Source organism: Etheostoma cragini, chromosome 1, assembly GCF_013103735.1.
Source record: "Etheostoma cragini isolate CJK2018 chromosome 1, CSU_Ecrag_1.0, whole genome shotgun sequence".
In the NCBI taxonomy this organism is placed as follows: domain Eukaryota; kingdom Metazoa; phylum Chordata; class Actinopteri; order Perciformes; family Percidae; genus Etheostoma; species Etheostoma cragini.
In genome coordinates, this window is record NC_048407.1 from 4,032,014 (window position 1) to 4,103,568 (window position 71,555).

A 71,555-nucleotide genomic window follows, 5' to 3' on the forward strand; every position below is an offset into this window, starting at 1 on the left:
ACTACGTAACACTAACTTATTAACTTTAGTTTTACAGTTGTTTTGGGAATTTATGGTCAATAAAGCTCCTTTATAGGAAATTATACCTAACGTTTGAGTTAGAAAAGCAGAAGTTAGGATTTATTTAGACTAAAATTAAAGGAAAGTATGTTGATGGATAATCACAGTCTGGAATATGTCAACTTTTACTCAATACTATTTGAAAACCACTTCAATTTCCTTATTAAAATGCTATAAATCTGAACAAGAGATTTGTACTTGCCAAAGAACGTTGTGTGGAGTTAATCATGTTATTTTGGGTAATTAAAAAGAACATTGATATAGGAAAATGGGGCAATTTGACCCAAGGACAACATGAGGGTTAAAAAGTTACAATCTCAAAGTTTGGTCTGATTCTCTTTGGCGCTAAGTGGTGTTTGCACGTGTGTTTTTGGATCTCTCGTCCCAAAAATCACTCAAACAGTGTCGCTTGGCTGATGTCAGTCACCTGTCTATCGCTCTTGTGATTGTTCGGCTGTATTGACGGTTTAGTCGTAAGAGAAAATGGAAAAAACAACGCGCAGTTTCATATTGCTTGTAATTTTTCCCGGAAATGTTCATTCCACAGACACCCTGTACTGCAAATGCAAAGGATTTCATCAGTGGCCCACAGGCTCAAATATCATTGTATTCCCTCATTCAATGACAGATATCATTTAACAGACATTTCAAAATGACATGAAACTCTTAGTACTTAACAAAAAAATCTTAGTAGAAGAATAAGTCTTCTGTTTCACTTGTTTCTTATTTTTGCGGTTTCAGACATTTAAAAAAAAGTATAATAAACTATTTTTTTCATTGCTGGGCCCTTGGAAAGGGTGGTTATGAAAACAAAGTCAAGGAACTTTATGATTTATCATTACCAACACAAGGAATGCTAGAGGAAGCCAAACCTAAAAAAAAACAATTAAAGACAAAATAACACAAATTATTTTCTCGTATGTGTGTAAGCATTTCTTGCATTTACTTCAATAATATCTTTAATAAGATATCAATATTAGCAGTTTTGACAGATCATTTTTTACATGTTAGCATAGCAGAGGCATAGTGATGTTGATACTCTCAATCCACACTGATGGCATTTATACAGACAGACAGTTGTCAGATGGACGAATGAACCAATCACATGAATTAATAAAAGGATAGAGACTAATTCATACCTTCACAAGATATGAAGCTGAACAGATGTTAAGGGTGTCAAAGATGAAGAAGAAAGAGACATTAATTCCTCTGAGTGTGAGCAATGCGTACTACGTCATGGCTCAAAGCGACTGAAACCAGTCCAGAGCTACAGGTTTAATTTGATCTCTCAGGAAAAAAGCCAAAAATTATGACTTAAAAAAAAAAAAAATTTAGAATAGGTTAAAAGTGAAAGAGAAGGCGAGGCGGCCACCCACAGAACCACTTGGGAGTAATGGTCTGTGAGGCTAATATTTCTCGGTCTCTGCTGAACCCTGAATGAGAGAAAGCGGTGGGGGTGGGGGGGGGATGGGGGGTTACTTGTTGTTGATGTGATGTTGGAGGGACGGTGGGGGGCAGGAGTGGGCCACCTGTAATGGCGGAGCGCTAGATTGTGGCCATTCCACACTCATTATACCATTTACAATTACTGCTACCTATCGCCCCCCCCACCCCCACCCCCACCCCCAAACTCCCCAAGAGGCCAGTCTCAACCATTAGCACCACGACTCAAATGAAGTGGATAATTGTGTCTCTCTGGGGCATATCATAGGACATGAGAGTCAGACAAGAGAGCAGGGAGAAAAGAGGACTAAATGAGAGGAGAGGGAGAAATGTTGAGACAAAGAGACGTCAGAACCTAAAAAATAGGATTTGTGTGCAATAACAGCCGCAAGCTTTTATATAGCACTGTGGAGTGGAATATCATATAGATCAGATTGTTGTGGACTTCTGTGCTAAAGAACACTGCAAAAAGTAACAAGTTTTCAGTCAAGTGCAGAATGAAAACGCTGGCATAATAATGGATTTTCCCAAAGAACACCTTTTCACTTTTAGTGCAAAGCTGAGAAATTAGACATGAATTGAACTTTTTTCATACACTTTGACACGTATAGTGACAGGACGTTTTCTCCCATGCTTCTTCAGATCGGCCCTAAACCCTTTTGCCTAAGACCTTCAAAGCATTAGTTAACCCATTATTGGCTGAGCCAGGATCAGTTTTGAATTATTTATCAATTAGGGCTGTCAAAATTGACGCCATAATGTGAGTCGAGGCACATTCCGCCACCAACTGTTTAGACACGCCATTACACACACACACACGTTCTGTCGTTTTGGGCCTTGGGACGTTCCGTAGTTTGGGACCACAGGAAACGATGCAGCACATTTTTTAGAACAGATGGAAAATGTGTGATTAATCCCGAGTTAAATATGGACAACTCTGTGTGATTAATCGATTCAAGTGACTTGATTGGTATGATTTATTGAAAAGAAAACCTCTTTAATGCAAAACCTCTTTAAGTTCAAAAGAGTTTGAAGCAGAATTGTAAAGAAACAAATGCAGTCAGACATTACGGAATCATTTATCATCTCAAAAGTGTTAGATTCAAACACAAAGATTAGAAAATGCTGCAAAAAAAGAAGAGTTGCAATTATACAAATGCTAATAGGGGGCTTACATGCATTGTTAAAGCCCAACAGACACTGAAGGCCCAGGATATGGTGGGCTGGCAGAGTGTGTCTGAAGTGCCACAGAGGAAAGGTGGTGGTGGTGGGGGGGTGGGGGGGAGATCCTGTCTCTGGAGATTGCCAAGTGGCTTCAGGGTCCAAGTGTTAAGGACTGATGTGGATCACAAGAGCAGCTTGCAGATCCTGAGGGGCTAATGTCTTGTGAGGATCTCCAAACAGGAAGGCTTACCACTGTGCATCTTCATTCAAAATGGAACACTTGTTATATATTTTGCACATATGGGTGGGAAAGAAGAACTCATGAATAGGAAAGCAAACCAAAATAGAGATTCATCTCGTGGCGTCTCTTGAATGCTAAATATAAGATGAAGGCCAATGATTTTTTAGCAAGCCCAGACAGACTTGTCAAACTTTGTGCCATTACTATCCTTTGTCTTAGCACAGTTGTCATGTACAGCCTGTACCCGTATGAAATATTCATTTTGCATAATAACTTTCAAAAGGGGAATAAAGCACAGAGTTAATTATTAATAGCATGTGTATTCAAGGCATCTCCATTTTTTTTTTTTTCTTTTCAGATGCACCAAAATATTGCGACAGTTGCCACTCCTAGGAGGAGAATCCCCATAATGCCGTGCTAAAGCAGCATTGACAATCGCTAAACACTGATGCAAGTTCCACGAAACATCTAACCCACATTTCACAGGTAGCGGTGGGAAATTCACCAGCGCTCTGCTCTCTCCTTATTTCACTTTCTCTGCTCTTCACATAAGAGTAGAGTTAACCTGATACACATGTTACAGCAGTTTTAACATAGGCCAGACTCCAGCACACATCTGAAATTAGCATAAAAATGACCTAAGGGCTAAAGGGCATAGGTCTCGTTTCCACATTATAGGGGGTGGGGGGTGCACATCAGGGCTGGGGGTCTGTGTGGGGTCCTCCTCCGTGAAATGTTGGGAGTCAAACACCTAATTTTCTGCATTCTGGTGAAAGTGTATGCATCAATTAGTGTCTTTATTTATGAAAAAGGGAATTTATTATTCTCCTAAAAAAGGTTAAAAATGAACTGCATATTCCAAAAATCACGTGTTTTGAGATTGTTTTTTTTCACCAGGAAATCATGAACATCAACAACAAATTCATTAGAGAATGACACCATGTTATGTTAATCCTCGTGTTGTCTTACCGTCAAAATTGAAAATCAATTTTGTTGACTTTTTTTTGGAAACTTTTTTGCTTTTCAACACCCTCTCCTTTCCTTTCAGTGTTTGTTGCTTTTTTGATGTTTAACACTAACTTATTAACTTTAGTTTTATAGTTACTTTTGGAATTTATGTTCAATAAACCTCATTTATAGGAAATTATACCTCATGTTTGAGTGAGAAAAGCAGAAATTAGGAATTATTTAGACTAAAATGAAAGGAATAGATGTTGATGGATAATCACAGACTGGAATATGAAAACTTTTACTCCATACTATTTCAAAACCACTTCAATTTGTTCTTCATTTGCTATAAAATTGAATAAGACACCCCAAAATGAGCCCACAAAAATCACCCCAAAGAGCGTTGTGTGGAATCAATCACGTTATTTGGGGTAATTACAATTGGGTAGTTACAAAGAACATTGACTTAAAGTACAACTGTTGAGGTACTTGTACTTTACTTGAGTCTTTTCTATTCATGCCACTTTCTTCTACTTTTCAGAGAAAAATATACTTTTCACTCCACTACTACTACTAGTTACTTTTAATTTTACACACAAAAAACGTTTATAAAATGCGTTTTATTCGAAATTAATCTACCCGACAATATAACGGCCTAAAAGTCCAGCTGAAATTATAGGATCATTAAACACAACTGTTCGGATCCTTTCTACTTTCTAAAATGTGAGGATTTTTTTGCATTGACTACTTTTACTTTCAACACTTTAAGTACATTTTCCTGATGAAACAGACTTTCTTACAGTAAGCAACCTTTTTTAAATGCAGGAGACTCCACTTTGTAACAGAGTATTTCTACAGTGTGGTTAAAGTACTTTTACTCAAGTAAAGGACCTGAGTTCTCCCTCCACCACTGTTTAAATCTCTGTTAATGCGTCTTCATTTTTCACGCTCGGGCTGTAACCTTCCCCCCCCGATGAGGCACAAGTGGAAACAGTGCTGGTTTTCCATGCATGTTTTGAGCCCCCTGAACGGTTATCTTCCCCTCTTCTAGGTTGTCTGTCATACTTCTTGAGGAGACAAATCAACTTCTAAATATTGAGAGGGAAACATCTCCTGCAACCCACAACAACACCTCTGCAAGAACACATCTGAACAGCCAACAGTCAAGTCTTCTCTTCTTTACTTGAAGCTTTTTGCACCCTTTGGGGCAGTAGAACCGACCGACAGCACAACAGAGAGATCATTAAATCCTTATGGCTGACATGTTTGCAAGAATTTGCCTATTAACACATTCAGCAGACATAGAACCAGTGCCGCATTTTTGGAAAAGCTTCAGTGAAAAGATGAATGTAAAACAATGAGCAATTTGAAGAGACTATTTTAAATGAATGGATAGTAAAGGACTGGAGGTGACAGTATTGAATACGGACTGTATGGTTCCTGGGATTATATACCAAGTCTAGTTTGGATGGTTAGGTGTGATGTAAATAGAAAGAAACTAAGTAGATGGAAAAGAAGAAGAAGAAAGTGCATGTGTGTCTATGTGTATGCAGATAGGTAGATATATGGTACATGTATGTAAACGTGTATAAATTGTTTGGTCGTTAACTAAAGTATAACAATAGAAAAATGGGGTTTTTGAACTTCTACCTACTTCTTCTTGAACATGGGAATTTCTTCAAATTACTGTTTGGTGTGACCAACCTTTGCCTTCAATACAGCATCAATTGTTCTCGGGACACTTGCAGTTTTTGAAGGAACTCGGCTGGTAGGTTGTTCCGAACATTATGGGAGAACTAACCACAGATCTTCAATGGGTGTAGGCTTCCTCAAATCCATCCGTCTCTTCATGTAGTCCCAGACACACTCGATGTTGAGATCAGGGCTCTGTGGGGGCCACGCGATCACTTCCAGGACTTCTTGTTCTTCTTTACACTGAAGATAGTTCTTAATGAATTTGGAGACTCCCTGGTGGTATTGCGTGATGGATAAGTATCTGTCTGCATATCTCAGCATTGAGGACACCATTAATCCCGACCACATCTCCAACTCCATTTGCAGAAAGTCAGCCCCAAACTTGCAAGGAACCTCCACCATGCTTCACCGTTGCCTGCTGACTCATTATTGTAGCAGTCCCAGTTACCCCTTTGGGGAACAACCTGCCTTCTGCTCCAGCCAAATATTTCAAATTTTTGATCATCAGTTCAGATTACCTGCTGCTATTTTCCTGAACCCCAGTTCCTATGTTATCATGCATGGTTGAGTCTCTTGGTCTTGTTTCCATGTTGGAGGCCTGCCTTTTAAGCTGCAACTCTTCCATGAAGACCACTTCTCGACAGACATCTCCAGACAGCAGATGGGTGTACCTGGTCCCACTGGTTCCTGTCAGTTCTGAGCTATTGTTACCGGACATCTGCCTTTGAAGGGAAATAAGCTTGATGTGTTTTTCACCTATGAGAATTGATGCTGGTTTGAAGGCAAAGGGTCGTAACACCAAATGCTGATGTGATTTAGAGGTTTCTTTCTCTTGATAAAAATAAACAATGGTTTACATTTTTGAAAGCATTCTTAGTTCACAGCATTTTTTTCAGACCTGCCGAAGATTTTTGCACAATACTATCTATAAACCAAAAAAAGGTATCTGTACCCTAATTCAGCAGCTGCATGACATGACCATCACATGTCTTGTAGATTTATACACATATTGGTAGTATCCTGTATCACTACCAATCTCTTTTTGTATGCAATTCATTACATACAACATGCATTTCTGCAGTTCATGAAGGCATACAGTATATTTTAATAAAACAGATTGATGTAGCAGGAATATTGCATACATGCAACAACAAACAAGACTGACAATATTGTACATTTTGGCCTACAGTTTAAATCAAGACTGCAGTTATTTGGCTCCATTGATGCACTCCCATCAAATGTCACAATGTGAAGTACAGTGTGTCAAATTAATCTTTCACTGTAGCAAATGCAGTTTGTAGAGACCAGAGTGTCTGAAAACTTCCCACAGAGCGGTGCAAGAGAACCAAAACAGTATGCAGCAGGCCGTTAAACCAAAGGAATTCACTGAAAGACCCCAATATGCACCAAAGAGTTTAGGAGAATTGCAGAATTGGGTTCAAATTCTGCGGGTTCTTCTTTGGAAACGGAGATTTTGTGAACCAACCATTCTTTTCTAGTTATTTGTCATGCAGATGCACAATGAAACTAACTAGATTGTACAGATTTTTGATATTTTCTGTGTGTGTGTGTGTGTGTGTGTGTGTGGACTGCAAGGCCAAGGTCAGTTAATTTGAAGTGGCTACGTCACAAACCCATCAGGCGTCAGTAGGGGAGGAAATCAAACAAGCTGCTCTGATGAGGGGAAATGCTATCTGCTAGACAATGGATATCTCATTTGCACTGCATTTCTGTCCCATTTCAACACACTTTGCCCAGAGCCCGTTAATATGCACGTTATCCGACTGCGCTGGGGGGGGCGGGGGCGTGTGGAGCCGGCGGAGGGAGGGCGGCTGAGGCGAGACGGACCATTTCAGTGTCAATTTACAGCAATTCCCGCCGTCAAAAACGAGAAGGAAAAAAGTGAGAGTACTTCCCATTTTCTTCCCAGATCTTTTAGTTTAATTCAATTGGACCTTTCAATACCTTATTTATGACACACAGGAAGCATTCACCCTATTGCATTATGGGGAGTGGGGGAGAGATAAAGACGCTGATTCTTTAAAGCTCTTCCGCACAAAAGGAGATAAAAGCAGATTAAAAAAAAAGAGGAGTGTGTTTTTCATTGTGTTCGGTTCGGTGCAGTAGGAGAGGATTAAGTCGCTTCATGATGCTGCCTGGCTGTGTTCAGGAGACAAAACACACGCTAACACGTTTAAAGTCAGACCCGGGCTATATTTGACTTCTCTTCGTACTCTCAAAGTGACGACACACCAAACTCACACCTAGAAGTTTTCAGTCACTTCCATCAGTGGATTAGTATTTTTAACCCTGTAGCTGAGGATATAGGGAAAGTTCTATATTAAAACCTTCTTCTCGACTTATTCTTTAATATAAGAGTTCAGTGGTGGTTCCGGACCATTTCAAATGGAGGGGTCAGGGTTGGGCCACAAGCTATTTAACCCTTGTATTGTCTTCACTTTCGGGATCCTTTCTATCCCTCGGGTCAAATTGACACGTGACTTATTTGGGGTTTTAAAAACAATTCTGAAATAAAAGTTTCTTTCATAATCTATTGACAAATATTGTCTTTATCTCAATTTCAAACAACTGAGATACCATATGTTTAGGGATTGCCATCAGTCTCTACTTGAACAATTAAAAATGGAAGTGGGATTCGTTTTTTGTCATGAGGTTGTAATTCATGTTAAAAATCCACTATGGAAAGAACATAAGTGGTCATATCCAGAATTATTTTCTGAATTGAGTCAGGAATACATGTTTATGATAGAAAATAATGTAAGGCCATTGATTTTGAGGTAGAAAAAATTAAAACTTTTTTTGAAATGGGTCAATTTGACCTAAGTACAGTACAAGGGTTACCAAATATGTCATACACCGGTGTACACACATTCCATTGGTTCTATAAAAGACTTACTATACACAAATTAAGCTCAGCGTAAATTCTTTTGCATTTCTCTCTCTCTCTCTCTCCACTTAATCAGCTGCATTGTCATAACCGTCGCTGCAGTCAAACTTTAAGTCTGTTCTACTCTTTGCTTTGTCTGTAGTCATTCCTGTCTGAATCGATACAACCCCTTTCAGCTCCAGATCATCCCCAGCACAAATCCAGTTCTTCCATCAGAAGCCTCGCTTCACATCCCATCCATCCAGATCTCCAGGCTCCTCCGACATCACTTCCACCAGTGTTTGGACTCCATTGGTGGGGATATTCCTATATATCCACGGCCTCTTTACGGTTCTCTCTTCATGAATTAAGTCCAATCGCCAAAGACTAACATAACCTACAGTATTATGCATCATTAAATTCATTTCACTCCTAAATAAAGTCGCTCTTGACAAACAAGAGTAATCATTTTTAGTTGACCTACATGTTATCTATCACTTCACATGAATAGTGGGCCCTCTTAAATAAAGGTGGGGTCAAAAAATGAGGGGGGGAGGGGGTATTGAGGCTTGATATTACTGCCACCCTTGTCCGAAAAACCGCCATTTAGAGTATGTAATGGACATGTTTTGACAATCAAGAAAGTGATCATTTCAGCAGGCTGATGAGTGAATGGCTTAAAAAAAATAAAAATAAATAAAATAAAAATCCAACAAGACTACAGCACCCAGCCACACATGAATTATAGGTCAGATGTGATCAACACCTCCCGTCTCCACCAATGGTGAGCCGGCGTATCTCTTGTTTTCCAGGAATCTCAATCAATAAGCAGTCGCTAATGTGTTTGACTGAGTGAGTTGCCCGAATCCATATTTAAAATCATTGTTGCACACATCGTCTCTCTCAACTTACACGCAATTAGGCACGACAGCATTCCCATTTGGACATATTTGCTGTCATTACAGGACTTTTTTTTTTCGTCCCGGATTTGTAACGATCGCTAGTGTCTTTAACCGCCGTCTTCCAGGATCCCAACCCCCTGAGCTGTCCCCTCACACAGGCCTTCCACAGAGCAAAGCACAGAGGCAGGTTGCCAGATGAAAACCTAATAAAATGACACATTCCCTTACTGAGGAGTGCCACCTCGATGGCTCAGGGCTCTACCTTTTGTCTCCATCACGGCGATGACAAAAATGGAGCATTTGTAACACAACGCCCCTGATTTCATGCAACGTGGCTGGATTATGGCTGCGAATTGAAACGCACTGCTCTTTTTTTTTTTTTTTTGTGTTCCAATTTCCAAATTAGGATTTTCTGCCTTCATAATGACACAAAGCGTTCTTAGTCAAATCAATGGCAGCTATTTATATGAGCGGTAATCCCTCACCCAGCACTGAACTGCCAGAAAAGAGGGATGGCTTTTAAAGTAATGCCTGCAAAACAAAAGGAGACACTAAATGAATGCAAATTGGCTTCTCTGTCTTCCTGAATGTCCGTCTCGGGGTACACGGTTCAGCCGGCCAGACAGAGGAAACAGCTGTCTAAGACAGCTCATTTGGTAAATAACCCATAACGCTATGTTCACTACCAGTTAAGCTTAGAATAAAATGTTCAAATAAGCCCCCCCCCTCTTCCCCTCCAGTGTAAGCAGCAGCTCGTTCCTCTCTGTCTTCCATTTCAACAGAACAGGGCATGAATGCCTGACAAGTAGGCTATCATCCAAGAGATCATTAAGCACAAGGGTTGAAGTGCCATCTTCAGTGCCATGGCAACAGGGTTGAGAGATGAGATAAAAACAATGCGAGGCAGGAGGCGGGAGGGCGGGGCGGGCGCTCAACGATCGCCACTGATCGATGGATCTCTCTCTCTCTCTCTCTCTGCTCTCTCTTTAGAGGCCAGGCAGGCACAGGAAGGGGAGGCTGGAACGGGGAGGCCAGCTGGAGGGGAGTTGGGGGGGGGGGGGTCAAGCAGCTTTAGGGCTTCATAGGTGCACCAACAGTGGGAACTGTCTCTCTTCAAAGCCGCCGATCGTTTCCTTCACAAGGGTTTAATTGTGAACATGTCAAACAGTGCATTTGCATGGGAAGGATTTTTTTTGTACTTTTTATCTAGGATGAGCGTCCATACGCAGGGAACAGTAACTCAGCAATCACACAGGGCAGAGTGGAGGATACTGATTTGTGGATGTGTGTGTGAAGCCTCCGGAATCAAGTACCAGAGATATCAAAAGCAACATGGCTGATTTTTTTACAGCCGTTTCTAAAAAAAATGGTTCAGGAGCTTACAAATCCAGGTGTAGAAAGCGGCCTTTGTGTCGCAATCCAAACACATCAGCCACACTTGAACTGTGGGTTTGAAAAGCATAAGCATTTTTTTGCATGTGTGTGTGCATACGGTATCCATTTACCTCTTCTCTTCCTACATAACAGTCGTTTCAAGTATGATAGAGAGGTGAGCCGAGAGGAGCAAGTGTATTATCTTTTGCAGCTGTCAGCACTGTTTGCAGTTTGGTGCCAAAGCTCCACGGGGCTCCCACTAAATGCCATCAGGTTACGACTGTGGCTGTTTGCTTTTTTTAATTATAGCAGGAATGCTTTTTGAAGCGTGCGATAAGCACTCCACGACTCTCTCTTTCTCTGGGGTTGCATCCACACGTAAGCAGCGGCGGCGCCGTGCACCCACAAACACAAGCGCACACGTGCAAAAACGTACACAAACCCCTCGGTTTGGGTAGTTGTCTGTCTCACAACATGTGCTAATCAATCTGTTGAGAGCAATCTGTCAGGAAATCTTTAGCTTTAAACAACCCGGTGTGAATAGGGATGAGGCCCTTTCCATGGGGCAGGGCACTGCAGGGACTTAGCAATAGCTGTCTTTACGCATCCCGGAGTGTCAATAAGGATTAGGAGCGAGCTTTTATCTCTTCAAACACACAGACCAGTTACTCATTTAAATGGATGAACAATTCAGGTCTGCTCAATAAAAAAAAAAAAAAAAGAAGAAAAAAAAAGAATATACACTTCCATAAATGCATTCAAATCCCAACTCCATTCAAATGCCGGCACCATATGCTTAATTTAAGATCTAATCTTCCCTCTTTCTATTTCCACCAATTCACGGAAGGCAAATCTTTGTACACATAGTTGTTTAAGACCTCAAAAGGATAAACACAGACTACCTATTGTTGATGGCAAAGCACCTTTATCCTCAACTTAAGACCCACAGTTCCTGTGAGAGTGCTGCTGGCAGATGCCGTATGCAAAGCAGGTGCACTGAGGAAAACATGCCCGACAAAAGAGACATTATTGCATTTCACAACCACCCAAAAAGACGGCGCGGAATATTAAAAGGTGACACAACTGTATTTACACATCGTTTCAATAGACCCAAAATAACCTCATTTCTATCTCGCGCTATCAAATAAAAATAAATAAATAAAGGGAGGCAATAAAATCTGCCAAGGGAAGAACAAATAAAAGCAAATTTTGACATTTTGCTTTCTGACGCCTTCCATTTATAGGTCAGAGGAAACACCAGCCGACCTCTCATTGTTTTTTAAATGCCATTTTGTAAGGCCGGGAAGCGAGAATTAATTAATGCGTGGGTAGCTGCCACTGTCAAGAGGCAGCACATTAAAATCAATGATTAATAAATTCAAAACACACAACGACTCAGCTGGGAGATGAAAATAGTATTGTGCGCTCCATAGGAAGCAGCCCCAGTGCGGGTCCTCCCACCGAACGAGGCGTCCACTCAGATGGCTAATGGAAAGTAGCCGGTGCCAGCTGTGTGCCTGTGAATAAAATCACTTTGATTAAAGGAATTACAATGGAAAAAGGAACCGGGGTGTGTGGGGTAGTATCGACAGGAAACGGCCTCTCATGTGTGACACACACACGCATGTACACATTATGAAATCCCATAAAGACTTAAAACAGAATGCCTTTGTGCTCGCATTATTAAATAGGCCTAATCCACACATGCTCTATTGTACTAAACAGCTCAAAGATTTACTCCAAATATGTCCTCCTCAGTCTAAATTGTGGGGGAAGATACAGATATTTAAGGAATGTCTGGGAGTGTGACACCCACTGAAGAACCATTAAATCCCTAAATACTATTTAAGGAATAGATATTTGTTTAAGCGAAGGACAACAACACTTCTGACAAGTAAATACTAGACCCTGCTGGCTGGCAGAGCAGCTTCCAGAAGATGAAATTCACAAATGGTTCCTGGGTGAATATGATTGGAAAAGCTAAACATTTGGTGGCATTGGCATCCCATAAACAATGTCCCGCAGAAGGTGGCCGTTGAGTGACTGAATGAAGTGACAAAAGGTGTTCAATACTTTTAATGACTCTCCATTGTCCTATTTTTGACATTGAAAAACACACAATTATATAATTATTTATGACGATAATCGGTTCTCACCAACATTTTCTTGTATTTTCTTATACTGTATGCATTATGCATCTTGTTTTACACTGTTAGAAGTATGTGTGTATTATATATACACACATACTATAATCAGTATATTCATATACACACATGCTGTATATTATATATACACAAATACATGCACACATCTATGCACACATGCATTCCTATTATATATGCATTAAACACAAATATACTTCATATATTATACATATGTACTTACATACACACATATGTACATACTTCTAACAGTTAAACAAGATTCATAATGCATAATCCGAGTGAAATGCATACAGAAATTGGTAGAAAATATAGTAAAAGCCATAATTGTGACTTAAAAAAGTTCATGTTCCAAAACTGGGATTTGAATGCCAACACAACGAGGAAGATGACGGACAACCGGCCAAAAAAAAAAAAAAAAAAAAGCAACATCTGGGGGAAGTTCCTGCGGCATCTGAATGTCCTCGATATAGAATACTGCGCCGTTAGATCCTAACCATCATAAATTTATATTTATGCATATGTATAATTTCAAGAGGGATGAGTTATTTGAATGGCTGGACAAGATAAAACAATGAATTCAATAATTAGGATAGATACTTAATTGAACCCGAAGGAATTTTTTGTATTATGCATTCATTTATTCATCTACGAAAATGCAATAAAAAGGTAATCCAACCGGTTTGTTGGGATACTTTTCACTGAAATGTGTTTTAGTTTTATGTCAGATTGTCTCCTACAGGACACAGCTGTAAAGCCTGATTATCTGTTCCATGTACAGCTGTAAATCTTTATTCTTTATAATAACCACACTATGAATCAGAAAAGACTGGAAAGTGCATGATGGATTCAATAGCTAAACAAAACCAGGTTTTATGGATTCTGTGTTTCACTCAATGGTGGTGAGTATAAGACTTTGTAGAACACAAAAGAAGTACTACCTCAGTACACATACAATGTAACAGGCCTTTTATGCAGCAGGTATGTTGACTTGCCATAGCAGGAAAAACAGGTTACTGATAACAATATTAATGACTGCATGGTAATGATGACGCAGCGATTAGTGACTATTCTCTCCGACCAATCAGCAGTCGGCAGGTTTTCACGTCACCTTCTGGTACCGCCTCAGCTCGCTTGGGACCTTGACTGAGGTAGTACTAGAAAGTACCTGTTAGCAGGTACCAGGGACTTTTGTAATGGAAAACCAGAAAAGGCAAGTAGAGTCTAGGCGAGTAGGTACAATGCAGGGGAAAAGCACGGTAAGTACATTTACTCAGGTACTGTAGTTAGAGGTACTTTTCTTGAGTGCTTTCTTTCCATGCCACTTTCTACATTTCAGAGAGAAATATTGTACTTTTTAAATCAACTACATTCATCTCACAGCTACTAGTTACTTTAAAATGCAGACGTTTGCACACAAAAACATTATAAAATATGATGATTTATTATAAATGAAACTACCCGACAACATAACGGGCGACAAATCCCGCTGAAAAAGATTAGACCATTAAACTGTTTTAATCCTTTACACTTACTAAAATGTAGTAACTAAAATGAGTACTTTAACTTTTAATACTTTGAGTGCATTTTCCTGATGATACTTACATACTTTTACCTAATATTTTCAATGCAATATCTTTACTTGTACCAGTATTTTTACAGTGTGGTATTAGAGCTTTTACTTAACTAAAAGGTTCGGAGTACTTCTTCCATTGGTAACTCTGCCCGTATTTACAAGACATGTTTTTGTACGTTGCGAAAGAGAAAGATTCTTCCTCACAAGAAATGAAAATTCTGTTTATCTTCTTGTTGTCAGACTTTGAATTAGATGATAAATAAAAAAGGTGTGGAAACACGAATATTATGTTTCATATACAGTGTGGCTATGCTTCATTATTGTGGCTGCTTCATTATATAAGACAGCCACAATAACGTTCATAAGTTTCAAAGATTATGTAGATTTAACATTAGAAAATCCCTTTTGATACTTAACTAAGACAAGAAGTCATATTCTAAAGAGGTGACTTCTACTACAGTCATTTTCTGCTAAGATACTTTTACTCAAGTATTGCTTTCAAGTAGTTTACACAAGCCTTTATTTGGATATTGATCCTTCTTGGGCGTTTCCAAACGCCAGCTACAAAGAACTGGTAAAGCATCCAGACTTTTAAAAGCTTTAAGATCAGCACCAGTGTCTGGGGACACCCCGTTTACCACGCAGTGGTCCAGACCGTGTGGACTGAAGTCTGAGGGTCGGTGTCCAGTCCTGCAATCTCCAAATACCACTCTTTGTGAGCGCCTACCTTGACCCACTTGTTCAATAGAAGAAGCCATAAAGAAGAAGATATTATTATTACAGTTTATTTTTTATTTTAAACTGACTGAAAGCAATGAAACTTTTCACTCGTCTACTAAACTGTTTAGCTTGAGTTTCCCGGGATTCTGCTGTCCATCATGGCGTCGTCATGTGGTCACATGTTTGCAAAGGGTCTATAGTTACAAACTCAGAAAGGGCACATACTAAGGAAAGCTCATTGTGGGACTGGCTCTGGTGGCTGGAATTCTGCACCAAGGAGGAATTTTGGGAAAGAGACTTCAGATACAGTATTAGGGGACCACTAAGGTCTATATAAATGAGACTTCAGATACAGTATTAGGGGACCACTAAGGTCTATATAAATGAGACTTCAGATACAGTATTAGGGGACCTCTAAGGTCTATATAAATGAGACTTCAGATCCAGTATTAGGGGACCACTAAGGTCTATATAAAAGACTGCAGATACAGTATTAGGAGACCACTAAGGTCTATATAAAAGCAACCAAAAAGCACCATGTCATGGGACCTTTAATTAAAAAGTTTAAAAAGGACATGAAATCAAATCTTGTGTGTAAACAACCCAATGCAATTACACAAGATTCTCAGCAGTGGTGGAATCAGTATCCAGATCCTTTACTTCCGTAAAAGTACTCGTACTACACTGTAAAAAATACTCTGTTACAAGTAAAAATCCTGCATTGAAAATGTTACTTAAGTAAAAATGTGCAAGTATCTTCAGGAAAATGTGCTTAAAAGTAATAAAAGTAGCCTATTCAATGCAGAACATCCTCATATTTTAGGCACTAGAAAGGATCCAAACAATTGGACTTTAGGCCTGTAATGTACATTCTTGGCTAGTTTCATTTATAACATCATTTTTACACTGCATGTGTATTGTGTGCAGACATCTGGATTTGTAAAGTAACACATTTCCACATCCATGCAGCCTCTTAAATGTGAAATGTTCACGTTATACGCTACTTATCTTATTTCCTCCTTTTCTGGTTCTAGTAACTAAAGCTGATGAATGTAGTGGTGTAAAAAGTACAATATTACTCTCTGAAATGTAATGGAGTAGAAGCAAAAAGTGGCATGAAAAGAAAAAAAACTCAAGTGAAGTACCTGGATAATTGTACTTGAGTAAATGTACTTGCCTCCCAGAGGACAGAGCATGTGGCTCCTGTGGTTCAGCAAGTGGTCCTGCATTTAATTAGAGTAGCCACGAGAGGGAGGCAGACACATTTAAAAACAGCATGACAGAACGGCAGCCGTGTGCATCAAGAGTCCCTGAGCATTTTAACACACATGTTTCTCACAGTCTAAGGGTTCTTCAGGGTCTTCTGGAGGCCCCGGAACAATCACTGCCCCTTCACCAACTCCAACTGGAAATAATGCGGGATGTTCATACAGTGAAATATACTTAGCCACAGGGGTAGAGGAAGTATTCAGATCCTTTACTTAACCCTCCTGGTGTCCTCGGGTCAAATTTGACCCCTTTAAAAAATATCTATATCTGAAATATGGGTTTCTTTTTTAACCAAATTACCACAAAAAAACAGATTGGATTCCTTACAACGCTCTTTGCAAATACAATGGGTCACTTTCATTCCTGACTAAACTCATCGGGACGTTCCTATTAGTAAAAATATTTCATTATCTGCTTTTTTAACTCAAATATTAGGTATAATTCTATAAAAATTAGGGTTATTGGACATGAATTTCAATAAGTAGTGTAAATCTAGTGATAGTAAGGTGGTGTTAGTGAAAACTTGGAAAAAACCAAAAAACGTAGAAAAAGGGACATAAATGTCAAATTTGTGTCCGTTTTTGACCCGGGGGGACAACACAAGGGTTAAGGTCAAAGTACTAATACCACACTGTAAAAATACTCTGGGTACATTTTCTTGCTGATACTTGCATGCGTTTACCTAAGTAACATTTTCAATGCAGGACTTTTTCCTTCTAGGAAAGTATTAAAAGTACTATCAAACATGTATTTTATCACTTTTGGCACCCCCTTAGGCTGTCATGAAGTAATTATGTTGTGCTACACAATGACAATATATTGTTGTAAAATACTGTGAGGAAGAATATTTCACTTTCTCAACGTACAAAAAAATGTCTTGTAAATACGGCAACAGGTACAGTAAGTGGAAGAAGTACTCAGAACCTTTACTTAAGTACTAATACCACGCTGCAAAAATACTCTGTTACAAGGTCCTGCTTTGAAAATGTTACTTAAATTAAAGCATGTAAGTTTCATCGGGAAAATGCGCTCAAAGTGTTAAAAGTAAAAGTACTCAATGCAGAAAAATTCTGAAATTTTAGAAAGTGTAAAGGAGCCAAACTGTTTCATTGTCTAATCTTTTCAGATGGACTTGTAAGCCGTTATATTGTTGTGCAGATTTTTTCATGAAAGATTTTACAATTACATGTATTTTATGTGAAAGAATCTCAATTTGTAAAGTGACTAAAGCTGTCAGATGAACGTAGTGGAGGAAAAAGTACAATAGTTCTCTCTGAAATGTAGCAAAGTAAAAGCCAAAAGTTGCATGTAAACAAAAGACTCAAGTGAAGTACCTCAACATTTGTACTTAAGCACAGATACTTGAGTAAATGTACTTCGTTATGGAGGCTGTGACTAAATCTCACAGGGATGAGCAGTGGTGGAATGTAACTGCCAATATCTCACGCCGATGTTGTGATTTAGCCCAAGTCAATCAAATATTAAAGAGTAAGAGAAGAGAAAGTAAGTCGCCTGGTGACATCAAAGCGTCTGCTGATATACACTGTAGTAACTTGTTTACACGGGTCCCGGGCCGAGGTCCTGAGGGAGGACTGGCCTGGTTCTAGCTCTGCTCGGAGCAAACAACACTGACGGCTGCGTCAACACACAGGGAGGAGACTAAACCCTGGAGACCAACACATCTACATCTGGTTAACAACAAGCTCAGAGAGAGTGCTGGCAGCGGTAGAATGTATCTAAGGACATTTACTCAAGTTAAGTACAAGTACTTAAATATTTGTACTTGAGTCTTTTCTTTACATGCCACTCTACTTCTACTCGACTACAGTCATCTGGCAGCTTCAGTTACTTTACAAATAACACACAAAACTTCTTAATGTTGGGAAAAAACCCATGTAGTTTTTAAAAACACCATGTTGTGTTATATATGAAACTAGCAAACGATGTAAAGACCTACAAGTCCAGCTGAAATGATTAGACCATTAAACACACCGTCTGGATCCTTTACACTTACTAACATGTGAGGATTTATCTGCATCGAGTACTTTTACAACACTTTGAGCGCATTTTCCTGATGATACTCACATACTTTTATGTGTGTACATTTTCAGTGCAGAACTTTTAGTGGAGTGGTTTTACAACATGGTATAAGTACTTTAACTTTTTTATAATTAAAGTTTTTATCAGTGTTCTATGTAGCAATCTGGGCCAGAGAGTCGGAAAAACAAAAAGTTACAATTACAACACATACACCTAAACAATTAAAATAGGACACACACACACACACAGTCGTGTCTGGCTATCTTTGTGGGGACCAGTCATTGACATAATGCATTCCCTTGCCCCTTACCCTAACCTTAACCATCAAACCTAAATGCCTAATACTTAACCCTCACCATAACCTAACTCTACTCCTAAAACCAAGTCTTATTCCTCAAACAGCCCTTTAACGTTAAGGGGACCAGCATTTTGTCCCCACAAGTATACTGTATTCACAGTTTTTGGTCCCCACAAATGTAGCTAAACCTGGCGACACGCCCGCCAACCAGCCATCCAGCCAACCAGCCAGCCAACCAGCCACACACACACACCTTTTCAAGGGTCTAAGAATTATTTGTACAACAGTGATAGGACTTTAACTTAAGTAACAGATCTCCCTCCCCCACACCCCCCACTGGTTACAGGTCCAGTTCCTGTGTGGTTATTGCCAGTCACCAGTAAAGGTTATTGAGCTGGTTTTTGTGTGGCAGATGATCCAAAAGGGCTGTTTCATAAACGGTGGCTCAGAAAAACAGGCGGTATTAAGAAAAGCCTGTCTGGAATTAGCTTATAAAACTGAACCATGATTGATCTGTTTCATAAAGCCAACTCTGAGTTGGTGTACGGACATCATTAAGAGAGCACTGATTATGTAAATTTACAGAGAAGATAGACTGATATATATAAAACACACATCTGTAAGTAGGGCTGGGCAATATATCAATATCGGTATAGTGATGAGACTAGATATTAGATTTAGGATATTGTAATACAACACAAGTGTTGTCTTTTCCTGGTTTTAAAGGCTGCATTACAGTAAAGTCATTTTCTGAACTTACCAGACTGTTCTAGCTGTTCTTTTTTTTTGCCTTTACACACATTACTGATGATTTATTTATCACAAGTGTCAATGTGTGAATATTTTGTCAATGTACCAATAGTCAACCCTGCAACATTAATATTTTGATAAAAAGATATAGTGATGTTTGGTTTTCTCCAAACAGCCAAGCCCTGTCTGTAATCTTCATGGCCACAAAGAAGTCCATATTAAAACACACTATTAAGAATAGTATGATAAAGCAAAAAACACTGCAATAGCAAATTTACAAAGCAAAAGTGAACCTTTAGATGATGACCAGTGATGGTGAAGCGACCTAACCAGAGAACATGACCTCAACTATCTCTGTTGCTGTACAACAAATTGCACTACAGGGACAAAAGATAAAGTTACAAGTCTGTTAGTTTAATCCTCTCTCTCTTATTGGTTTTTCAGAGATTGTTTGCTTTTCCTCTTGCCATGCTTTGTTTTCTGGGTTTGTGTGCTTTTCTTTTTGCATTGTTTCTGTATTTGCGTTGATGCATTTGGTTAGGTTGCGTGTATCCGCAGCGCGTTTGCTGAATGCTGCACATGCGTTGTCAAATTTGAGTTTCGAGAACCTAAAGCAATGCCCAAACATATTCCTTTTCAAAAAAAATGTACAAAGAAATCTTTTTCAGAAGGTATAGAGAAGCACTGTAGAAAGTTGTTTGTGTTTTTTGTTTTGTTTATTTATACATAGTATGTATGAGGGTATATGTGTATGTATATGTGTAGGTATGTGTATATATATATAGCAACAGAATTATAAATATTGTAAATTGAAGGAATGCAAGAATTAAAGGGGTAGGAGTACATAAGTTATACTTTTCGCACATGTGATAGAGGTATGTTAACACAGGAAAGAAGGGTACTTTGTTGTTTTTCTCTCCAATGTTTTGAAACATTGTTTTATTATATATTTTTATTATTTTTTCTTTATTTTATTTGTATATACTTTCTCTTGCATGTTCAAAATAAAGATATCTATCAATCAAATTTCTGAGGTTGTTTTCTCAATTTGTTTGTGTTTTGTCGATTTGCATGCGTTTTCTTAAGCTGCAGGGCCACTGCACTAAAGTGCTCTGCTACACCCTGCAACGCCATGTACAATTGTTAGTCATATTTCCATTATTACTATAATTACCACGGGTCATAACACCCCCAATTGACACCGTCAGACACCACTTACCCAAAACCTTTGGTAGGCCACTGTTGCACTAAATGCTTCTTTTTGAGGGAATTACTTGTTACTTGTTGTGTCTTTGAGTGTGTTCTAGACCTGCTCCATCTGTAATGTGTCTTGCGATAACTCTTGTTATGATTTGATACTACAAAAATAATAATAATAATAAAATTAGAGACAAGCTGTCAAGGCAGAACCTAAAAGCAGTGCCAAAGTGAATGCTTACAGGCAGGACGACAGGCAGGTGGGGATCCAGGTGAAGGTGGAACACTACTAGACCAGAAAGCAGCATGGTATCCCTTGGTTAAGGGGCTGGTCTCTGTACTGCAGGGCTAATGAGGAAAGTGGGAACAGGTGTGTAGGTGTGTCGGTGGGGGGAGGGGATTTCAGGTGACCCAACCCGTGAAAACATTGAACTATGTGCACACACACATTGACAAAGTGCACATACACACTGAAAATGTGCACCTACACTTTGGAAAAGTGCAAAGACAAGCACTGACAATTTTCACACCTGTGTGTGTGTGTGTGTGTGTGTGTGTGTGTGTCACATTATTCGGGGAGAAGGATTTTATTGAAAAGCCTCTCCCATTATTCCAAGTCACAGATTTTAAGTAGCTCACATTTTATTAAAACATTTTGGAAATTTTATTTCCATAAAATACCAGTCAGCTGTTTTCTGACACACTTTGCTTGGTTGAACATGCCAACGAATTGATAAAGTATTGGTAATAAGTTCCTTAATATGCAAAAAGATGAGCAATGTTTTTCACACTTGTAGATATTATTCATGCATCCATAATATGATGTTATGAATGATGACCATGTGAGGGTTCTGGGCCAGCTGATAATAAGAACCAAGGAACAAAAGACACTTTGGTTTAAGTTATATTTGTTTGATTAAGATCCTTTAAAAAAAAATTGAAGCACTTGTAAACCAGCACTTTATCTTTGTTTTATCACAATTTTTTGCACTGAAATAATTTTTCACACACACAATCTAAGATACCCATTTGTGTGTGAATGTAAAATAATTTTACCGCGCCCAGAAGTTGTTAAAGTCCACTGGAAAGTCCCCCTTTGATTAACTGTACAGTAAAAGGAGCAGCTTTAGTCTCTGGGGCTAATATCCAGCTGTTGTCCGCTGGCAGTTTTCAATAGGCGTCCTAAAAAAACAATAGTTCAAAAATTTTGATAAAAATCAATTACATCACATTTATAATTACAGCAGGCCAAAGCAAAAGGGAGAAAGACGTAGAAACACATGGCACACAAGAATGATGCTGTAGTGCAACAGGAGTGCAGTTAAATCTAGACCTCCCTGTTGCAATATAGTGACGTCTGAACACATTGAAAATGGGATAATAAAAAATATTTTTCTACGTGTGTGTGAAGGTATTTCAATGTTCTCACTCTGATCCGCGTCCCATCCATTCTCATTCCCAACACATCATATCCAGGCGCTTGGTCAGGAGCCCTTGGCATAACTTTTTAACACACTGGCTATGATACTCAATGTACTGCAGTTTTAAACATGGGGTTTGTGTTGTCAAACATAAGTAATTTGGGTTAGGTTTAGGCAACAAAACGACAGTTTTAGGGATAGGTTAAGGAAAAGCTCATAGTAAAAAGTGGAAAGTACATTTACTCAAGTATTGTACGTAAGTACTAGAGCACGACCAATACCACATTATACCCAATGTGATCTGTTGTTCACATTGATTTTTTTTGTATGTAATATTAAGTACAAAGTAAAGTTGACACACACCCTGGTGTTGCACAAATGTTTTATGTAATCGACCTTAAAGGAGTTCCACATGGCCTGGTTAGGGCCATCAATGTCGGTGGTGACATCAAGGACATAACCCCATGGATGCTGTCTTCTGTATTTGCATATACTCTGCTATCATTAGTAGAGTTGCCATTGGGATAAGACACTACTTGCTTCCCCGGGCTTATCTCAAGCATTTGATTTGTATGTTATTGTGTTTTTTTTTTCCAGTGTGTTTTGCATCTCATAGCCACTGGAGAACTTTAAAAAAGTCCAAATACAGGAATTCTTCTAATACTTAAGAAATTAGTTGGACAGCTAGCACCTGGCTCCCTAAAGACTTTACTTGAGACAATCAGGTAGTCCTTAAACAACTAACACGTTTTGACTGGTAGAATTTACACCGCCACATTACTTACTCTAAGTAGTTACATATTGAGCCTGCATGTACTGTGTGCATTGAAGAACTTTATTTTGTTCTAATATCTATTTGCAACACCTGTTGCATGACTGTCCTGAAAGAGGATCTTCATGTTCTTTTATTTTTTCTTGACTGCATTGGACAAATTTGTATCTTTTATCAACTTATACATTGCAATAATAAAGACCGTCGAGCCTATCCTTACTGACCGACCACTGGAGCTCTCTGAAATAACTGGGAAGCTAAGATCAAAAAACACAATTGTAAATTTTTTGATTTTAAAATAAAAGCAAGACTATGTCATTCTTAGAATTTAAAAACGCACTTAGGACCCAAATTTTATTTTACAATGAACGGCTTTATTCATACCGGCCCAGAAAGACCTCATTTGGACTGGAATGACTGGAGACAGGACAGTTTTGCTTGGTCAGTTGAAAATGAGTGGCATGAATATATTCTTTTCTAAATTAAATATTCAGTACCTGTCATCAATGTGTTACGGTAATTGAGTGACTGTATATTTGCATGTTTCTCTCTCTTTGGGAGAATTGAAGGAATTCAAACATAACAGTGACATCTAGTGGAATAAAGCCTGTGTGCATCTCAGATTTAAAGTGTAAAGAAGTAAGTTACACTAGCATTACATAGTAACACTAATATGATTTCATGAAAACACTGGTCAGAATAGTTGTGTATTGCAATTTCAAAAAGGCCCATCACTGGAAATGTATATTTTGTTTTAAAAAAATATCCTCAGAAATGGTCTTTAATGGAAAATATGTAGCAGCATTTTATTTTAAAACATGAAATACATTTACATTTTGGTGGTGGGGAAAAACACACCGCAGGTTGAGATAAAAACAAAAGTTAAATACAATCAATATTTTAGCTTCTAAAGCCTGGCTGGTTCACTCCATTTAGGTAGCCAAGCTACTGGTCCCTACGCAAAACATGGCCATGCTTTGTCTGACAAAATGGCGTTGAGTAGAAACATAAAACAGGAGCAACACAGCATTTATCTCACTCTCTCACACGCACAAACTCACACTCCCCCCTCCATCATGCAAAGCCCACTTTTATAGCAGCACAGAGAGCCAAATATGACCCTAGGAATAGTTTTTGGGCAAATGAGGCCACTTATATTAAAACAGCACAAAAAACACACAAACACACATCCACCCACCCACCCACCCACGCAAACTATAAATCAAGTAGAGAAACCATAAAAATGTCCATTTAATTTGGCCTCTGCATAGAAAATAAAAAATGACAACCACGACCCGTAGGTTTAGTTGGTAATTAATGCGACCATTTGGGTGCACGATATTCAAAAAGAAACTCTTGAGCCGTCCCATCCCGTACAGCCCTTTGCGATTTCATCTAAACTGAAGGTTGAAATAGGTGAGATTCCTGTGGGGATAGGGGCCATCCAAACTATCCTCGCTGTGTGTCAGTGTTTTCCCCAATTTAGTCAAAGTCCCTGTGTGCACCGACTACAGAGACATTTAAAAAAGCATCTGGAGCCAAGTAATCACCATGACTTAGGAGAAAATACCATTTCCATCAATGACTCCCCACTGAAGATCCATCTGCCGGGGTGTCGCTGTTCGGAGTCAACACAATGGAGTTGCTTTTCTTCCTCTTACAACTATGATATTTAAAAAATTATCTAATTAGCAATTGCTGTCTTGTCAGTTTCAGTGTTTGCTTCACTACTTTGGAGGCGGCATTGTGCGGATGGAGCACCAATCCTGGGCCTGATTTTCAGCACTGCGGTGTCCACTCTGACCAACTCTTCGGTTTTCTCACTGCTCTGGGGGGGGGTCAGGACGCCGGAAGGTACCGGACAGTTTCCGTGCTGCTTCAATTCCGTATCCTGGTAAGAGCTGGCCTTGTCCTGTGTACGGCAGAAACCCACAGATTAACAAGGCTGTCCCAGGAAAGACTGCGTACAGACACGTGACGGTACAAACAGGTTCTGTCCTTTACTCAGACTAGTGGAAATATTTGAATGATGTGGAATTTTAATTATAGGAGTAGATCTGCATTTGAGGCTTTTCAGAAGCTAATTCAACCTTTTCTTTCTAGAAAATATTTAAAGTATTTTTACAAGATGGGTTGAAGGGAATGTAACCCTTGTCATTATTCCCAAACAATCCTCGGCTGCAATGTGGTTGAAAGAATTTGTCCATGTGTCAAGTTTTGAGTTAAAATGCTCCTGTGCTTTTAAAGATAACTTGTCAAGTTTGTGGATCACTGCAAATTCTAAATAGTAATTTTCACAGGCAGGAGTTTTTTTTTTAAGTTCTTTCTTCATTTTTTTTTTTATATATTAAAACGCCAATATTATGCTTATTTTCAGGTTCATAATTGTATTTTGAGGACCAGAATAAGTCGATATAGTTTCATAAAAAACAAACAAACAAAAAAAACATTTTGTTGTACGGCACATTGCTGCAGATCCTGTTTTAACGCTATGTGTTTAGGTCTCTGTTTTAGCTACAGAGTGAGAAATCTCACTTCAATACTATCTTTGCTGGGAGTCACACATGTGCAGTAGCTAGTTAAGATCACAGCTAGATAACTGAACTGAGAATGAGCTAGCATGCTAGCGCAAGCATATGCTATGGTTGGTTAGCCACCTCATCTCGGCTAGTGACGTAGAAAGCCACGCAGATTTTGAACAGCTCACCCGGAGACTGAAGGAAGAGGACATTCAGAAACCGGATCTCAATCAAAACAGCATGGATAGTTTTTTTTCCAAGTTGTGTATGCGTGTGGAAACACCAGAGACACAAAATAACACCCCAAATCCCAGGCAAAGTTTTCATACTATAGGCACTTTAAAACTGAGAAAAATTATAGTGTTGTATTATCATTGTAACACTTTCACTTACCAGCCATGTAATGTAGGAAGCATGGGTCTGGATGTTGTGCATGTCATCTGCAGGGATTCCTGTGAATGTCTTCATGGACGAGCCACCGACCTCCCGCAGCGCCATGGCAAATGGCACCATCCACCTCACGCACTCCTCTACCTCCACCCTCTTTAGAGCTGCACGGACAGAAGAACAAAAGGGAGAAGTCAGGGAAACGCAACAAGGGTAACACCTAAAGAAAAAAAAAATCCCCAATTAAAGAGGAGCTTTTCTACCTGAGACGTTTTCCACCAGCTCCAGAGAAGAGAAGTGAAACAGGGCCGAAGCAGCGAGGATGCCATTGGAAAACTCAAGGCATCGCACATCGAGCATACACAGGTCCAACAACTATAGAAAAAGAAAAACAACTTTCATTAAACATCAGAGCATACCTTAGAATTAGTACAGAATCATCGGTGGTATTTACATAATTAATGTGTTTCCCAAAGATGAACATTTATGATTATTATTATAATAATAATAATAATAATAATAATAAGAGCTACACTACGGAGCTGGTGACTCCGTTGTCAGCAATGCATGCGACTAATGCTGGGTTCAGACTACACAATATCAGCCATAGGGTCTGGGAACCAACACGTTGTCTGCCATGTCTCTCGGCCAAGAGTTTGACTATATAAAAAAATCGCATAATGCTGAATTTACACCAAACAACTTTTTTAATATCTAAACAAAATCATACAAGTCTTGCTACAGTTAGGTGCTCCCATCGTCTCAATCGACGGGTGTAAGAGGGTCATAAAACTCTTTTATCCGTCTTGATGTTCCGACATAACCAAATGTGTTTATTAATACCCTATTAAGAGAACCCTTAGTTTGAAGTCTGGGTAGTTAAGTTAAATCATGTGAACATTATCAACAACCAATGGGTGCGCTCCCTCCAGCATCAAACTAAAAGGCAGCAAGCGCTAGGGGGCGTTTAGGGTTGCTAAGCTAAAAGCAAAAAAAAAAAGGGAACGTTGTACATACATCTGCATGTACGGCAGAACAAAAAAAATCTGCAAACTTTCCCTTACAATTACCAGCTAACGCTAGTGGTAGCTCGCCAGGTTACATTTTTCAGAACAAATCTAGTTGTATTCTCGCAATTTGTGACCCAGCAAGATCCCAGTCTTTACATATGACAGTCTTTAACATTAAATTCGAGATGATTGTCTTTAGATGTGAGATGACGACAGACTTCAGTTGTTTCAAAGTCCTTTTAAAAAGTGTATGATAGGCATAACCTGACACAGTGACCATTTGAACTGACAAAATGGTCACTGTAGTCCAAAGTAAAAGCTCAACTGGGGATACTGTGTATTCCAGAAAATCACATAAAGCAACCAAGACATGCGTTTACCATCGCGACAGGTCGGTATTATTTTTAAACCAAAGGAAGAGAGATTGAGACCCAATGCAGGCTCTCTTTCAATCAAGTCTTCACTCAAAAGTGTTCAGGAGACTGCATTTATTAGTTGGGGGGGGGGGGGGACGACAACAACACACCTCTGCAATTTGTGTAAAAGTAGTCTGGGGGTATTTGGGGATGAGCAGCTCGTCGGTTTCTTTCAGGTAGGCCACTTGCATGTAAACATTGAGCCAGGAGATGGGAGTCTGAGGGCTGAGGCTCCACTTCAGCTCCTGGGTTAGAAAAAAATAAATAAAAGCAGACAGTTTTGATGTAAACCCATCACCAACAGCAATACGATTACTGACAATTTAAAACTGAACTCAGTTGTCCAACAATCCAGGTATGTGACAACAACAACAAAAACTTATGGACAGACATGAATTTCTAAAACTATACATGAAAATGCAGAGAGAAGACATCATCTACCATTAGGGATTTAAGTAACTCATCATGCCAATCATCGTGAGATTCTTACGATTTACATACTGAGATCTACCAAATCCCATCAGTGGGGTGAGATTGGGTATGTAAGTTTTGTAGACCAGTTCACACTGACGTGAGTCATGGGTCACTGACTAAAGTGTTTTGTGTTCTTTACCTTCATAATAATGATTTCCATACTGAGAATCTCATCTTCAGTGCAGGCTTCGTCTGTAACGTAGGCAAACTGGTGGACCTTGGGAGGATACATCTCCTGGGGGATGGAAAAACACAGGAGACGACCATTATTAAAACCAATAATACCAACTGGCAGAAAAAAGGGGCAATGCAACAAAGACGGCGTTCCTGAAGCAGGCCCACTACAAACACGAGAAAAAAAACAGGCTACTTAAAAAGCAGAGGTTTTATTTTACAAGTCACATGTCTTTCCAGTCCAACCCTTCTTACCTCTACTTTGGCAGCGATGAAAAGACAGGTGATGCCTATGAGCTGCAGCGTTGATTTGAAGACGTTTCTCTGTGTGGCCATGAAGCGATCAAAGTAGTCCTGAGCGAGGTGGTACGACTCCCTGTGCAGTTTGTACACTTCACTCACCTAAAACATGCACACAGGCAGAACATCAATGCACTGAAAAAAAAATAAAAAACTAAAGCGCAGGAAACATAAGTATAAAGAGGTTCCTCAAATGGTGGTACGGGCACGTGATGTCTTGCCATCAACACTTAGAAATGTCACAAATAGATTCACGGTTGTTGTGTCTTTACTTACATACTATATGTATTAGGGCTGAGTTTATGTATTAATTCATTTTAATGATAGATTCATAAAATCCAGAGTCACTCTCCGTCTGTATCAGAGACCTGAGGAATCCTATGTCGTGCTATCTTTGGGGGGAAAGCTTAAATCTTCCAATGAGGCAACATTTTAGAGGGGAAAAACTAGCATGGCCATTTTAAAAAGGGGTCCTCTTGATCTCTCACCTCAACATATCTGAATGAAATGTCACTCAATACTCTGAATATAGCGTTGCACTTTACTGTGCTGACTGCTGTAGTGTGTTCACGTTAAATATAATTTATATTTTTTTAAATAAATCAAACTGCTTTGGGTCAATTTTAATATAACATTAAACGGTTTCAATAATTCTGCATGTTAGAGGAACCTTGTACAATTGTAGAAGCTATTTCAGAAGCTAAATAGGGAACACTGCTAAGCCTTTGACTGACATTGATGACTCCAATTAGTGTTGCCAGAAAAAAAACATCTAACTTCTGTGGTGTTAGACAGTGCAGGTTGTCTAATACAGGTGAAACGTGTACATTTGAAGGATGTTTAACAGTAAAAAGGCCGTAGTGCTTTTTTCAAGTGACAACCTTTCCCAGCACAGCTGGATACAAAACAAACTGAGCTGTAAACGGTTTAGGTCAGGAGGTGGTACCGTGGATATTTGGGAAGTTCAGAAATGGGCGTGGTTTTTTTTCTAATTAATAGCGAAAATGCAGCGTTTAACTGTTGGAAGGCACATGTTACATTTAACGGGTTGCTGCATCAGAACACAGTGGGAATCACTGAGCTTGTTTCACCATTTCTGGGGCTTGTTGAGTGGAACCGTGTATTGACATTCAGGTATTGATACTGTCAGTGTACACCACAAAAACTATATTTGGTTTCTTATTGGGTTGAACTTGGTGAAGCTGCTCTGTGTTTTCAGTTCTGGTGGTTAAGGGCTCAGATTTTGAGTTGTCATTTGTGTTTTGCGCAGCAGATCAAATGTATTCCTACATATTAGTTATGAAACAACATTAAGCCCTTAAGACCAAACTTATTAGTAATATATACTTTAATATTAACAGGATCCAAAACCAAAAAGGCTAAAGCAGATAAGGTCTTTATTTAATGTGATTAGGCCAAATCAGATTGGTTGATCTTTGTCAGAAACCAAGACCTCATCAGTCCTTAGCAGCTCCTTATTTATCTTTAAAAGTGGAGTTTTCTCACTGCCACATACTGTTGATAGTATTACTTGATTGTTGTGCCAGAGGATCTTTACTGATAATTACCAACAAAACACATTTAAATTTGCATTCTCTCAATAACCAGATGATGAGTTATCAGTAAATTGCCATTAGAGTTAGCTCTACAGTCATAAAATGTAGTGTGAGGTTCTGTTGGTCTGCATTTTAACTCTAATGCCGTCCATAGTTAGCCTAGAAATCTACACGCACCCTAGCGGGAGTGTATGTCATTTGCAGCCAGGGTCAGTGTAGCAACTCTCCATTGGCTTGCAAGCTGGAAAAACCAAATTCTGGTCAGGCCAATCACATTGTGTATAGACTCAGTGGGCAGGCTTAACATAATGACGGCAGAGTAGCACCAGTTCCGCGTGAATTCCTTGCTACTTGAAAACAAAGAAGATGGCTTCTGGCGAAAAGCGGTCTTTGAAAATCGGATCTCTGGAAGACTTGGAGTTAAGCTTTTTTGACAAAAACGGCACTGAAATCACTCTAAAAAAAAAAAAGAAGATGTGTTCAGTGTTTTGCCCACCGGATACGGCAAAAGTTTAATAACTCAATTAGCATTGCTCTGGTTGGTCGGAGCGCTATCCTATTGCATGCAAAGGGAATTTGAAAAACAACAGTTCATCCCACCCCTCGGATTGAGCCCTGCAATTGATGTGTTCCCAAACCCAACATCTTAATGTGGGTCTAACTTGTCAGGCTAGTCCGGCCCTGCTAATGGGACACTTTATTAATAAGTCAGTAGTTAAGTCCTTTTACCCATAAATAAAAGCTGAAATTATCAAAATGAAAGTGGACAATGGTGTTGACAAGGAGAGAGATTAACTGTCACCAAGACATGCTACAGACCTCCATGAGCCAATCCAGGAGAATTGCCCTCATCTTGGGCTGCAGATGAGGATGTTTCTCCATCACATGGACGTCTCTGGTGTAGGTCTTATCCTTCTCCAACATGTTGTTCCATACCACATCCTTACTTGCCCAGCTGATAAATCAGAGATGTACACAATGGTAAAAATAAAGGATTAAACTCTTGACTTTCCCCCTTGGTGTGCAATGCTGTGGCATTTGTATTTTAAGTCAAATGAGAAAACTTAAGACACAAATACAGAGTAGGGAATACATGAAGGAAGACATACAAGTTAAACCTAGAAACATGCCCAGGCATTAGCTTAATTTGTCAACCATCTGTATGTGCTTTGATAGAACGGGTGGCTGCATCTAAGCAGAGATGAGATAACCAAAAAACAACAAAAGAGTACTCACCACAACGCAGGAAGCGGGGCACAACGCACGGGTGTTACAAATACGTTGTTAAAGTTGTAGTGGGGGAAACCTGCGTTTATCAGGGCAATCTCTTCCTGATCAGGTGTGGGAATCCACCTCTGTGGGCTTGTATGCCCAGCATCAGGACGCCAGCCCAGCTTCACGGGAAAGAGGGAGAGCAGAGATGAGGAACAGTCACAGTATAGAAACATGTTGTGGTAGGGCCAACGCTCCAATAAGCTGACTGACAACATTAAAGCCTAAAAAAGGTAAGACAGACTAGGACTGTGAGATACTAATATTGTGACTTTGATGACTGCATTTTTTCGGCAATTCAGTTGGTGCTTAAAAACCATTGTATTTGGTACCTAGACCCTACTATGGACACGCCGGTTCAGAGATCAAGTGTAAAGTGCAAGTTAAGGCAGAATTAAGAATAGATCAGCCAATATGTACTTGAAAAATGAGCAACCAAGCTTATACCCCAGCATTAACCGGGCAACAGATACATTAACTGAATTAAAACTGGGTTGAAGCACATATTTGGGAAATGTGGAAAGATAGCCAAGCTTACCCCACATTCACGCTGCTGCTTCTTCTTCGTCATCTCTGCTACCTCCTCGTCCAGATCTTGTAAATACTGAAGATCAAAGAATGGATTTTTTTATTTTCAAAGCATTATTAAATGCAACTATAGCTATTATGCAATACAATATAAGCTGCATTGATCAGGAATGAATTACAATACACTTCCTTGCCAGCAATGATGAATATAAATGTATGTTATGTGACACCAGTTTTATATAGTGGGTTTTCAATTAGGCCGACATTTGCAACCTAGCCACAGCTGAAAATGGGGTCAAGGCTAGTTATATAGGCTAGTCTGCAAGCCTTTCAGACTACTTACAATGGCAACATCTGCCTTCCTCTTTCTCGGTCGTACTGTAGTTTCTTCGGGAGCCTTGGGAGCAACAGACCTCGGTTCTGTCTCTTCCCTATAACAACACAGTAGCTGTAAGGCTCCAGAGTCAACATAAAACATTCTAACAAGTTTGGACCTACATGTTAAATGTGGTCCAAAAATCAGGTCCTATAGCAACAAGCTAACTAGCCGAATGGCTAAGCTCCATCAACTTTTCTGTCGTCACACACTTTGATTGACGCGCTAAAAGATTCATGAATTAAATAAGTATGAAACTCACCGTTGTCCTCGCATTATACTCTGAGGGATGTGTGTCAGTTGGGGAGTAAACCTGTGAATTAATTCATTATTGTTTTATTTTGGTGTTGCTAAAACACAAAAAATACACACTCCCAACCCCCACTCTCAACTCCCTCCTTCTGACAAAGCCCAGCTCAGTCTGGCGCGGGGAAATGGAAACAGTACGCAATTAAAAGTCGCCAGAAAGTACCACATAATTCAAGTATATTCATGAAATTAAACGGCGACTAACATTACACATTACAGTAGCTGCTAAACGTTGTAATATCGCGTATTTTTGTTTTTAAGAAGAAGCTATTTCCCTCCACTAACTTTGGACAGCTGGCTTGCCACATAATGGCCGAACGACAGGCACAGCTGAGAAGCCTATTTATTAATTCATCATTTAACAGTAACAGCACCGGGCACCCAGCTGAAAACAGGTGGCATTTAAGTATGAACATGCATACAAAGCTTTTAACTCATTATCTAACTTATTGCGGTTTAGTTAGCTTAGCTACACAACAAAGCTTCACCAACTCGATGCAATAGTAACGTTAGGTTTCATCCACTCACCTCAAGATTCTGTCCTTGAAGTTCACTCTTATCCACGTTTAAAAAGAAATACGACGGATGTGTAACTTCACCGCCTGTTGTTCGGACTCGGGGTACTATCTGTGCGAGTGTGTGTCTCTCCAGGCCGGGCTAGTTCCTCTGAGCTGGCGCCTTGCACAGAAGAACAGATGACTTGAAGCATCAACGTCAGAGAGGAGTGGATTTAACTTGGCGCTAAACCCCCAGCTTCACCGCCTCTTTATTCTCTAATTTCAACTCAATTTACCACAGTTTGACATATGTATCGTGTGTGGAGTACATGCTTCTGATATAGAAGAGATATATTGAGCTAAATAAAAAAACAAAGAAGTTATAAGTTAACCGGCAAAACGGGAGGCGTGACTGCTGTGGTGACAGCTGCAGGGGCGGGGCTTCCAAAGAGGAAGTGCCCAGGCACCGCGTGGCTAGTCTGTCAGATGTAAACAAAGCCGTAGTCCTTTCGGTTTAAGCCTAAAATAAAACTTAACACGACCAAATTATTGTAAGGTAATTAAGCCTTTTCGTTCAGCGAACTCCACCTATGGTTCTCTCTCGCTGTCACCCTGGGCGCATCGGTTATTTAGCCAAAAATTAACATGTTAGCACGCACGCGGATGCTTCTGGTGGACGCCCATTTCCAGCATGGGTCGTCATACCATATATACTGTATATCTATACTGTATATATACCGTATGTCCCCATTTTAAATCCAGATGGTGGAGTAATGTAAACAGTTGTTTTCTGCATCATTGATATGAATTTTAAAGACAGAAGAAGAAGGCTTGTTTTTTAAAATCTTGTTTGATTGAACAAAACTGACCCTTGGCCAGTCACGTGATCCCCATGCTAGAAAAGCCAAAAAACAGATTGTTTTCTCTCTCTCTCTCTGCTTCCAAGAGGCTTCACAAGACGGGATCATGAAGTTTTTGGACCTTTTTGGGCGCCTAAAATCTGTGGTTATTGGGATGGTTCATGTTAAAGCCTTACCAGGTATGAATGCACTGACCTGCACCCTTCAGTGTTCAAATGTACATTTACAGTGGTGGAGGAAGTATACCCTTCCTTTACCTTCTGTAAAATAGACTATTCCATTACCACTGCCCTGTATTTTTGTGTGGAAAATCTTAATTTATAAAGTGACCAAAACAGTCAAATTAACACAGTTAAGTAAACTGTATTCTATCCTGTGTGCATTGTAGTGGAGTAGAAGTGTAAAATGGAATGAAATAAAATAACTCAAGTAAGTACAATTAATTCAGATGTATACTTTTTTGCATTACTGCAAATTTGGGAGCTTTCATACGTGATACCTCTAGTAAACAAGTATTCAGATCCTTTACTACAAGGAAAGGGGCCTACTAATACTTCACTGTTGAAATACGCTGCTACAAGTAAAAGTACTGCATTGAAAATGTTACTTATGTAAAATTATGTAAGTAGCATCCGGAAAATGGACTACAAATATGAAAAGTAAAGGTACTGGATTCCAAAAAATCTGCACAATTTAAAAACTGTAAACGATCCAGACAGTTGTGTCTTTTAATGTTCTAATTATTTCAGCTGGACTTGAAGCTGGTATGTTGTCTTGCATTTTTATTTATAATAAAACATCACATTTTTTGAACTACATGTGTCATGTGTGCAAAAAAATCTCAATTTGCAAAGTATCTAAAGCTATCAGATGAATGTAGTTGAATGTAATGTACAATATTTCTCGCTGAAATGTAGCGGAGTAGAAGTAGAAAGTGGCATGAAAAGAACAGACTCAAGTTAAGAAGAAGTACCTCAACATGTGTACTTAAGTACACCTGAGAAAATGTACTGAACATTGTGTTATCCAGTTACATTTCACCACTGGACATCTCATACTAATCCAAGTTTCTCGTCTATTTCAGGCACCCCCCTGGGCTGTATGAAAATCTCCCAAATCACTGAAGAAGCATGCAGGGAGGCAGCCATGTACCGTGATGCAGGGATTGTACGTTTTTGCACATTGTGTGTGTGTTGGATCCCTTATGCATTTGACGTCTTCCGGTGGCAAGACAGTAACCGTTGCCTGTAATCCCCTCTTTCAGGATGGTGTGATCATTGAGAACATGCATGATATCCCTTACTCGTTCTCCGTGGGCCCCGAGGTGCCCGCCTGTATGACTGCAGTATGCGCTGCAGTGAGAAGCATGTGTCCAGGCCTGCCGCTTGGGGTGCAGATCCTGTCTGCTGCTAACCAGCAGGCTCTGGCAGTAGCTCTGGCTTCAGGTTCGGTCTTTACTGGGGCGGCAAATAACTATTGATCTGTTGATTACATTTTCAATTAATCGATTAGTTGTTTGGTTTTTAAAATGCCAGGAAAATATGAAAAATGTCAATCAACGCCAAGATCCTCCGATGTCTCGTTTATTCCACAACTCAAGGATATTCAGTTTACTGTCACAGAGGGGTGAAGAAACTAGGAAATATTAACATTTAAAAAGCTGGTATCACGGAACGTTTACGTTTTTAATTAAAAAAAGGACTGAAACCGATTTAATCAATCACCAGAATAGTTCGCGATTAATTTAATACTTGACAAGTAGTCTGTATCGACGATGTTCCACTTCCGGGAGTGAGGAAGCACTGATTTGTGTTTTATACTTTTATCACATTCATGTAATTTATAATCTTGCCGACACATACATCAAATGAGGCTGATTATAATTGCTGTTGATCATGTTGACGTGATATTGATGATGATGATGATACAATGATGAAATCAGGGGGTGTTAACTCTATACATAGACCTGACCTGGGACAGGTGAAGAGGTGTCTCTGCCTTCTACAAGACATGACTTGATGAGACAGGTCTGACCTTTGTCCTTTTTTTACTACTACTACTTTTTACTACTACTATACTCCTGAAAGGACTTCTGTTAAACCCTTTTCCTTTCTTTTTCTTCTTCTCAAACAAGGATCTGCGTTGAGCCTATTTTGTTGAATTTTTATGAACTTGTTTTGCAAAATGTACTATCAAAACTAAATGGATTATTTATCTTGGCTTATTCTTGAAATTCTATGGACAATCTTGAATAATCATCACACCATTATTTGTGTAATGTTGGTCTTGCTGACACCTACAGGAAATATCAAATGAGGCTGATCATAACCACTGTTGATCATGTTGACGTGATATTGATTTGATTTAGATTAGATTAGATAATACTTTATTTATCCCACAGTGGGGAAATTATTACAGCAGCAGCCGTTTTCAACAGTAAAAAACAAAAAAGTAAAACACACAAATGAAAGTTATTTTAAAGTGCAGTTGCAATAGTACAAAAATTAATATTGCAGTATAAGTAAGTGACGTTAAAATTAAATTGAATATGTAATTAAAATAATATAGGAAAAGTAGGTAACCACAATATTAATTATATTTACCTGTCACTATAAATAATATTGTAAGAGGTAAGTACTTTTAATGGAAAAATATAAATACAGGTAATAATAATGATGATGATAATGATACAATGATGACATCAGGGAGTGTTAACTCTATATGAAGATGTCACTTGGGACAGGTGAAGGGGTGTTTTTGAATAGACAGCGGAAGGGCAATATTTTATATAGTATTATTTCTATTTTGCAGAGGCACCGTGGCTCAATCCGACACCTAGCACCGCCCAAGACGATTGTGATTGGTCAGAAAGAGATGCCAATAAACAAATAATAAGCATGTTTTTCTCCCATCCAGGAGTGCTGTGTTGACTAGCCAGACCTTCCTTTGCAGCACTGTGGAGGAAGGTCTGGCAATGTGAGACTACTTGACAACTAATTGATTTTCTCAGTTCTAGTCTATATATCCATTAAATTGTTGTTGCTTGTGTATGAGGCTATAATCATCTGCAACGAAAGCTTTTGAAACAGATCAGAGGTCTTTAATCATCTGGTATCTTTGCAAAAGGGTAACCAGATCTTCATACCAAACAATACATCAGCTGATTACTGTCTTCACACTATGCTTATTATAATTTAAGATGTGTTGGTCAGTTAAATGAGTTACTGTGTGTTTGGTTTTCAGAGAGACTGCTTACTTTCTGAGCAAAGGTCAGCTGCTCGTGTGTCAGACTTAGCCAAAACGTACCTGTGTTTGACAAAGTAATAATGTCATAATATTCCTGGATGGTCACAGGTCTGGATTTCATCAGGGCCGAGGGTTTCGTCTTCTCTCACGTGGCCGATGAGGGTCTCCTGAACGCCTGCGCCGGAGACCTACTGAGATATCGCAAGCAGATCGGAGCCGAGCACTTGCACATCTTCACCGACATCAAAAAGAAGCACAGGTGAGAAAACTTTGTCAACAGTTACATTAAAAAGTAGAACCTGAGGAGCCACTTACATGCAAAAAACACCCTGAAAGCTAGGCCTTTAACAATTTTTTTTACATAGTGACGGTTTCTTTGTTTAACCGCAATTAATTACTAAATTAGCTAGGGTTTTAAGGCGATTTTAGATATGCAGAATTGTAATTATATAAGTGATTATTGGTTGGACTATATATTTATATAATTATATTATATAAATATTATATAGTTGTTGGAACTTGACCCTAAACAGGTACAATAGAAACCAAAAGTACCAGTATAATATAATCATAATATAAGTTGTATTTAAAATTGCACATTTTACAAAAGAGTAAAATTGTTAAAAACAAGACAAACAACTCTTAAAAGAACAAACATTAAAAAAAATGAAAGAATTCTGTAAAACAATGGACAGATGTGGCATATGTAGGTAATCGGTTAACTCCAACCCTCGGCTGTAAGTAGGAGAGAGATGCTTGAGAAAGCTCTTATTTGTTACTTCTATTTAAAAAGTTAGGTCTTTAGAGCATTTTTAACTTTGACAGACACAGGTCCAGACTAGCATTTCCTCCATTGCTGACGACCCTTGTCTAATAACCCAAATCATAAATGAGTAATCCCAAAGACCTCTACGGAAGAAGATAGGGCCACTGGTGAAAAAATGTATGTGAGTTCTGAAATTAAAGTCAGAATTCTGATGTTTTTTTCTCAGAAATGACAATTCTGATTCAATGAGAAAAAAGTCAGAATTCTGAGAAAAAAGTCAGAACTCACATACATTTTTCACCAGTGGCCCTAATCCTTCCGTAGACCTCATACCGAAATAAAACCCATATTATATATATATATATATAATATACTGTATATTGTACCCTCACCTATGGTCATGAAGGCTGGGTCATGACCGAAAGAACGAGATCAAGGGTACAAGCGGCCAAAATGGGTTTCCTCAGGAGGGGGGCTGGCCTCTCCCTTAGAGATAGATTGAGAAGTTCAGTCATCCGAGAGGAGATCGGAGTAGAGCCGCTGCTCCTTCGAGTCGAAAGGAGCCAGTTGAGGTGGTTTGGGCATCTGGTAAGGATGCCTCCTGGGCGCCTCCCTAGGGAGGTGTTCCAGGCACGTCCAGCTGGCAGGAGGCCTCGGGGAAGACCCAGGACTAGGTGGAGAGATTATATCTCTAACCTGGCCAGGGAACGCCTCGGGATCCCCCAGTCGGAGCTTGTTGATGTGGCTCGGGAAAAGGGAAGTTTGGGGTCCCCTACTGGAGCTGCTGCCCCTGCGACCCAATACTGGATAAGCGGATGAAGATGGATGGATGGAAATCAGATCATTGTTATGGATGAAGTAAACTTGACGTGACTTGACACCTGACTGTTCTTCTTGGTTTAGGTATTTTAAATGTAATTCCTGTAACCCTGGTTTCAGGCCACTGGCCAGAGTTAAGGCCGATTAATGCTTCTGTGGAGGCTCCACGCAGAACTTTAGCCTATAAGTGGCCTGATAGTTATACGCTTGTGTGCGTATCGAGGGGGGGGAAATCAACGCTACCAAAGCCGCAAGAGTTGTGTCACCGCGACGTCTAGTTACATTTTTTTGAGAGGTGCACGTCAAGCTACAGCACGGGTTGCGTAGACAGGAGGTACGCCGTCGTTTTGACACAGAAGCATAAAACGGCCTTTAGTCTCAGTCTTATGCCCAACCAGCTTTAATCAGCCTGTGCATGTCTGTGTATTCAAGATTCAAGATTTTCATTCGCCATTTGTGCGTACACCACTCTAGGCACATAGGAATTCTTGCTGCAGACTCCTTGAGTTAGAGGCGAAGATAAAGATTAATATACACAGCTTATAAACACTATCTTAAGGGCAATGGGTCTGTGACAAAGATGGGGGATATTGCATTTTTCATGAAAATATTTCACATATAATAGATAATATGTAATGAGAATGTAATCTGTATGTGTGTTTTTCCCAGCTCCCATGCCCTGACATCGGATGTGAGCATTGAAGAAACAGCCCGTGCCGCCGAGTTCTTCCTCTCGGATGGACTCATCATCACAGGAGCAGCCACTGGAGTGCAGGCGGACCCGCGGGAGCTCAGAGGTACTACCACGAAAACTCCAAACTTAACATAGTCTCGCATTGACAGAAGAGGAGGGTCTGGCTAGTCCACACAGCATTCTGGGATGGGAGAAAAACCATTCTCTGGATTATTGGCATTTCTCAAAAATAGCTAGGAAGGTACAACGGTGCCGCTGCAAAATAGCCTTGGGAAGGAGCTCGATTTGGTGGAACATGTGGACGTTCAAGGGTTGTTGAAGTTGTGCAACAGAAAACTCAGATTGGAGAGATAGTCTAGCTAACTATCTGGAGTTACCCTGCAGAGATCTGACGACCAGTTAACCATAGTCCTCAGAAATCCACTGGATGTTAGAACACCAACACAAAGAAAGTGGAAGGTAACATTTGTGAAACAAGTGAATATAGACTACACTGTACACAACCAGGAACCACATGATACTGATGACAAAGTGAAGCTGTGGGAAGGATTTTCTTTATTTCCTGAGCCCGGTAGATCTACTGGGTGCATCTATGGCACTCTCTGTTGGAAGCACACAGATTTGTCATTCCTTGAGGCTTTTTCTTTAAAGCTACATTGTGTAACATTTGTTCATTATCAAAATCTTTGTTGATATCCTTTTTTTTTATGAATACTGACCACCACCATCAATTTCAAGTATTCCTATTGGCTTGAAATTTTCAATTTGTGCTTGCATACACTGGTGTAGACTCTCATGCGCCATTTTGAAATACGTCAGCCGGTAAGGGACATACAGGACACACTGCTCCGCCTTTTGCGTTTTTGACTCCAAGCTGCTGCTGATTGGGTATCGTTGCTTCCCAGCCCCGGAAACTTTGAAGAAGGAAACACGGAGGACCACACATGTTCAAAATCCGAATTTCAGGAACAGTCTTCTTCTTTGCCCAGAAAAAGTAAACAAATGCTGAAAAGAACGAGAGATTGGCGTCATCAGAAAAAACAGTTAACATTGGAGCTGCTTTGGACACACACACCAAATCCCAACAAGTTAATTATCCTCCGGACCGCTGCAGTCTTTTTTTCTTTCTCACTTCTTTCCATTTGGTGGCGCTCTACCCGCTTGTGGTGTGAAACGTGACTCTCGGACACGCACTCCAACAACCACGACTGATAGACGACCTTTTGTAGACTTTCGCTATTTGAAGCATGATGGCTACCGTAGCTGCAATACGTGCTTTGAACTACGTGGCGAGAGAGAGTTGATTACGACATACGATCTCAACGCCAGATTGGAGAAACTCGTACACAATGTAGCTTTAAGCCATGAGCGCCATCTAGTTGGGTCAACAAATACAACTGATGGGTCAAGAAGCTTCATTTGGACATCACTACCATTATGGTGCTGCTGTGAATGCTCTGTTCGTGCACTGCTTGACATTTGAGCATCACTTTTGACAGCAATACAGGGCTGCAACACAACAAAGATCTGATGGATTCACCATTGATTTTTTTAATAAATCATTTAGTCTATAATAGGGGCTGGGGCAAAATCGACACAGCATAGTAATGGGATATTTTCTGCGGCAATACTGTATCAATAGAGGGACGCCAGGTATCAATCTTTTATTATATGAATTGCACATGAGAATTTCCGATTTTGGTACTAGAGTAAAAAAAATCAATTGCTTTTTTAGTCCACTAGATGGACAAATCAAGTGAGGTGAATAAACAGAGACTTTTATATTTTTGGGATAATACAGTTGTTGACGAATCTTTCCTTTGGGGACATGATTTGAAGTTGGAAAAAAAGGTAATAAATTGGAATACATCACAGAATTTAGCAATATGTTTAAAATTGCAATAATATGGCATTGACACATAACTATCATAATAATATCATATGGTGGGTTGTCTGGTGATTCCCACACGTAGTCTATAATATGTTAAAAACCTAAAAGTATTCAATTAACAATGACATAGTACTAAGAAAAGCAAGTAACTCCCAAGATTTGAAAAGTACCAGAGCCTTGTATTACTATGTAATGACAGTTTAAGTCACTGTCCCATCTCTCCAGCAGAGGTCCCCCTCACCTGTAGTGAAACCCTGACTATATTTTCTTCTGATGCTGATTTCTTATGTGTCCTAGTGTGTGGTAGTCTGGCTATCACCAAGAACATTAGTCTGAGGAGTCCGCTCTGTATATTGTTCTGCACAAGAAGCGTGATTTGGGCTTTGATTGAGGCTTTTTGGGGTGTCTTATTCAATTTTCTAGCATTTGGAGAAAAAAATATGAACTGGTTTTGAAATTGCATTGAGGAGAAGTTGACATATTCCAGTCTGTGATTATCTATCAACATATTTTCCTTTAAATTTAGTCTAAATAATTCCTAATTTCTGCTTTTCTAACTCAAACATAAGATATAATTTCCTAAAAATCAATTAGCTATAGTTTGGATACTTACTTTGGAGATTAAGAGAAATATGGTTTTACAAAAACAACTTTTACTTTTGATACTTTCAGAACATTTCGCGGACAATGCTTATTTATCTTTACGTAAGGAAGATTTTCAATGCAAGACTTTATGTAATTGACTATTTTTGAATTGTTGCATTGCTTCTTCCATTTATCTGATACTTTCCCCACTGTAATTTTCAAAGGAAGTATTGTACAGTACTTGCTACCTCACTATATTTATAGACAACAGCTATAGCAGCTATTATTACTAGTTACTTTGCAAAATCAAATTTTACCTGAAAATCACATGATCATCTTAAACTATATGACACAGTACATAAAAGAGTTGAAATAATCTCCCCCTCAGCCAGCTATAACATTAAAATAATGCTTGTCTGTTGCTTATATGTTATATGTATTTGATAACAGTAATCCAGTAATAATTTACAAACTGTTCCCTTTCACAGTGTCATGAGTACCTGCACTTTTAATACTTAAATGCAAATGAGCTGGTACTACTTCTGCACTTTTACTTAAGTAAATTAGTGAATGCAGGGGTTGTACTTGTAATGGAGTATTTTTTACAGTGTGGGAGTCTACTAGAATTTGAATACTTCTTCCATCAGTGGCCGAGGAAAGGCCCTAGGGGTGCACAATTCAGAAAATGTCACAATTCTATTCAATATCAATGTTTAGGCTCGAAGATTCGATTCGAAATCGATTCTCAATTTTTTAAAAAGATTCACAGTTTGTAAATGTAGTTACTTTTCCTATGTGATAGTACACACGCCATTACAAAACTTGGAAAAGAAATGAATGGATTTTTGAAATTCTGTGCATTGATTTGGAGTCGGTAGAGCTTGAATCAATTTATGAATGTGAATTGATTAATTTTTTATTTTTTTTGCACACCTCTTAAAGGCACCCAGGGTTGTGTCTGCTCTGCTGAGAGCCAGCGGGTCTGAAATCTGCACCGTGCCTTTCAAATAGCAACCCCTATTTAAAGCAGTCTCCAACACAACATACAACACTGTAAATACTTGGCGCTAAACAAGCACACAGCCTTGGTTTCATACACACAGGTACGCCGACACACACAAGAACAAACACGCTTCCCCCCCCCATCTCTTTCCCTCACACTCACACACGCTCTCTATCTCAGTAACACAAACACGCAGCCACTGGTCCGACCAAATGACCCCGGAGCTCACATGTCAGTGTGCAAGTTAGCCTCTACTATGTCAAAAGTTCACTGGGTGTATCACAGCCTCTCTAGGTTTAGTTTCCTCTCTCCGATACAACAGACTCTGTGGGTGACATAACAGCCAGGTGGGCTCAGTGGTATAGCAGGCGCGCATGTACTGAAAGGGTTTTACAAACGCAAAGGCCCAGGATTTGACTCTGAACAGTGACAATTTCCTGCATATCTTCCCTCTTCTCACCTAACTGTCCCATAAAGAGTTAAAGGCGGAAAAGCCCAAAAAATACAGTTAAAAAAACAGATTTTGTATGCTTAAAAATAGATTTTCCAACAATTTACATTAGTTATATACAGACCCAAACAGAATCTGCAGTTATTTTTTTATTCTGCTGACTGCTTTTTTACCTGGGGTTGAGAGATGTGTTTTATTTTAATTTATTTAATTTCGGAAATTCTGCCGAAGATTCAGCGTCTGCGGATTCCGTGTGACCCTGGTTGTAGACATTGTTAATTTTATTTTATTTTAATTTGAGTAACAATAGTCTATATCAGCTATGTTCCACTTCCGGGATTGCTCTGTTGCCGCCATCCCAGACCATCCTCAACAGCGCTGATTAGAGGAAGGTCTGATAATGCGAGACCTGAGTAACCCTAAACAGTGTTTTTTTTGTAAAAGCCGTGGTTCCCACTGTTTTCTTCTGCAGAGGTTTCCCAGTCTGTGACAATCCCAGTGCTGATTGGTTCTGGAGTGACCTACGACAACGTTGAACGCTACCTCGATGCAAACGGCATGATCATCGGATCTCATTTCAAGCAGGGTGGCCACTGGGCCAACGCCATCGACCCGGAGAAAGTGAAGAGGTTCATGGGAAAGATACGTGAGCTGCGAAAATGAGAGAGGTCGCCTGTCATCATCACCAGTGCCTTTGACATGTTAATTACTGTCTGTACTGCCTCATTAAACACATAAAGCCACCAACTTAAGAAAACAAGACTTTATTATTTTTTTGTACAAAAACACATTAAACTGTATTTACACTTGTCTAAAAGGAACAATTTGTCTTACATGAAAAAGTGAGAACCTGCTGAAAAGGTGTACATTTTGTACAAAATGGTTGACCCCATATAAAACATTACCAGTGGTTGTGTAATTATTTCTTAAGGAGCATTTATCTCAGGAAATTCACAGATGTTTTCAAACGACGTAACTACTGTACAGGTTACCGTGATATGAAATTAGCTTTTATTACACAGGCACATGATATTAAAAATTCTGAATAAAATCACGCATAATCAGTCCAAAAAAACAAATCATAGTCAACTCATTTTGAGCAAATGTTTCTACATGTTTGACGTTTTGAGATTTGGATCAAAGTTACACACTAAAAACACTTTAAGAATACCTTTCACACACCTCCAATCTCCCATAAGCCCTATTCCTACTAATCTCTAATCAATCTAAACCACTCAACTGTTTCTTTTCTTAATGTACAAAGGCTTTTATTTGAAAGTAACAGTGCGTTACTAATGCTTTCCAACCTGAGGGACCGATTCACGAGGAGATCGAGATTCAGGGTTTCAGATGCGAGGGGTGCAGCAGTCAAGGTTGCCTGTATTCAAATCAAAATAAACACTTGTGTGTGAATCATTTGTCCGATGTCCAATCATTTTACCTCACCGAAACGGGTGAATCGCACATGCTTTGCCTTGGAGGATATGCAGAGCAGAGTTAACGGTGTGAGTTGAAAAGATTGCAAAAACAAAAACCTGAGTAAATTCAGAGTCAAGGCACTGTGCTGCACAACTTAGCTATGGCAGAGGCAACTTGAAACACACTCTCACAGTCCCATCCCACCTGTTCAGTAGTTGGAGAGGCGCTGGCAGGGCTGCTTGAAGTGGCCGTAGCGTTTCTCCGCAGGGGAGAATCGCATTTTAGCCAGGTTGTGCCTGTGGAGGGCTCCGCGGCTCAGCTTCCGCTGCTCAGCCTGGGCTCTGGCCTTCTGCACAGCCAGCAGATGGACGTTGCAGGGCAGAGGGATTCCCCAGGCAGCCAGACGCCACGATATGTGCCGCCGTACTGCCACAGGCCTGGACAGACACAGGAGATGAATGTATCCTAATTAACCTAAACTATTGAAGATTTAGAGCCACTAATGAAGGGTTAACTTTGGGATGGTCCTCATTTCTCACAAGGTAAGTTTTGGGTTAAATCTCAAAATTGAAAGATTTCCCTTTAAGTATGATGTAACACATAGGTGATTGAGCCTAGGATCCAGTGAGGAAAGCCTTTGTATTTGCAGTATTACGAATAGGGGTGGGACAAAATGAGGACACATTTCTAAACCTGTTTTGTGAGGTAAGCGTGAAAGTTCATTCCTATCCTCCTTGGGGACTTCCCTAGAAGGGACTAGGGACTTCTTTAGAATAGTCTTGCTGAGGGTTACAGGAGAAGATAGATACAGCTTTCATGTATGTGAATTAAATATATATAAGTCAGAAGACAGTTAACTTGGCTTAGGACTGGAAATCACTAATGTGTTATATCTTGTGTGTTTAATGCATTCGTTGATCAAAAAAGACATAAAATACTTTCAAAGAGACCCTAATATGCTTTTTTGGATTTTTCCCAACTTTTTGTGTTTTATATAGTAAATTGTGTATATGATAGATACATAAAGTACAAAAAAAAAATTCACTCGAAATTGAGCTTCCTTTCCCAGAGACTGAGGCTATGTTTAGATGGAAACGGTCTGAAGAGAAAATGCAGAAGTGGCGTTGCGTTCTCATTTTTTATTCCGTGTTCAGACAAACGTTTTTGGGGGGGGGGAATCTATGTGCATATGGTGACGCAAAAGTGTGTAAAATTGAATGTAGTATGCACTTCAGACGGAGACCTTCTACGTAGACTATACTTATACTACTACTCAACCTAGTAGCGTAAAGCAAACAACAAAAGCTGACAATTTTGTCTGGCCAGACAGGAGATGGAGTTATAGCTCCAAACAATGCGTGGCACACACACACACACACACATATGGCACACACACAGTGCATTTTTAACCTCAAGACGGGAACGCAGCGTTTTTAAGATTTCCACTCTGGAAGGTGGTTTCTCTTTTTTGTGTTTTTAAGCCCCAAAACGACATTCCCAACTTAACAAAAGAAACGTGCTGAATTATTTTTACGTTTTCACCAGCGAGTGTGTTCGTGTAAACAGAATAATTCAGGAAGGTGTTTCGAGCTGGGCAGTATGGGAAACATATTAGGTTTTTGAACATGTATGCATGTAAGCCTGTTCTAGTAGACCCCAAGAGTATAACTATGATGCTGAAAAGGAGTACAAACGGGGCTCTTTAACAGCTGTTTAACTCTTTTTCTGAACTCCCCATGCACACACACATGAAGGCCCTGCTATTCTCTTAAAGAGAATGACGCACACACCAACGCAAGTATAAACTTTAGACCACCTACGTAGACTACGGCGACTCTGCGTGGAGCCTCGACAAGAACTTTAAATCAGCCTTAAGATGAATGCATGTGAGCTGGAGTGTGTGGTTGGAAACTAACCTGGAGGTGTCCTCTTCATCTTCATCAGAGCCCATCTCCTCCTCCTCCCCACTCATCCTGCATCTCATCTGGTAGACAGACATGCTGGGGTGCTCTATCAGCAGGTTCTCCAGGGGATCCACCTCAGGGGCTGTTATCAACCCGCTCCCTGTACAAACAACATCCCAGTTCACACAGACCAGTTTTCATCCCAGTCCAAGATGCACCCTCACTGAGCCAACGTTTGAAAATATGTAGTCAATGTACAGTATTGGTTCACCTGTGGCAGGGTTTCTTTCTCACCTGAGAGATTGACAATCACCCATCCTCCCTCCTCAAACTCCATCAGCTCCTCGTAAGTGTCCCCCGCTGCCTCAAAGTCCTCCCCGCCGTTCCCGAGCAGATGAGAAAGAATCTTTCCGATCATCTTTATGCCTCTACTACAATCTGTAAATTAACAGCAGCGAGCAGGTAAATAACAAAAAATGCCCAAAAGACCACGTTTAATCACAGTATTGATTCTGTGGACAATGATACGATATTTGGTAATATCTTAAAGGTCCCATGACATGCTGCTCTTTTGATGTTTTTATATAGACCTTAGTGGTCCCCTAATACTGTATCTGAAGTCTCTTTTATAGAACTTAGTGGTCCCCTAATACTGTATCTGAAGTCTCTTTTATAGACCTTAGTGGTCCCCTAATACTTTATCTAAAGTCTCTTTATATAGACCTTAGTGGTCCCCTACTACTCTATCTGAAGTCTCTTTTATCTAGACCTTAGTGGTCCCCTAATACTGTATCTGAAGTCTCTTTTATATAGACCTTAGTGGTCCCCTAATACCACATAGTCTCTTTCCCAAAATTCAGCCTTGGTGCATGATTACAGCCACTAGAGCCATTCCCACAATGACCTTTCCTTACTATTTGCCATTTCTGCCATTTTCATGCCCCTTGTGACCTCATAAGGGGCAATATTCCAGCTCGGCCCTTCTGAGCTTTCATTTTCTCAAAGGTAGGGCAGGATACCCAGGGCTCGGTTTACTTTTATCCCCATTTCTAGCCACTGGGGGACCACAGGCAGGCTGGGGGAAACTCATATTAATGTTAAAAAACCTCATAAAGTGAAATTGTCATGCCATGGGACCTTTAAAGTCTGTCAAGATACAATGTCTATTTGATTTAATTGAGGGGCCTGCGATCAATATGAGGTAATGTCATAGGCCCATTTAACACAGATACAATGATAGCAACTCAAAAAAGACAAAAAACTGATTTATTTCTCAAATAAAATATAAAGTGGGAATCTAAAGTTGGCTAATCCTACAGACAATATGATCAATATTTACACTTTGAAATAGAGATAGGCATGGGGAACTTTCCATAAGATCATCTCTCAATGCAAATCAAACCAGCTATTAAGCTAACGGAAATAACACCATGCCTATCTCTATGTATGGTGAAGGGTATGTGATGATGTGTGTGTGTGTGTGGGGGGGTTAATTCCAAACTTTATCAGGATGCATAGTATCCTGGATCCATTAAACAACTGGCCTTTAAACATAAAAAATCTGCCTACCTCTATGGGAATTTAACATATGTGTGTACAGTATGTGTTTATTCGTGAATTCTGTATTTGAAGGAAGGACATTTATTTATTAACAATATATTATTCATTCACAAAGAAAATGTGTGTCCTTGGTTGGATTTTCCTAAATTCTTTGAATTAAGGCATTAAGTTCTATTTCCAAGAGATGTTTTTTTAATTCTATTTTTTAACAACTTTAGCCTGGTGTGTGTAAACGTATGCAAGCCACTGTACATTGATCCAGGTCGATGTAATGTCACACCCCTACCAGAGACACAGTAGTTTGGAATGTTTCGTGTCAGTTGATAACCCCAAAGGAATCCATTCTCTAAATGTCAAAGTGAGAACATGTGTCGAAAGTGTTTTTCGTGTGCACATTAGCAATGCATGTGGCTCCCTCTTGAGGCTGCCCCAATAAACACTCCCCAAAGTCTTCCATGGACACACAGCACATGCTTGCTCTTCATCAACAACAACTGATTCCATTGCGCAAGCTCAGAAACCAGCTGAGTTGTGACGCTGCTGTGGCGCAGAGGGCAGACATGTCTGAGGGAACACGATGGTACAGGAGGCTGAAATTACACTGAGCAGTGTTATAACATCTGTGTGGTTCACATTTCTTCCACTGCAGCTGACTGTATGTGTGTGTGTTAGTTCCAGCTGGTAAAGGTTCCAATGCCAGTCTTGGGCCAATATATTTTCTCTTAATCTCTCTTAATCTCTCTTAATATCTCTTAATAATCTCTTAATATTGCACTAAAACTGAACAAAATCATGCAGCCACAACAAATACAAGTAGTCAACGAGGTGATCATAAGATTATTGACCTCATCCCATGCCAACAGTGTGTGAAGAGTCCATATTGTCTTATCTAATCCTTATATATGCTGATCAGAAAGATTTTTTTTCATGCAGCCAACAATAGACCCTCATTTACCTCCTCAGCTATATCTCAAAATGTATTATATGGCCATAATATAGCATTATTTAGTAGATGTCTGCTGGTGTTGTTTAAGACAAACGTGTCCATAATAAACTGTGTTTTCTAAAGTGTGTGGATGCCTTGCCTGCTTGTCAGTGTGTTTGCCCCGAATATAATACCACCCCCATCAAGGCATGTATAACCTGATATCCACAGAAAACAGCTGAGCGCGTGCTCTGACATAAGTGTTGCTTCATTTCTTGTAATGACAGCTGCTCCCATTAGGTAACGGTTTTTGGACTGGTGTGTGTCCGTACAGGATAGAATACATTACAAAGACATCACAAAAGCCATGTTGTTCTTACAGAACAAAAGACAAACGCGATCCAAGGCTCATATTTATTATTCTTTTTTTTACTTACCCGACCAGATAAAGTCTGATTGTCTTTGGGTGTGGTCGTTGTAAAGGATCCCCGTTCTCTTGCTGTTCTTCTGAGTTTGTTTTGATCTCTAAGTTGTTTATCGGCGAGTCCTCCCTGTGTCCTGCAACGTCACCAAGCCCCGCCCACTGAGGCGGGGCCGTGGGCGGAGCGGGTGTGCGTCAGTCACTGCGTCATACGTGCACAACCCAGATCCACTTTTCCTTCTGCATAGCTTTTAGGAGAGAAATGATATTTGTGTATTCATATCTGTCTTCCTCAAGCTATAACTCAGAGTGAATGGATGAGATATGGCTATAAGAACAGTAGAGTAACTTCGAAACAACAAGAAATTGACTTTTTAGCATGAGCCTGTCTCTATCAGTCCCCCCAGCACCTACATCTTATAACTTATTCCCTGTTACATATTGTTCTTATCAGTCTGTTTATAGGTTATAGTTTATAGTCAGTTAATATTTAATCATGATCTACTGCACTGTTCACCATTGCACACAGTCTACCATAGTATCTCACCTTATTATGGTCATTGTATTTCTGAAAAAGGGTGATTTTTATTTTTATTCTTATATGTGTGAAATGTGATGTGATATATGTGTCTGTTGGGTCATGGCTGTCTTGCTACTGGATGCTTTAAATCTCCTTGGGGATGATTTTCCTACACCTTTTGATTTTTTTGTAAATTTTTTGTCACTTTTATTATATTTTTAAAGATTTTTAGCAATTATTTTTGTCACTTGTTCTGAGTTTTTGTTGTTGTCACTTTTCACTTTTTTGACAAGTTTTTGTCACCTTTGGCGATTTTTCCAAAATTTGTCACTTTTTCTGATGTTTTTTGTCACATTTTTCCAATTTTTTGTCACTTTTGTTAACAGGTTTTTGTCACCTTAAGCGATTTTTTCAATTTTTTGGTCAATTTTCCAGCATTTAAAATAAAAGTATTTTTGTTGATATTTTTTCCTGCGTTTTTTAAGTTTTTTCCAACATTTGTCACTTTTTTTTAACAAATCCTTTTCAAATTTGGTGATTTTTCCGATTTGTTGGTCACTTTTTTCAGCATTTAAAAAATATACATTTTTGTTGATATTTTGTCCTGCGTTTTTAAGCCTTTTCCAACATTTGTCACATTTTTCAATGTTATTTGTCACATTTTTCAAATTTTTTGAGTGACTTATTTTAACAAGTTTTTGTCACCCCTAAGGGTTAAATTGACTTGTGTTTGTGTTGACTTTACTGCAGATAGGAAGGAGGATAGAAAGTACTCTCTCAGACACATGACATGTTTTATCTAAAGTAGTTATGGTTTGTGGCTTTAAAACATATTGACATTGATTATTTTTGGTTGAAAATCCTATTAATGGCCTGACTGTATGTTATTTAGTCTCTGATACAGGAAGTGGGGCGATAGCCAATCCGGGTCCTTGGTCCTCGCTCCACGCGCGTCACATCCATATCAGTTTGAGAAAAGCCGAACGCACGCGACAAGCAAAAACTACCGCTTTGCTTTTCACGGGTAGGACAGGACTGAAGGTAATTTTAGTACTTTTTTAAGTACTTTTTAAGTTCTTTTTGAGGGGAGGCTGTTGGCACGGGCAGCTGTCATATCCCTTATATCTTTACTAAAATAGAGATGAAGAAATGAGTCCCTCGGTGCTTGAAGTCGTGTTTTGTTCGGTGTTAAAATAGAAACTAAACGTGGTGTCACATCGTTGAGGATTTAACCTGTCTTCATTACTCTCGAAACGTTCTCTTTGAAAAATACAAAAATAGTATAATAGCTTATTATGCCCACAGTTTGTATACTACGTCAGTTTATAGCTACCAGTCAGTTAAGAGCAGCTACTCGACCATTGAACAACTCCATACTCTCAAACCAAACTCCATATAAAAACCGAGGTCTATTTAGTTTTCATTAACTAATGTTGGCTGTTGCCACCTATAATTTGACCCGAGGTATTTTAAGAATTGATTGACAGCCGCCACGTAATTCGGTGTACCTGCAGTGTGTAAAATAAGCATTACGTAATTAAAATAAAGGTCAAGATTCGTTCAAATACATTACATTTTTTTCCAATTGCAGTTGTTTATTTTTAATGTAGGGAGAAGCATTTAAATACTTTTATTTGTTGTTTTGTGCTGTTTAGGTGAAGTTGAACATAGTAAAAGTGAAACTAGCTTAGTCCTGACATTCAATAAATACATTACGTTGGCTAAACCAGTCATGTAGCCTACGTGATAGATAGATAGATAGATAGATAGATAGATAGATAGATAATAATAATGCATACTTATAAGCCACAAATTACAATTTACACTCTGTTATTATACACATTACACACAGGCCTGAATTACACACACACATGCACTTATGGAGAGATGTCAGAGTGGGGGGGGGGCTGCCCATGGAAAGGCACCCAATTTGGTGCCTTGCTCAAGAGCACATTGGCAGTACCCAGGAGGTGAACTGACACCTCTCCAGCTACATGCCCACACCACCATACGTTGGTCGGTATAGGTACTTGAACCAGCAACCCTCCGGTTCCCAACACAACTCCCTGAGGACTGACACCCAAGATAGGTAGGTAGGTAGGTAGGTAGGTAGGTAAATAAATAAATAGGTGGATGGGTAGGTAGGTAGGTAGCCTACTTTAGACATATCGAGGCCATTTTAGGCATCCAGTAGCTTAAACAACCAAAAAAAACACTCACAGAAAATTATAGAGTTTTAAAAAAATCACTCAAAGAAATGTTAAGACTTAAAGGTGCTAATGTCGGCTGTGTGCAATGGTGATACATCTTTTGTTTATTCTCTCTAATGTTGTATTATTCAAGTTCTCAGGGATGTGGGTCTCCCAGGACAAAAAAACAATCATATACAGCATGTATGCATTGCCTGGTGATGGCAAACATCATTTCTTTGACTCCAAAGTGGGGCTGCACGATATGAGGAAAATCTGTAATTGCAATTATTTTAAATATGTTGCCATTGCAATATTGACAATATTAGGTTATAGTGTGATTTTCGCACCAAGCAAAGATGTTTTCTGTATTCTGTAGGATAGGATCTGTAGACCAGGACGTCGCTGCAGCACCACAATACTTCATTCAGAATGGTTTCACACATATCTTGCCATTAACAACTATTGCGCCCCTCTGCAATTTGGATATAGCGCTAGTCCATGTTGCGATTTCAATAACATTGCGATTTATTGTGCAGCCCTACTCCAAAGTTACAGAACTGTTGGACTCAGCCCCAGGCTCACAGGCTTTGTGTTAGATTTGCACCACTAAAGAACAGTATGAACTAATGTGGGTCTTGCATTACCTACTAATTGTGTGGCCCCGTCTTGTAGAGGGCCCCAAAATCTCTTCTTAGATATCATGATTGCCAAATGACACGACTAGACTAGGTTGGGTGTTTCAGTAGATGCTGTCATGCTAACTCCGTCAAATCTCATTAAAAAAAATGAATTCCGCGCTTCAACGGGGTCTGCAGATGTACATTTAGCATGTGGCTAACTCTGGTACAATGCATTCAATGGTAACATTTCAGTTTACAATTGTACATGATCCCTGATAAATAAAATAAACTGAGAAAAAAAAACAACTAAAGGGCAATATGTGGTCTTCCACTGATCTGACCCATGGCTTAAAGATACTTTAGGTAAGACACCACACTGTTTTCTTTCCTATGATGCCAGGGTCTCCACTCAGGGATGGCTCCACCGATAGATGATGTCATTCGTCTGTGCTGTGAATTATCAGCTCACGATCAGATCAAGGTGGCCGTGAAAAACTCCACCAAAGGAGCCGTGGTGGCAGGAGGAACTGCCTTCGTAGGCGGGTTACTTGGTGGACCTCCAGGTATTGCTGTTGGTGAGTAGAAATACTCGGACAAATCTACCGATTCTTACTTTTGTACAGTATATCTGACTCTACAGCCGCCTGCACTGACTGTGGGCTTGGAGATGTCTAGGGTATCCACACCTTGAAGAAAAGTACTAAACTCTGAGTAGGCTATTATTTACAGATGTTTTAAGATTTGAATAATACAAATGTGTATAACCACCACGGCTTCAATCTTATTCACTGTTTAGTCATCGATTGGTAGAAAATGAATCAACAAGGATTTGCTGCTTTTCTATGTCTTCAATCGTCATTTTAATTCACAATCTTTGGTTTGCGACTATTGGTAGGACAACACAATCCATTTAGACTGATAAGGATTGTTCTAAAGACTGAGAATACCAGCTATGGCCTTGCTTTTTTTTTTTTTAAGATTATTTTTTGGGAATGTCCGGCCTTTATTAGATAGGACAACAGAAGACAGGCAACGGTGAGAGAAAGTGGGAATGATCACTGGGTCGGAATTGTGTGGCTGCCAAATGCTCCACTATGTTTACCACCTAGTGGCTATGATAGTGGAAAAGAGGAAGAAGAGGAGATTGGCCACTGTACATCAGGGAGCTCGAAGTAGAGCGGGGAGCAGCTTCAAATACCTGGGAAATAAGTGAAGACCTCACTTTGAGACTTAACACCACACAGCTGGTAAAGAGGGCTCAACAGCGGCTGTATTTTCTGAGGATGTTTGGCATGTCAAACTTCCTGCGTGTGTCCATGGTGATAAAGTAACGTTAGACCATGCATCAGGGCGGCTCACTGATAGGTTTCAATAGTTTTTGGACAACAGTCGAGCTCTATGAGGAAGAAGCTATTTCAGGCTTTGACTAAACCCGTGAAAATCTTGACTAAAATCTTGACTAAACCCGTGAAAATCTTGACTAAAATCTTGACTAAACCCGTGAAAATCCAGCCTAGGCTCAATTCACTGTTGGACTGGATTTTCACGGGCTTTGTTAGCATTCAAAATATAACAAATATAACAAATATCACCAGACTTAAACTTTGACTTAAGGTCCCACACTGTAAAAAGGGAGATTTCCGGGCCTTTTTTTAATAATAAACTAGGTCTAGGTGCGGCATAATTACTGTTAAAGTATCAATCCACAGAGAAATGCACACAGTGTTAGGAAACTGTACCTTTTAAACTATACTATGTATAGGTAGAAAGTGGTGCTACAGTGTTGTTGGAGTCATTCCCCGGCTGCAATGACACCGCAGAGATGTGAGAGATGTTTGTGTATCTGACCCGTTATCTCCACCAGGGGGGGCAGTAGGCGGTCTGCTGGGCAGCTGGCTGACCAGCGGCCAGTTCCGGCCTCTGCCTCAGATCCTGATGGAGATGCCCCCCGCCGAGCAACAGAAGCTCTACAACCACATCCAGACCGTCCTGGGGAACCTGAACTGGATGGACGCGGCCCAGCTCATCGCCCTGGTGATGGGCAACGCCACTCTGCAGCAGCAGGTCACTGCCGCACTGGTCAACTACATCACACAGGAACTCAAAGCAGAGGTGCGCTATCAAGACTGAGTTCTAGTTCCACACAGACTTTTTTTTTTTAGGATGGTCAGGCCTGCTAAACACAACCGGAGTCCTCTGCAACAGGTTTCTGTACTTCATTGGACAAACTGAACCATGGATGTTTCACTTTCTCAACTGGGGCAAATGGAGAAGATAGCCTTTGCTATTTTCAGAGTGTCTAACAACGGAAGTGGAATGTAACCAAGTTCCTGTACTCAGGTACTAAGTACAAATTTTAAGGTACTGTCATACTACATATTTACCACTGCTACTCTGCGATATTTATTTGGCAGATTCAGATTATAAATACTAAATTTAAATCCTCTACAAATTATGAACTATTATACAGTGACTTGAATAGGTTTACACACCAAGGTTGATTTAAAAAGACGACTAAAAAAAACATCTCTTGGAAATTGATCTTAATGCCTTAATTTAAAAAAATTGTAAAATCCAACCTTTAAGAATTTTCTTTGTGAATGAATAAATGTTCTTCCTTAAAATATAGGAGGCATAAGGTGTAGAAGGGTATGTGATGATGTGTGGGGGGGGGGGCAGTTTACTTCCAAAGGCCAAAGGAACTTTGTCATGCATATTATCCTGATCCATGATATAACTGGCCTTTAATAATAAACATCTAACTGCCTCTATGGGAATTTAACATGGCGGGTGTATACTTATGCCCCCTGTACATTTATTTATTTACAATACTTTATTTAATCACAAAGAAAATTGGTGTCTTGTAAAGTTGGATTTTTTTATTTTTTTTTTATTAAGGCATTAACATCAATTATAAAATATAAATATAAAATGTTTATTATTCCTCTTTTTAATCCACTTTAGCAGGGTGTGTAATGGGTGTAGCAGTATATCCATTAGCTGAGGTTAGCTTCACCTTCATTCGCTGTAACATTAGAGACGCACACAGTAATAATCCGCTAATCACAGTCACACAGGAGCAAGAAATCACAGTAGAAACCATAGAAAGCTATGTGTTACTCAATCATGAATAAATAGTGACATTAGCACGAATTATGTTTTGTACAACAGATGCCAAATTTCCTCACTGCTTTTTTAAAACTGTAAAGTATCGTGCCTCTGGGTCTCATTATTCCCACACTTTGTATCAGCGTGTTTTAATATACATTTGCTTGGGTACTTCAAATTAAATACACTCCATGCAATAACTGTTTATTTGTCTAATCATTTGCTTCAATAATACTGTCACTCAGGATTGTTGGGGGGAAATACACACATCTGTAAGCAATGATTGCAGCAACAATGAACTTTACACAATCATTGTACAATATAATAATAATATGAATCCTCTTGTTACACGTACTGCTCCTAAAGGTCAGGAATGAACTTCCACAACGAGTTTGTCTTGAGACAACAACTGTCTCCTTGATGATACAGGTGATGTCCTATCAGGTTTCATTCAGCCCTTTTAGTAAAACTGTTGTGGGGGGGCTTTTATTCATATACACTGCTATCTCAAATATGGAGGCCCATTACTGCCAGAAAAATGAAGTGATGAAATGTTATGCATTATAAAAGAAAATACTAATGGTGAATCAATGTGAGTTTGTTGAAATTGTGAGATACCATGTTAAAATGATAATCCAAAACCCTGCTGGGTGAGAAGACAACAGCGATGCAGGTGGATCCCCCCCCCCCCCTCGCGTCCTGGATTATTGACTACCTGACAGGCAGACCACCATCTTCAGAGGTTTTCTGACGACTCTGCTGTGGTTGGATGTATCAGAGAGGGTGACGAGGCTGAGGACAGAGCTGTGGTGGGGGACTTTGTCACATGGAGTGAGCAGAACCATCTACAGCTCAACGCGACAAAGACTAAGGAGCTGCTTGTGGATCTAAGGGAAAGCCGAGGCACCAGTGAGCCCTGTGTCCATCCAGGGGGTCAGTGTGGAGGACTACAAATACCTGGGAGTGCACTTGGGCCCAGAACACTCAAGCCCTCTACAGGAAGGGCCAAAGCGGTCTCTATTTTCTGAGGAGGCTCTCCTCCAACATCTGCAGAACAATGCTGAGGATGTTTATTTGAGTTATGAGTTTGTGGGGCCAGTGCTATCCTTTCTGCAGTTGCATGCTGGGCCAGCAGGCTGAGGGTAGCAGAGGCTAACAGCCTTAACAAACTGGTCCGCAAGGCCAGTGACAACGTGGGCCTGGAGCTGGACTCTCATAAGTGGTGTCAGAGAGGAGGATGCTGTCCTAACTACATGTCATCTTGGACAATGTCTCCCACCCACTCCATGGCTTGTTGCTCAAACACAGGAGCACTTTCAGTGCAAGACGTATTCCCCCATAATGCAACACAGAGCGCCGCAGGAAGTCATTCCTGCCGGTGGCCATCAAACCGTATAACTCCTCCCTTTAAGTGTCTTAGAGACACTTAGTGAGTTTAAAACTGGACAATATCATCTGCTTTGTGCAATAACACCGGCTTAAATTATAATGTGCTAATACATTGTTATTAGACGTCGTCGCAGGATAAGAGGTCAAAGGCAAGAGGTCGAAGGGTGTGGCGATGACATCATCATCACGAGTATGCAACTTCGCCGTCCAAATAAAGACGCAACGGCGGCCGTTTCAGATTTTTTTTCACCCTGGAACAAAAAAAAAAAAGCTTGTTTACAGGATTCGGCCATTTACACCATTTTATTTCCAATTTGTTCCTGGTCACACATTATGTGTTTTCCTTAATATGGATGAATGTTAAAAATATTTGAGTAAAACTTGACAATAAATGACCCAGAAAGTCTATCAACTCTATATTGTTCCTATACTGTGACCCTGCTTAGAGTTGCCAACTGATACCATCTCTTTACAAAGTCAACTGTTCCAGGAGATCGCAGTCTGATAGTAAAATGCTTTTTAAATATTATAAATTGTATGTTATGCTTGGAGATGCCTGCAATTTGTGAAGTGAAAAAGTGAAAGTAAAACCCCCAATACCTTGTTTCATCTAGGCAGTGGGATGGAAGCGACATGGCAACCAGGTCAGTTTTGTTATCTAATATCGCTCGACAATGTCATTTTGAAATGGACATACGGAAGGCAGCAACCTATTTCGGTCAGTTTGCAATTCTTTAAGAATTGAATGACACTAAACAATGCTGAGGAAATATTGGATTTAAATTCTTCCACAATCAAGTCAAAAACTATGACTATATCTCAATTTATTTTATTTAAACATCGACAGATTTAAAATAAAAAATGTCACCTGTCACAACTTTCCCTGTGGTGTTGGAGCTTCTCTAAAACACAGGTGATGCATAGCAGAAATGAGAACCCGTGCAACTATCTTTGTATCTTCCGAAGTAAAACATACATCTGTCCTTACCCACAGAACTATGAGCTTTAAAACCAGCCAGCAGTAAGGCTTAAATTAGAGATACAGCAGTCAACTGCACACACAATGTTCATGTACAATGTGGGATGTGGTGAGCTGGATTAAACAGTGCAATAATACTGTATAGTAAACATGTCCCCTCCCCCTCAGAAGCAAACAAAATGTAATTTGTTTACAAAGACCAATTCTTTTATTCATAAAAACAACTTTTGGATGAGGATGTTGAAATGACATTGGGCCTACGTTTACAGAGCAACAAGATATCCAGCTTTATCTTCTTTTTCAAATGTGTCTGGAACCGAGACCAAACACTTGTTAGAAGGCACAAAAGACAGCATAGGGACAATTTGTAAACTTAAAATGGGATGGTAACTGACCATAAGCGCTGAGTGTACTGGATATGGTACCAAGGACCCAGGCAATGTCCTCTTTCAAACCAAGTAGTTACAGGGTGTTTTACAGGAACGTACTTCTAGGAACAGTTCTAACTACTCTCACCCACAAACGTTTTTTCCCATTTGCATTCACTCTGGCCAAGTGGCCATAGGAATGGACTTTTTGTTAGTTTAACATAGTTATATAACCATCGCTGTGTGGTAAAAGGGAAAAGACCCTCCCCTGAATAAGGAGCTGAAAGAGTTACAGGAACTGTGGCCAGAAGAACTTAATAATCCTCAAATTGGTCCAGAAGAGACAAAAAAAAAGGCTTCTAGGAACATTACATCCTAGGAAATACAACAATCCCTCTGGTCGGAAAGTGTCTTATGTCTTCATGTCATGGTTCAGCCCCAAATATCTACAGTGTGTAGTGTTGCATTCTAACATTGTAGTCCACTTTACATTAGAGTCCAGTGAGCAGTTATTTGGAGATTTAGGTGGAGATGAACAATAAAAGTCATAACAGAGACAGTAAGACAGGTAACTGGTTTGGACTGGACTTGATACAAAGCCGTTTGTGGTTTGTATTTTGGTGGCCTCATTTGGACCCTGGTGTTAAGCTGTGGTCCAGCTGAGCACACGCCTGTGTTCTCTGTAACATCAGAGTGCACCAAACCATAATGGGACCAGGTTATAAAACACAATTGGGAGCAGCGGCAACTACCAGTGACATTAAAAAAAATGTACAGGAATTTGTCGTTTCCATGCTACTTCCTCCAAAACAGGCCAGAAAGAAAACCAGTGCTTATTGTCAAGTGGTCATTTACAGCTTTACGTGGTTCTATTTGTTGTTAAAATATATAAAATGTTACCTCTTGCTACTTATAAAAAAAACACAGTTGCAAGTCCTGCCCCCACACCATCTCATTGCTGTGCTTGACAATAAGATGCTTAACACAAGGCACAGTGGGACTCTGGGACAGTTGGTCTTCCTCTACACTCCTGGGCCTGACAGAAGTACATAAGTGATCTCAATACTTCCACTGGTTGTAATATGATAAATATGATATATGATAAACCTTAAATCACACACAATGTAAATGGATAAATGGTTATGTCACAGCCATTATCAAAACATGGCAACGTCACAGTAAAGCTTCTCAGGTCCAGTTTAAGGTATCATTAATCCTGAATAGGCCAAATCCTTTAACACAATCTAAAGATGTGCTCCTACATTTTTCGTACAAATTGTCATTATTTCTAAAACCGAAGCTCCTTAAAGAATCGTTTGACATTTTGGTACACACCGTTATTGGCTTTTCTTGCTGAGAGTTAGAGAGCAGGATCAATATCACTCTCACATCTGTCTGTTAAATATAAAGCTACAGCCAGGACACTTAGCAGAGCTAGTTAGCTTAGCATTAAAATACACATTTAGCTAGCCTAGCACCATCCAGAGGTAAAAAAGAAAAAATCCAAATACCAGCACGTCATGCTGTCTAGTTTGTTCAACACATACAAAAACAGCAGTGTAGAAATCACTAGTTGCCGTTTGTTGGGCGTTATAACCATTTGTCATATTTCTATTGCCGGTACAACAAAAGCCGCAGCTTGTCATTTGTACACCGCTTTACTGGTGATGGTACAAGATTTTTTTTTTTACCTTTACGCTAAGCATGAATATGCCATCAATGATTAGGATACAAGTACATTATATAAAAAAATTTACCATACGTTGTTGAAACAGATATTACCAGTTTGGCAGTGTTAAGTAAATAAATGCATTTAGGTGAAAGTAGTGTGACAGTGCTACATTTATATATAATTATATAATATTACTCTTGTCATTTGAAGGCTCTCGGTTGACAGAATAACAAAAGGTTCACAGGCACAACTGTGTGGAGTTAAGGAAATATTCTGGAAGTAAAATCAGACAATAACTAACACCATTTGCTAACTAGTGTTCTATATTGATTTTTTTTAGTGCCATTTTATTGAAGTGCCTGAATCCTACGTGGAAACTTTATACGCAAAGTAGTTTAAAACGTCCCAAAAATTGTGGCATCCAAAGTCTGGTATTTATTAACAATATACCATACGGCAAAGCTTTGCTTTTCCTCCTGAGATGACAGACGTTTAAAAGTCGTGAAAGAATTTTAAAGGTGAAGTAAAAATTCTCTTAATCTATCTGATCTACTTTAGTCATTACATTTTTCACCAAACCAGTGCAAAATGGGTGAGGAGTTGAGAAAATTGGTTTGAAACACTCACAACAACTGAATTTCCTGTTGGTAAGTGTACAAACCTACTGAAAATTTTCTCAATCTCACTCTTCAAAATGTTTGATTAACAAAAGGCAGTATCCAAGCAGCAAAAAACATGTCATTTCATAACGGTTCCCCAGTCTGGAGCTGCACAACACCGCGGCGATGCATTCAGAGCCGTACGCGCCGTCTGCATCATGTCGGCCAGGGTGCTCAGTGGGAGTACACAAAGGTAGGTTATATTAGTAAAGCTATGTGCGGGAAAATACGTTTCACTTCATTTACATTTATGGGAAGTAAAATAAAAAAAAAATAAAAAAGAATTTACACTGTACAATACATCAAATCCTATCTAACGTGAGACATGGTGAGTTAAGGTGTAGAAATGCTGGCGCTGTGCAGAGTCTAAAACTGGTCAGAGAGGAGATCACAGAGTCTCTGAGACACGGACTCCCTGCTGGTCCGCAGGGTCAGACGGTACATCTGGAGACAAAACACACACACATAGTTACACAGGCTATTTGATGACGGTTCAATACAGGGGTGCGCGTGTGAGTGCGTGCTTGTGTGTTTACCTGTGCTTGTGTGTTGGGCTCCAGTCTGAGGAGGCAGCCCACCTGAGTGTTCTTAGTGTGAATGACTCCAGCTCCAACAAAGTTCGCAGGATTGGGATCCACCCCGATCAGCAGAGCTACACCGAAACCTAAGATCTAAAAGAATTTACAGACAAACAACTTTATATTAAAGCTACACTGTGTAAGAATTTCTCCACTCTAGTGGTGAAATTGCATATGACAACCAACTGAATATTACTTTATTTATCTAAGACAGTGTTGTGTATGAGTTTATGGTCTCAATTGTTACTTTCAAGTCTTTTTCAACACAGCATGATGTTAAGTTTGTTAAAATGATGGTCTCAATTATTTTAAAATAGACGATAAAGCAGGGGAGGCTTTAAGACCTGTCAATCAGGACAGAGGCTCAGTAATGCTTAACATGCTAACATAGGGGACGTTAAAATAGACTTCAAGTGGTTTTTGGTGTCGTCAGTTAGTTGAAACATTTTGGTCACCTAAAAAATGTCTTGTTCAGTAATCAAGCTCAGCTTGTAAGTTAAGAGAATGTTTGCAGATTTCCAACCAGCTCTGTGTACTGTCGTTTATATTCTGACATACAGCAACCAGTAAAACTCTGCTGTATGACTTGCTTCAGAAGGTTTGAAAAAATTGGCAACTTTCCTGCTTTAGTGTTCAGCTTAGCACAGCAAGATTGAAACCATACGCAACGCTTAGCCGTGGCATCCTTCCCAGCTGTCCTTTTGTCCAAATATGGTCACTTTTTGCTCCAAAATACCAAGATGGTGACGGCCAAAATGCAAACTCTATTGACTCCAAAACGGCAGTCCGCAAACAAATGGTCACTGATGCTACGTCCGTTATTTAAACAGTCTATGGATATAGCAGGAGTAACAGACTGAGGTGACGTGTGTTATAGCATCGTGCCAAAAAATGGGCCAGGAAATTAGCGTGTCATCAAGACAGATGCCTGTTATCAAGACGCATACTCACTTTTTAGCATGTATATCAAGTCACACATGGGCAAGTCTCAAGCAAGTCCAAGTCATTTTTTGTGGCAATCAAGCAAGTCAAGTCATAGCTTGGGTCAAGCAAGTCACAAGTCAAGTCATACAAAATCTTCAATTTTTAAATAAGTTGAAGACAGTGGTTACGAACTGCTTGAGTTTTATTAGCATTTTTTCCTACTCAATATTCAAAAGACATTACGTCCGAGCCACATACATGTGAACGATTTAAATTCATACAGATACAAAAACCAAGCCTAAAACTGATATTAGGCAAACAATAAATCCACTACATAAAGTGTTTGTTTAATATGCCTCAAACATGACATTGAATCATGAAATTAAAACAATTCAAGTATAATGGTTTCTAAATTAAATAATATTCTCCGAACATGCCTCACTTTTATGGGACAGAAATGCATCCTTTAACCTTTTCTTCTCTTAAAGCTAAGAGCTACTACATTCAGGTTTTAGGACTCTCAATACTAGGCTATTTGTTAATTATACTTCAGTCTTATATATGAAGATACAAATGTCAGATTATAAAATCCTAAAATAACTTCTTCAATTTAAGAAATAAACATCATTTTCAGTCATTTGACTTAAGTCTTTGACTTGATATTCATGACTCAAGAATGTTTATCAAGCAAGTCTCAAGTCCTAAATTTTGCGAGTCAAGTCACGTGACTCGAGTCCCCCATGTCTGATATCAACGCCATTTGGCCACCATTGACTTACATTACCTTGCGATTGCGTGTGAATTCACGCCAAAGCGAGTAGAAAGGGCAAAAATCATCACAGGGAGGTTGGTCGGGGGGGTAGATAGGTAAAACACAGGATTTTCACCCAGGAGGCCGAGGATCGTGTCCCACGTGTCACGTTTCCTAAACTCAACCGTCGCTTTCTTCTTTTACTAACGCCAGCCCCATTCTTCTTTTACTAACGCCAACCTTCGATTTCTTCTTTTACTAACGCCAACCCCATTCTTCTTTTACTAACGCCAACCCCATTCTTCTTTTACTAACGCCAACCCCATTATTCTTTTACTAACGCCAACCTTCGATTTCTTCTTTTACTAACGCCAACCCCATTATTCTTTTACTAACGCCAACCTACAATTTCTTCTTTCACTAACGCCAACCTTCAATTTCTTCTTTTACTAACGCCAATCCCATTCTTCTTTTACTAACGCCAACCTACAATTTCTTCTTTTGCTAAAGCCCACCCCATTCTTCTTTTCCTAAACTCAACCGTAGCTTTCTTCTCACAATAACACGGCAAGTGGTGATAACGCTGAATGGCGTGTATGTGTTGTCCCGCTGCGGATAGTTCGAAATGCGTTAGTATATTTACGTAAAGTCATGATTCCATGTTGCCAACTGGATGTCGTGTTTCAACTTTCCACTGAGTTAAAACCTACTGTAAATTGTATGACCGGAAAGTCAAGTGGTTAAACCGCATGCATGTCAAAGTGTTACATTTTCACACAAACAGTTGGTTAATGTAAAATTTGCATTACCTTGGCATTAGTCACATCTGTGTCCATTGGGTGTTGGGCTTTGAAGATTGTTTGAACCTCTTGCTGAGGACTGAGGACATAGGAGGACAGGAACAGATGTTAATATACTGATATCCACTACATTAATTGCAATATACATGACACTTGCATACTTACATGAAATACTAGGGGTGTTGAAAGTAAGCACAAACCATTTTCCCAAATTGCTTGTTTAATTTAACCAACAGCCCAGAATCCAAAGACATTTGTGCACATAACAACACTGACCAAGTGATAAGAACAGCCATTGTTGACCCACCGTATGACAATACTACCTAAATAAAAACCATAAAAAAAAAAGATATAGTGGTTTTCAGATTATAGATTGGTCCACTTACACTCCAAGCTGTTTCCAGCGTTGGAAGAAGTCTTGGGATGTCATCTCTGTAGGCTGAAAAAACTTATTCAGCATCACAGGGAGTTTCACTGCAATCTTCTGTAGAGTTCCACCATATCTGTTCACACAGTGTCAAAAAGGAGCACATATAAGTAAATAAATGCATTTATAAAAAAAAAATTTTTACTTATTAGATTGCAGAATCTCACTCAACTGTCCCTGTTCCGGCTTACTTACAGTCAAGATGGTAATAAAAATAACAAAAACAAGGCAATATTCATCTTGTATTGTGCCTTACTGTAATGGGTCATAACATTTCATGTATGGAATTCTGCATATTCTCCGGTTTCAAATATGACCAAACTTGTCTTTGGATGTCAGCTTTTGAGCCACGACAAAGGCCAAAATGTGGCTTGCAGAGAACAGACAAGCTAAACTTGCTTGTTGCCTAGCAGGTTGCAGAAAATGCCTTTTGCCATGTGATTCACTATTGATCATTTGCAACCCCTACTGGCTGTTTAAGTGAGGAGTCAACAGTCAATGACTAGTATAAAACAGAGCATTCAATAAAATAGGCTTTGTAACAATTGTCAACCACCACAACCAGGGGACATCCTTCAGCATACAGTCATAAATGGGCACAAAGCAAATATAAGGGTGATGGGCGCAGTAGTGTGCAAAATTATCTGTGGACAGTCCACGATCCCCTTCAGGCTTACATTGGGTGGAGGTAATACAGTATGCATTCAGACACCAACCTGAACTGGATGTCGAGAACCGGTGCATCTGTGAAATCTGACAAACACTCAATGTTGACGACCTGCTGGAGCTGAGCTCCACCATCTACTGTGGGGTCTACTGCCTTAGTGTGGACATTCAGCTGTGGAGACATTGGTCAAGGGTTCTAAAGACACTTAAATGACACTAGCAGCATACGTCTCCGCCTAAAGCAGCTTTGGAAAGTACTTACACGCATTCCCTCTGTCAGTTTTGTTGTGTTGTAGGCCTAGTTGAATAAGGTTTTTCTTGACAGTGTAAGTGTTTTGCAGAGAGACAGCAGTCCTGCAGAACTCAGCTGGGAAGAATAATACTTTTTGATTTAGCTGTGTGTGTTAACTAAACTGCGGTGCTTCCTGTGGGCTGGAATGGGACAATCGAGATTATAAAAAGAACCGTTTAATGATCAAACTGTGTTTGACAATAAGGTGACCTTTAAATTTCAGGTGGACGCTGTGTGCAGTAAAGCCCACCAGACAGAGCATTTTTATCGAAAACTTTGCCCTTTTAATGTGGATAACACCGCTATGAACTGTATGGCATTGCTTGTATGGTGTGTTGCACTGCTGGCTGTAAATCAAATTGGCCCTTGGGGACAATAAGATGTTATTATCTTCACCTTGATCTTGAAAACAAGAAGCTACCAAGCAGTGGAAAGGATATGAGTCTTGAGCATGTCGCTGCTGGTCACTGATGAGGAGAAGCCGAGGAACTGGGTAGAGGTCTTGTTGCCGTAGAACACATAAATACGACCTGTGGGACGTTAGCACGGCCACTTTATTTGAGTTCAGTCATAGTCATCACATCAGACTAGCAGTGTCCACTATATTTAAAATGACGTTTACCAATAACATTCTGCGTCTTACTTTTCTTTATCTTAACACTAGCTGTCACAAGTATCCTTTAAAATACCTTTAAAAAAAAAAAGAACAGGCCTGATGAGATTTTCCTGAAAGTAAAAGATGCCTAACAAAAACAGACTGCAGACAAATACTTTTAGAAAGTTGCTCACCCAGGTTCTGCCTGTACTCAGCCTTCAGTCCAATCTGCAACAGCTGGTCCTCATAGATAACGCCGTTGTTCTTACAAACAAACCTGCAATTTACCAGCACACAATTACTAACTTACAACCGAGACCTTTGACAACTTTACTTTGTTTTAAATATAAATATCTCAAAAAGTTTGCACTTTGTCAACCCAGACAGTTTGCGACAAAGAGAATATTTCAGCAAACTTTATGTTGAAGCGGATGTTCAACAACAACAACAACAAGTTGTGAAAAACTGCACAAAAGGGGAGTTCACTCTCAGATGTTGCAGCCAGGCTGTTACAGATTTAAACATTTAAGCCAATGTTACAAACTTGGGGAGTGGAGTGATTACCAGGCAGGGAGGGACTAGTAAAAGGCATCATCCAGTTCCAATATGGGAAATGCAAGATCGAGGGTTTTTGGAATTCGGTCCATACTAAAGAGTAAAAGTAAGGATGCCTTGGCCTCTGAACATTCTTTTTTGAAATCGGTCTCTTGTGTCACCAAACTTTCTAAAAGTGCAATACTAAATCGGCCATTCATATCTAATGTAATGTGGGTTACTCAACATTATTATTAACCACACTTTCATCAACCAAGCTCACAGTATGATCCCACCTTGAAAAGTTGTCCTCAGACACATTAATGGGTGCAGGGGTGGAGATGTCGGACATGACATCAACCAGCAGGCTGGCTCCTGCTGAAGGGGTGGAGTTCAGATTCAGCAGGTCTGTGAAAGGGTGGCTGGAACCCTGGGAAAATTAACATCAGCAAACATCCAGTTTAACATAACGTATCCACAGCCAAAAATACAGAAGTGTGCAATTTTTTGTATATACAAATACTGATTAAATACGGAGGCCCTGGTGCCAGGACAAATGCACAATTCTCTGCTTTTTAAAGCTCGACACTTAAGTCAAACTGAAGCGTAAATCCATGTTTTGTGTAAGGAAATAAACACTATTATCACACAAAAGCTATTGTATGTTGACTGTCTACTGAGAGATGGTTGTGGCTAGAAGGGATACAGCTATGGCTGGAAGTTATGCTAAATCATATCCAATTTAACAATATCATTTTTAATACTTTCTCCCAGAAAATGCATGTTCATCCTTTCGTTAGGAGTGATAAAAAGGTTACCGTACAGCCACCCCCCCCACCATATAATAACATAATTTGGCGGCCCTCTTGCACTAACTCTGAGGACCTCCTAGAGGTCACAGACCCCCTGTTGAAGATCTCCGATTTAGAGTGTTCAATTCCTGCCCTTAAAAGTCTTGACCAACAACTAAGCAAGCTAACCCAACCCTCTTCAGTGCTGGTTTATGTAACAGAAAATAGTTATGTATTTCCCTATACTATGAGTTGTTTCTAGCTATCAATATACCATGGTCCCAGTAGAGAGCAAGGTGGGACTAGAGGAGGCAGGGCGAGGTCTGTTGGTAGGAAGAAGGTCTGCCATCAGTGAAGGGGGAGACTGATGGGGAAAGAAAAGAAAAAGAACAGAAAGAGGAGAAGAATGATACCAGGTAGGAGAGAAGACAAGTAAAAGGTAAAGATTAAGTAGATGCTAAAAATAGAAGAAGAACATAAAGGTAAAGCAGAAATGGACAAAATACAACAATATGCAGAATATGACAATGTTCTAATGTTTGTGTGGTGAAGGCTTGTTTAAGGGATCAGGGAGAAAAACTACAGCATTGCAGAAAACTTTTAAAATGTTTTTTTTTTTTTTTTTTTAAACAAGACATTAGAAACCGGAGACATTTCTTTATTTGTTAGGAACAAAAGGTTTTTCAGGGTGGCATTTGTAAGACAAAAATCTTTGGTAAAAAAATTAAAACAGAAGCTGTAGGCTACCTATTACAGCACCCCTTTGGAGTTACCTTGTTTGTGCTTTCTGTGTTCTCGCTGTGCTCGGTGCTGCCGTTGACATTCCAGCGGGCATCGTCGATGGCTGGCAGGTTGCCTGGGCCCTTCTTCTTCTTCAGCTTGGCAAGGATTGACGACTCTCTCTCTGGGAATGGAGGCATCTCTTCCAAGACGGTGGCCTGTGGAGGGACAGAGAGAGTGAGAGAATACTAAAGCTTTGGGCCTTTGAGTGTCTGGATAGTCCACACAGCATTCTGGGATGCGAGAAAATACATGCTCTGGTTTATTGGCATTTCTTTAAACCAATCACCATCATCTTGGGCGATGCTAAGGAATGGACACAGTCCCAGTGTCGCTACAAAATAGCCTTGGGAAGGTGGAACTTGTTCATTCGTGCAACAGAAAACTCAGATGGGACAGATAGTCTAGGTAGCTGTCTGGATTTACCCTGCAGAGATCTGAGGAGCAGTTAACCAAAGTCCTGAGAAATCCACCTGGGTTTAAAAGGCCCCCACAAAGAAAGCGGAAGGTGACTGACATCAGGACGAAAAGAAAGACATCCGGCGGCACCTGAACGTTGTGAATATAGACTAGGGCATTACAGACAGCTACTAGCAATGGTGATATATCACAGATCTCAAGTAATCACATAAATTCTTAGCCATATGACATATGTTTTTATAACAAAAAAGCTAGAAGTAGCTCTTCGTGCAAAAGTTCCCAAAGTAGTAGTGGGCAAGGTGTTTGTTTTTTTACTACACTGTTAATGCCGGTTTATGCTTAAAACTACATGTCACATGATCCAATCCAAGTTTATTCATAAAGCACATTTGAGAAAAAAAAAAAAAAAAGAGTTGAGACAAAGTGCTTAAAGGTCACGTCTGAAGGCTACGGCTGTTTCAAATGGTTACACTCAAAAGGGAGAACAAACATACCGGAGGAAAGCAAATCAAATGGGGACAATGGCACACAATTTCTGACTTTCTGTCCTTGAGGGAAACTGCAACATTCATTTCACACAGAGAGTGACGGACGTAGCTGTGTGAACATTGAAAAGATCTTAAGAGAGAAGTTCAAACCCCGGCTCCTTTCTCAACTCTGCCCAACTGGCCAATCGCTAGGTCGACCTCCTTGTCGATTTGTGGGGTTCTTAAAATTGCAAAAATTGTCAGATCCAGCTAATCAGTGCGACATGCTGCTTCAATTTATTCCAGCAAAGTAAATGCAGTGTGATTGCTCATTAAATCCTTGCCCTCTGCTAAGCTTAATTAAACTGGATGTGATGTACTGTATCATGTATGACTTATTATAAATTTGGCCTTCGCTATGTGATATAGTGCATCTGCTTTTGTTTCTCCCTAAAAGTTTAACTTTTATGAACATTTAGTTTATTGTCTATTTTTTCAAGCAAGACTTTTACCATAATATGCTGAGGGATGCAATGACAATAAAACAGTTTCATGCCCATTGTGGATTTGAACTATTATTACAAATGCTGTACTAAGTGATCCTAGTACAAATGTGGCCAAAAGTTCAGAAACGATGTGTGAGGTTACTTTCAATGCTATCACAGTAATGTTGTCGCTCGCCATATTCTTTGGGGGGAAAGTAGAAGCATCGTTGTATTAAGTTTAGACAACAGATTTATTTTATGTAGGAGGTTAAGGGTCTGTGTGAGTTGGGTATTTGTTGGGAAGCAGAAGAGAGGCTTAAAAAATATGTTTAATTCCCAAAAAGGGAGCAAAACAGGAAAAGTCATCACCACATGGAATGATGGCTTACATAGCTGGCCCAGGCAGAATGACACAGAACGACCAAGTGATCTGTTAATGTTTGAGTGTCTGCGAGACCGACAGATTGTTAGCTGTAATCAGAATCTTGTCCAGTTCCTCTTTAATTCACTAACCAGTATGTCGGTGCTGGCGATGCAGCTGAGCCTCAGGTACTCAATGGCTCTCTGCTGAAGTTCCACGTCAGCGTTGCGCAGCTGGCTGTCTGAGCGCAGGACGTCTTGGATCGTGGCTTTCACTTCTGGAAACAAGTTGATGAACTTGATGTACGCCGACAGCAATAGTGCCCGAGTTGGCACAGAGCACAGGTGGAACTTTGAGTGGAGAAGGTTGAACTGGACCAAAGGGCTAAAGGAGAAGACAACACAAAGGCAGTAACATTTAAGTCAGCCCTAGACTTGTCACACAATTAAATCAATGGTTCCCTTTTCATATTAGGCTTCTTCTATTTTTTTTCTATGGTAAACCAACCCAGTCTCCCACCAGTTTGTGAAATGATCACGGTCTTTTGATTTATTGATTTGTGTACAGGTCACGAATTGGTTGTTTATTTTGTGTACAGGTCACAATTTTTGAACATGACCATTTTGCAAACTGCTATGACACTGGGGAAACAAAGGGGGGACAACAGGGAAATGAAACGCCACACGCCGGGCAGGACAACGGGATGGTTGTGGTTAGGAAAGGAAAAAAAAAAGGGTAAAGGAATCGTTGAACGCAGGACACGCCGAAAACAACGGAACGGTTGTGGTTAGGAAGAGAATAATGCAGAAAGGAGCTGCGACACGCTTGACGCGATCCCCGGTCTCCGGGGTGAAAGTCCTGTGTTGTTTGACCCATCCACTACCCCGAACAATCTCCAGCCAATTTTGGGCTTTTAAATACTACTCGCTACCATAATTGTTCTGTGATTACGAAATAGGCTTGCCATTGAAATACATAACTTCAAACGAAAATAACAACATTAGCATGACCTGTACACAAATCAATGGAGTAAATGAGACTGGGCTGGATAAACATAAGCCCATGTTTAGTGTTAAGACAGCATATTGGTGTCAGCAGCATTTGGTGTGGTTGTATCTAGCCATGCAGATAGTGCTGGCTTCATTTAAACTTTCTTTTTACAGAAGAAATAGTCTGGGGGGGGGGGAAACTTTGACAATGAGGTCTGACACTTTTCTGGAAGGGGCATTGCTGTTGAATTTCCAAATGTCATTTTCAATGCTGTGAGCAACAAAAACTAAAATTATATTCAAGATACCTCATAACCTGGAAAAATCAAAACCATATTATACACTGCTTGGAGCTAGCAAGCTGAAACATCAACTGAATTCATGCAAAAATGATTTGATTTTCAAAACGATGTGGATGATGTTTACCTGGAGCGCGAGTCGCCAGCAATTAAGTTGCCAAACTCTCCCAGGATGTAACCCCCCACCTTCACCATGTTCTCATGGCAGGCGGGAGCCTGTAGTGCCTGTAAATATTCACAAAGAATCACGACATTTTGTCAGGAAGCTACACTTCTATATATTGAGAGTAGGATTTGGAATAGAATAGGTAGGAACCAGCCAGCCAACATTATCATGTGAATTCACATATTTCTGCACAAAAATAACAATCCCTAACTGGCTTTCAACATGTGGGCTATTAAAGGATTTCTTAGGGGTGAAATGTTATCTGGCCAAAGGGTCTGTTTTGATTGCCACTGGTAAAACTTAATTTAAGTCATCACTCTTTAATTTTTCCCCCTTTTAAACTTTAGGCTATGAGGGCTCAGTACTACTGCTAGGGAGGTCTCCACCCATTCGATCCCACCCAGAATTATTATCTGCCAATACAGACTAAGGTTTACTTTTT

The 71,555-nt window shown here is 39.8% G+C and overlaps 5 protein-coding genes across 6 annotated transcripts in view; 2 read left to right on the forward strand and 3 right to left on the reverse strand.

The window, feature by feature from the left end:
• Nucleotides 1–19,019: 19,019 nt before the first annotated feature.
• Nucleotides 19,020–33,441, reverse strand: ccne1 (cyclin E1). The gene is made up of 13 exons (XM_034879810.1): nt 32,769–33,441; nt 32,194–32,244; nt 31,899–31,986; nt 31,566–31,631; nt 30,992–31,149; nt 30,575–30,710; nt 28,155–28,301; nt 27,865–27,960; nt 27,362–27,496; nt 26,089–26,200; nt 25,832–25,989; nt 24,136–24,831; nt 19,020–19,032 (listed from the first exon to the last, which is right to left on the reverse strand). Exons 2-12 carry the CDS (start codon nt 32,205–32,207, stop codon nt 24,604–24,606), a joined length of 1,338 nt encoding a protein of 445 aa, XP_034735701.1. The 5' UTR covers nt 32,208–32,244; nt 32,769–33,441; the 3' UTR covers nt 19,020–19,032; nt 24,136–24,603.
• On the forward strand, nt 32,344–43,812 carry zgc:162297 (uncharacterized protein LOC555865 homolog). Its single transcript, XM_034879938.1, has 7 exons — nt 32,344–32,411; nt 33,683–33,776; nt 34,682–34,764; nt 34,862–35,042; nt 36,952–37,102; nt 39,098–39,225; nt 43,525–43,812. The coding sequence occupies exons 2-7, from the start codon at nt 33,704–33,706 to the stop codon at nt 43,713–43,715; spliced, it is 807 nt and encodes a 268-aa protein (XP_034735829.1). The 5' UTR covers nt 32,344–32,411; nt 33,683–33,703; the 3' UTR covers nt 43,716–43,812.
• A 371-nt stretch (nt 43,813–44,183) lies between these two features.
• On the reverse strand, nt 44,184–49,553 carry si:ch211-260e23.9 (tumor protein p53-inducible nuclear protein 2). The gene is made up of 4 exons (XM_034880074.1): nt 49,298–49,553; nt 46,670–46,813; nt 46,388–46,535; nt 44,184–44,908 (listed from the first exon to the last, which is right to left on the reverse strand). Exons 2-4 carry the CDS (start codon nt 46,791–46,793, stop codon nt 44,680–44,682), a joined length of 501 nt encoding a protein of 166 aa, XP_034735965.1. The 5' UTR covers nt 46,794–46,813; nt 49,298–49,553; the 3' UTR covers nt 44,184–44,679.
• A 1,188-nt stretch (nt 49,554–50,741) lies between these two features.
• LOC117949677 (protein C19orf12 homolog) lies at nt 50,742–54,789 on the forward strand. Its single transcript, XM_034880203.1, has 3 exons — nt 50,742–50,842; nt 53,014–53,188; nt 54,478–54,789. The coding sequence occupies exons 2-3, from the start codon at nt 53,029–53,031 to the stop codon at nt 54,741–54,743; spliced, it is 426 nt and encodes a 141-aa protein (XP_034736094.1). The 5' UTR covers nt 50,742–50,842; nt 53,014–53,028; the 3' UTR covers nt 54,744–54,789.
• Nucleotides 54,790–60,135: 5,346 nt separating this feature from the next.
• LOC117949370 (AP-2 complex subunit alpha-2-like) overlaps nt 60,136–71,555 on the reverse strand; it is a 22,935-nt gene continuing 11,515 nt past the window's right edge. Inside the window, exons 12-23 of one of the 2 annotated variants that reach the window (XM_034879607.1) lie at nt 71,075–71,172; nt 69,812–70,043; nt 67,920–68,084; nt 67,421–67,510; nt 66,652–66,785; nt 66,016–66,098; nt 65,667–65,756; nt 64,985–65,108; nt 64,228–64,344; nt 63,851–63,920; nt 61,325–61,459; nt 60,136–61,232 (exon numbers count right to left, since the gene is read on the reverse strand). In XM_034879607.1, coding sequence (XP_034735498.1) covers nt 61,155–61,232; nt 61,325–61,459; nt 63,851–63,920; nt 64,228–64,344; nt 64,985–65,108; nt 65,667–65,756; nt 66,016–66,098; nt 66,652–66,785; nt 67,421–67,510; nt 67,920–68,084; nt 69,812–70,043; nt 71,075–71,172 — 1,416 coding nt within the window. In that variant the 3' untranslated portion in view covers nt 60,136–61,154. The remainder of the gene's footprint in view (nt 61,233–61,324; nt 61,460–63,850; nt 63,921–64,227; nt 64,345–64,984; nt 65,109–65,666; nt 65,757–66,015; nt 66,099–66,651; nt 66,786–67,420; nt 67,511–67,919; nt 68,085–69,811; nt 70,044–71,074; nt 71,173–71,555) is intronic. The other variant, XM_034879696.1, reaches the window with a different exon arrangement.

Coding starts and splice junctions, on each gene's coding strand:
- ccne1 (XM_034879810.1), bottom strand. Junction 30,711..30,991: donor GCCCCGCTTCCTGCGTTGTG/GTGAGTACTCTT, acceptor CTGATTTATCAG/CTGGGCAAGTAAGGATGTGG. Junction 27,961..28,154: donor TCATCGCTGCCAAAGTAGAG/GTAAGAAGGGTT, acceptor TCCATCCCCCAG/GAGATGTATCCTCCCAAGGT.
- zgc:162297 (XM_034879938.1), top strand. CDS start 33,704: ATGAAGTTTTTGGACCTTTTTGGGCGCCTAAAATCTGTGGTTATTGGG. Junction 34,765..34,861: donor TGTACCGTGATGCAGGGATT/GTACGTTTTTGC, acceptor CCCCTCTTTCAG/GATGGTGTGATCATTGAGAA. Junction 35,043..36,951: donor GGCAGTAGCTCTGGCTTCAG/GTTCGGTCTTTA, acceptor GGATGGTCACAG/GTCTGGATTTCATCAGGGCC.
- si:ch211-260e23.9 (XM_034880074.1), bottom strand. CDS start 46,793: ATGATCGGAAAGATTCTTTCTCATCTGCTCGGGAACGGCGGGGAGGAC. Junction 46,536..46,669: donor GGTGATTGTCAATCTCTCAG/GTGAGAAAGAAA, acceptor TTGTTTGTACAG/GGAGCGGGTTGATAACAGCC. Junction 44,909..46,387: donor GATGAAGAGGACACCTCCAG/GTTAGTTTCCAA, acceptor GTGTCTGTCCAG/GCCTGTGGCAGTACGGCGGC.
- LOC117949677 (XM_034880203.1), top strand. CDS start 53,029: ATGGCTCCACCGATAGATGATGTCATTCGTCTGTGCTGTGAATTATCA. Junction 53,189..54,477: donor ACCTCCAGGTATTGCTGTTG/GTGAGTAGAAAT, acceptor TATCTCCACCAG/GGGGGGCAGTAGGCGGTCTG.